This window comes from Silene latifolia, chromosome 9 (assembly GCF_048544455.1).
Source record: "Silene latifolia isolate original U9 population chromosome 9, ASM4854445v1, whole genome shotgun sequence".
NCBI classification, from domain to species: Eukaryota; Viridiplantae; Streptophyta; class Magnoliopsida; order Caryophyllales; family Caryophyllaceae; genus Silene; species Silene latifolia.
In genome coordinates, this window is record NC_133534.1 from 70,275,617 (window position 1) to 70,347,705 (window position 72,089).

Below are 72,089 nucleotides of genomic sequence, written 5' to 3' on the forward strand. Positions count from 1 at the left end.
CCTTCCACTTAGTCTACGGTTCCGAAGCAGTCCTACCAATTGAAGCGACGGTGCCAACATTCAGAACGGCTACCTTTAACCCAGTTGAAAACGAGGAAGGCCTGAGAGCCTCCCTAGACCTGGTCGAAGAAAGCCGAGATACAGCACGCCTCAACTTGGCAGTATATCAAAACCGGATGAAAAGAGCCTACAACCGAAGAGTCCACAAAAGGGACTTAAAAGTGGGAGACCTAGTCCTAAGGAAGTCGGCTGCCACCAACAAAGGAAATATTCATGGTAAACTGACGGCCAACTGGGAGGGTCCCTACAAAGTGGTTGAAGAGATGAGGCCGGGCACATACCGGCTGACAGACATGGGGGGTGTGCCTTTGATGAGCCATTGGAACACCGACAACTTAAGGAAGTACTTTGTATAGCGGCGGAGGTGTCCAAACCCATTGTGGACACCCCAACGCACGATCATAACAAACAAATGAATCACCCAAGTTTCCCATCAAAGTGCTTGTCCCCTCCATAATTGCCACCAGGCAGTCACCCAAAGAGAAGAAATGCTATCGAGCCATAACCCCGATTACCTCGGCTTTAGCCGAGAGCGACGGGGACACAATGACCGATACGCTAGAAGAAATGCTATCGAGCCATAACCCCGATTACCTCGGCTTTAGCCGAGAGCGACGGGGACACAATGACCGATACGCTAACATGTCCACAACGGCGGTTGGGAAGCGCAAATCGGACGCCTCGGCCAAGACCGAGAGTGAAAGAGGAGGCGACCAATATGCCGACATGTTTAAAAAGACGTTAAACACAGTTGAGATATGCATTCTAACTGCCTCGGCCATACCGACGGTAAAAACGAAGGCACTCAATTAATAACGCAAGAAGATAAGTGAAGGATCGTGATCAAAGCCCCGGCCAAGCCGAGGACCAAAAAGACAAACTTTATTAAAAATGATTACAAAAAGAATACAGACGACGGCCGTCCCCATAGGGATAAGCCTAAACACAACCTACCAAGAGTTTTACAACAAAACAAGGGAAAGAAAAGCAAAAGATTACAAACATATCATTTGAAGCGCCAAAAAATGGCAGGGAGGAAAGGCTCAATAGTTGGCCCCCGAACAGCTAAAGCTATCCGAGATGCCGGGTGAGTCTGGTGACGACCGCCCGTCCCCCTATGCCCGTTGTCGCGCCCTCCATCAGAGCAAAGCATCTTGTGGCCGGCTCGAGAAGAAGGCTCGACGTTTTCAAGTGCCTTTAGCCTCTCGGCCTCCTTCACCTTTGCATCATAGGCCGCCTTGGCCTCGGCCTCTCGAGCCGCCTTCGCCGCCTCCGCCTTCTCCGCAGCCGCTGCTTCCGCAGCACCAGCCATCTCATCCAGAAGCTGGTCAAATTTATCCCACGGGAAGGAGCCGTCGGGGATGAGCTTTTTGATTGCCTCCCTGGTCGCCTCCTCGGCCTGGTCCCGGAATTGGGCGCACATTTTAGGGAGGAGATCATCTTGAAGCATTTCAATATCCTTCTCCTTTTGAGCAAGGGTAGCCTGCGTGTCCCTAAGCGCCTCCGCCTGGTTATGGAACAGATCCTTCCACTCTTCCCTCTTGGCAACCACGGCGTCATAAGCGCCCTTATACCTGTCCCGCTCCTCCATCATCTTGGCAGTGGCGGCATCAGCATCCTCAACTTTGGCCCTCTCGGCCCCTAGCAGCTTCTCAGCTTCCTCCACACGCTTCTTCGCAGCAAGGAGATCCAGCTTAGCCTTCCCGGCTTCCCCCTTTGCAGCAGAGAGATCAAGCTTAAGCTTTGCGATCGTGGTGACTTGGGCCATGGCCTTCTCCCCGCTCCATGATGTGGGAGCCGGCTAGTTGGGTCCACTTCGCCTGCCCTCTTATATATTTTCACACCCTCTGCCACAAGCTCGGTGGGAGGAATCTTCTGAGCTGAGGAGTCAACGGTGACATTTCTATCACCCGCCTTCTCAATAGCCTTCTCAGGCTGCTTCCCTAATTGCCGTTCAGTGAGAACGGCGACTGCCAAAGGTGGATCTACAAAAAATTTACACAGAGCATCCATGTCACCATGCATTGACACATCAGAAAGTCTGTCATCAGGGATGTCCAACGAACCAGTTAAATCCGAACCACAAGTTAGATCCGTACCAGTCTGGACCCTCTTAGTTGGAGGGCCGGCTGAGTCAGTCTTCTCCCCGGCAACGGTGGAAGCAGATGGTGGCTCTTTTCTCTTCTTCAGAGGAGAAGGGCCCTTAGCAACGGTCACCACCCCCTCAGTGATATCGATGACCTCCACATGCACGGGCTCCTTCTGAACCACTGGGGTCGAAGAGGGAGTTGGCACAGACGCCGTCGCCAACCTGGACGCTGCCTTCTTTGTTCTCTTCGGCACGCCTCCGAGAACCCGTGCTTGGGCCGCCGCCGGATCCAGTGACTTCAGCTGCTTCTCCATGAGTTCGTTGGGAGCCGGTCTACGATCACGCGAGTCAGTCGTAGGATGCCGTTGGACGACCTTCCTGTCCTTATCAAGCCCTAACCTCTTCAAGGTCCTCTCAGACAGATCTTGGCCAAACCGGTCTGCAAGAAATCAAACAAAGGTTACATAAAAGGAGTAAAACAAAGCTCAAACAGAGCATAACAGGCAAAGATGGGCCTCACACCGACCCCACTCACCCCGGGCCGAGGGCCGGTCCGAGGCCGACGCGGCAAAGCAGCTCATCCTCGAAGAATAATCGAGTCGGGGCAGCCATCCCTTCTCAAAGATCAAACATTTGATCGCCCGCCTCTCATCCGCGAGAAGAGGGACCATCGAAGCGTCCATCTTAACTTTACCCGGGAGATACATTCCTCATACTCTTCCCGGTTCTCACACCGCAAGTAAACAGGGCTCTGGAAAGACCGAGGCAATGGGTAGTCCTCCGGCACTTGAACATACACCCATCGCCGTTGCCAGTCCTTGCAAGAAGTAAGTTTGGACACGGAGACGAAGCCTGGCTCCGTCTGCACGCTGTACCACCCCACTTTACCGGCGATTGACGGCCGTAGATGATGAAGGCGGCGGAATAAGTTAACTGTTGGGATCTCCCCCCTAAAGAGACAGAGCCACGCAAAGCCGACTATCGTCCTCATGGCCAACGGATGCAGTTGGGCCACAGCGACGTTCATAGCTTTGATGATGGCCATGGCGTATTCATTCAAAGGAAACCGGAGCCCATACTCCAGGTGCCTGATATACACGCCGATGTGACCCGGTGGAGGGCAACAGACCGCCTGACCCTCCTCAGGGATAACGATCTTGTACCCCTCACCGAAGGAGAAATGGCCTCCGAAAAGAGTCCCACCGGAACAGCTGGCGAATTTATTAGTCCGGACACGGTCAAGACCCGATCGTGCGAGCCTCGCCATGATCCGGGATAGACGGCCTCTCACCATCAGAAGGAGTCCTCTCATCATCATCAGCATCATCATCCTCATCCTCCCATTCCTCCAAAATTGGTGGATCAACTACGGGAGAAGGAGACCTAGGACCCCCAAACCTTATCGGGATGGCATCTAGTATCCCCTCCCCATCAAGACGCGACGGGGAACCCCCCGGCGCAGAAGTGCTAGTCCCAGCGTCAGCAGAAGACATGATAGCAATGATTATTTAACAAAATAAGAAGTGAGGAAATTTGTTTGTTTACCTTGAAGAAAAACACTCGCCGGAGTAACAACTCTGAAAATTAGAAGACAAAGAAGCCCTTGAAAGTTTAGAGAGAAGAAAATTTTGGAGAGAATGAAATTGGTGGCCAATTTCACGGAATAACTGCCCTATTTATAGGGAAAAGCCCATGAAGAAGGACCAATCGAGAATGACCCATGAAGCGCCAAGCCAATCAGCAAACAGACACGTGTCAGACATGCAACCATGGAATGTCAATCGTTGCAACAGTTGAACGTCAATCAATGCAACAGTGACCAAGCGTCTTCAACACGCCCATTCACATCTCTTCGCCTATTCATCTTCCTCAACAAATTCCTAGGTATCTGCTCTCCGCCGGCCACATGATCAACCAAGCTACGCAGCACCGGCCGGGGGCAATCAAAAACAACCGGCACTCTCAACCCTGGTCTCGGCCAGCGTCACTTTCTCTTCCACATCGGATGCCCTTTACACATCCATGCGGAGGGGGAATATATATGGTACGGCCTAATAAGAACCAGGCCGAGGTAGAAGAAGCCGATGCAGAAAATTTTTTACAAATTACTTACGCAGAATATACGCTCAAACATACATCGGAGCCCATACCACGGCATAGACTACGCTGGGGGTAAATTGATGGGGCATATTCTGCACCGCTGACCAAGTCAACATATTGAGCAAGGTCAAAGATATCCACAACAAGTCAACGACTTAGACAGCCTAGCCGATGCAGCCTATCGGCTGTCACTGGGTCTCGGCATGGCAACCACCGGCCGGCGGGACACATATCCGCGTACTCATATCCAAGGACCCTCGGCCGGCCTGCCATAGGTCCATCGGCCGAGGGTAGAACGGTCTTTCCACCTGCTAGCCACTTGGCCACTTGGCCACTACGTGACAAAAGGTGAAAGTCTATAAATACTCCTCAACCTTCATTGAGGAAAGGATCCACAATTTAACCTAAGAATCACTATTCATCTGGTAATATCTCCCTTATCTCTCTACAATACGCATTAAGTCAAGTAACAACTTATCCCTCTAAGTTTACTGACTTGAGCGTCGGAGTGAGTACGCTTGGCACAAAGCCAAGCCCTCAGTTCGTTCATTGTTGCAGGAGAGGCCGAGAGGAACGATAAAGACAAGAGGGATTCAACTCAAGACATCATTCTACAAGCCACGGGTGGTAACGATACTTGCTCTGGAATTACACCCGGAACATATATATTAACAGACTGCAAATCTGCAAAAGATGATTCAGCGACAAATCGGCCAATTGGCAACAAATTTATTATCTTCCTCCTGCAAATACCCTTACTAATACCATGTAAATAGATACTTGGTATTTCTTGAGAAAAAAATACAATTGAACATGAACAACAAAAAACAACTGCTGTTGAACAGGGCTTAAGGAATTGGGATAGGTGTCAGCTATTGAACATGCCTTAAGGAATTGTTATTGACTTATTGTGTTGTATTACTGCCAATCAAAGACATATGAGTCGTAATAGACTAAATCAGTTAATCGAGGATGGTAGATGATCAAGACCCTGCGGAACTTTAACGGGTTGATTAAATTCTCCCGGAGTAATCTCGCCAGCGTCAAGCTCCTTTGTTAGTTTCACATGACACTATAAAACCGGCACCAATTTTTAGACTATTCATAAAGCTTTCCATTCATAATCGCATTCTCGCAACCCATTACTCGACCACGACCATACTCGTCTCCCCGCTCATTTTTGCCGAGCACCTAGCTCGAATACGGAACCGAGTGCGAAAAAAACCCGCATCCACCAGCAGCGACGGTACCAACATCCCTCACTCACCTCCACAACCACTTTCGTCCTCCTCATCCACTTTATATTATAATCGTCGCAATTAAGGGTGAGCTAAATAGGCACACAATCCATATTCAGTTTGTATATCCATCCACTTTTCCCAATCATTGTTTTTATCGGAACCAGCCAAGATTCAAGGGTGCCTAGTTTTTGGGGAAATCGAATTTGACAATGGTTTACTTGAACTGGGTCTCCGTGCCAGGGATTTTAATACCACCTGAATGTTTTGGTTTTCAAAACCAAGTTGAGACACAGTTTACTCATCGTTCTAGGCAAGCAGTCTCTAAAGATCTCTATATCGACGATGTCCGACATATGACGCCTCCTTGATCGTATTTCCTCCGGCGATACATCCGTCGCTTACTCTGCCGTCGATAATTTCGAAGTAGACTTCGTCGATCCGTCAGACTGAAGTTATGAAGTCGGGTGAGAGAGAAATAAGAAAAAAAAAAATAGGCTGAGATTGTAATTGCAAATCGAATTGCAATTGATTATAAATTGCAAATCGAATTGCAATTGATTATAAATTGCAATTCCAAATTTCCAATTGTTTGGTCCTATTGGGTAGAGGAGAAATAAACTTTAAGAAATTTGTCTCTGTTTGTTTCGGGAGGAGTGACGAGGACCATACTTTTTTTGTTTATATTTTGGAGTTTGATCTCAGCGGTTGATTTCACTTTGATTAATGGCTGAGATTTCCAAGCACACAAACTCACAACTCACCGTAAAAACCAAACTCACGAGATCCCGTCTCTCTCTCTCTCTCTCTCTCTCTCTCTCTCTCTCTATCTATCTATCTATCTATCTATCTATCTATCTATCTATAGATAGATATATATATATACTCTCTCTATCTATCTATCTATCTATCTATCTATCTATCTATCTATATATATATATATATATATAGAGGCGGGATCTCGTGAGTTTGGTTCTTATGGTGAGTTTGCGCTTTGAAATCTCATCCACAAGATAAACAAAACTAAAGGCTGAGATTTAATCTCATAACATTAAAAAGAAAAAGACAAACAAACAAAACCGTAAAATAACGCATCAGACAAAAAAAAAATAGTCTCTCTCTAAAACTCTCTTAATTAAAGAACTTCAAACCCCCTGAAACAAAACCCTCAAAATTTAGGGGAAAAATATCATAACAACTTCAATTTCTTCTTAAATTCAACAATAAGCAATCAATTCATCAATTTCAACTCGCTTTCTTCAATTATTGATCAACTACTCCTAATTTGAAGTCGGTTCTTGAGGCTCTTGAGAGTAGGATCAGCTGAAACGGAGTTCTATTTGTACTTAATTGTAATAGATAGTAATCTGAGACTAAAATGAGAATGGCTTCTTCAGGATCAGCTAAAATTTCACAAGCTAACACCTGGCTATTGCGGCGCAGTGGCAGCTAAAACGGTACCGTATCGCTTTGATAGGATGGAAAGAGCGGGGAGAGTGTCGATGAGGCGGTTGTTAAGATGTAAATTTGATGTTTAGCTCCTTATTCCGTGACCAGTGTCAGGTACTCAATTACCGCAAACCGCTATCGACGACACAACAATCCAATTACCGCAACTCCCTGGCACTTGGTTCGAACCCGGCTCCGAGCTTCAAATCAAAGGAGGTCTGGCCTCCTTCTTCTCCACCGACGTCGCATCTGCAGCCGTGGCCGCAGCGCCGTCGCCCATTCCTTGGAGATTGAAGCTCGTCCCATGCATCATGACTTCCAATTTCGTCCCCAATAAAGCCGTCAAATCCGCCACCTCCATTAAGGTTAGGTTAGAGATTTCGTCGCGCGATTGTTGTGACTTTGTCGGAGAGTGGTGGTGATTGGTGAGTTGCTGAAGTGTTGTACCTTCGATTGGGATTTGATTCGAGGAAGAACCCTAGAAATTGGGGGTTAGGGTTATGGTGAGTGATGTTGAGATTGTGGGAAATCAGGCGTAGTAATCTACTCATTTTCGGATGTGATCAGTATTGGTAACTCAAATTATGGTGCGTTGGTCGTTGAAGTTTAATTGTGTTAGTATCATTGGTATATGACTGACTGAATTATATGTATCATCTTCGAAACTGCGTTAGAATTACCATAGATATTAGATAGCATCCCCATGTTAAAGTTCAATGCAGGTAGCATCACAAGCAGTAAAACAAGTCATAGTATTGCAGGTCTAAAACCAGTGAGATTAGGTTCGATCTGTTTTGGGTTAGGAAGTTTAGAAAGCGTTACTGGACATGTTATACGACAACATTGTAGAATGTTGCCTTCAACATAATCCTATCAGTTTGATTTTTAGGGAGAAGTAACTGTGGTGCGTTGGTCGTTGATTTCGATGTCGAGTTCAGTGGTAACTCAAATTGTGGTGGGATAACCGAAGTGATGGTGCACAAGTTAAGTCGGGTTTCGATTCCGAGATGAAGGCAAGCAATAAATGACGTCAGTCTGAGTCTGGAACTGCTGGTGAGCATGGCGACACGGTAAAAGCAGGAGTAGTAGTTGTTGTTGGTGGTTGTTGATCATAAATGCGAATGAATGGTGATGAATGATAATGGAATTTTGTTGTGGTCTGTATATTAGCATAGTAGGAGACTAGTAAGGACGAGGTTTGGAATATAGAACAACGATCATTTGTTTGAGTTTTGACAGTATTTGTTCATAGAGTAAAGCATGATAATTGACATTTGATGGGATAAGTTAGTCTTTGGTTTTTTCATTTGCAGTCAATCAATTTACCTAATGAGTCTCATATAAAAGGAGGATTTATTGAAATATGTAGCTTGGGATCAACATGTGTCTCAGTATGGTTCCACTTTTAAGGCTCTGAACGTGCTACCATAATGAGAAGATTAAAAAAGCGTGATAATAACATAAGAATAATAGCACAATAAAAGTATAATAACATCAAAGTAACACCACAATAACGTAAGAATAACACTACAATAGCATCAGAATAACACTAGAATAACAGTACAATAACTCCAGAATAGCACGTGTTATTGTAGTGTTATTTAAGTGTAACACAAAAAAAGAAAAAGAAAAAATAACACTAGAATAACATCATAATAACATCAGAATAATAATAACACCAGAATAACAGCACAATAACATGTGGTAAAAGAAAGTGTAAAAAAATCAAAGTAGTACAAAAATCTAAGTGACACCGGAATAACATCACAATAACACCAGAATAACAGCATAATAACATGCGGTAAAAAAAGAGTAAAAAAATCAAAGTCATAAAAAATATTAAAGTGACACCGGAATAACATCACAATCACAACACAATAACAGTAGAATAACAGCACAATAACACGTGGTAAAAAAAAAAGGAAAAAAAATCAAAGTTGTAAAAAAATCAAAGTGACAGCAGAATAACATCACAATAACAGCGGAGTAACAATAACAGCACAATAACACGTGGTAAAAAAAAAGAAAAAAAAATCAAAGTCGTAAAAAAAATCAAAATGACAGCAGAATAACATCACAATAACAGCGGAGTAACAATAACAACACAATAACACGTGGTAAAAAAAAAAAGAAAAAAAATCAAAGTCGTAAAAAAAAAATCAAAGTAAAAAAAAACACAATAACAGCATAATAACACGAGGTAAAAAAAAATAAGAGTAAAAAAAATTAAAGTAAAAAAAAATTGGTACAAAAAGAAAAATAAAAAAAGGTAACATAATGAGAAAATTAGAGAAAAACATAAGAGAAAAAAAAAATCAAAGTCGTAAAAAAAAAAAACACAATAACAGCATAATAACACGAACTAAAAAAAAGAGATAAAAAAAAAGTAAAAAAAAAAGAGTAACACTAGAAAAAAGAGAAAATAAGTAAATGATAGTGGTTTATATGACAGGTAAGATTAGATTTTGGTCATTCATCTTTAATACTCCCTCTCAGTCACTATATTGTTCCCATTTGATATGGGCACAATACTTAAGGAAAAGTATTAAAATAGGAGTAAAAAAGTTGTGTGGGGTTGGTGATAGGAGAGATGAATGAATTATTAATAGTTAAATAAAGAATTGTGGGGCCAAAACATAAAGGAAAGTAATAAAATATGAGTAAAAGAGTTGTGTGGGGTTTGGTGATAAGAGAGAGGAATGAATAAAATAAGAGTAAAAGTTACCAAAAAAGAAAATGGGAACATTAGTTGAATAATCCGTTTCGGGAAAGTGCGAACATTATAGTGACTGAGAGAGAGTATAATCTAGTGGCTGAGATTTCAAAGCACAAACTCACCATAAGAAACCAAACTCCTAAGACCCCAACTCTCTCTCTCTCTCTCTCTCTCTCTCTCTCTCTCTCTCTCTCTCTCTCTCTCTCTCTCTCTCTCTCTCTCTCTCTCTCTCTCTCTCTCTCTCTATATATATATATATATATATATATATATATATATATATAGAGAGAGGCGGGATCTCGTGAGTTTGGTTCTTACGGTGAGTTGTGAGTTTGAAAAATCTCAGCCATTGATTTAAGGAAACCAACGCTTGAGATTAAAACTAAAAAGAAGAAAAAAAAAACTGACATCGTATATCATCTTTCTTCCCCATAATTCTATCTTCATTCTCCCTCCACCTCCAAAACCAAAAAAAAAAACACCAGATTTGGGTAAAAAAAACGATTAAAAGGAGGCAAGAAGATGGAATTTGATGTAAGCTGTTTTTGAATGAAGAGTACGAGTTATAATCATCCATAACTAGTCCGCTAGATTAATGGACATCTTTTGTCTACTTTAATGTCTTAAACAAGTAGAAATCACTGATAATAATTACGAGAAAAGAGACCTCGCATGAGTCTCATCAGACGTGCGAGTGCAACAAGATAATTGAGGATCCATCATGAGATTGGGTTTATTGTCTTAAAATCTGTGTTCGGTTGATGAATAATTGAAAGATTGGGTTAATTAATTAAGAAAGGCAAATGGGGAAGAGATTAGGTTTATTGTCTTAACCTTTCTGACGTGGTGATGGAGATAGGGAGAGCGGAGCCATGGTAGTAGCGTGGTTGAGTCAAGTCGGAGGCCGGGCTCGGAGTTGCAGGTGACAATTGTGGTTATCAGTGGTGTCGAGGCTGGGTTCAGAGGAGAAACAGGAGTTGAGTCTCGTTTCTGGGTTGAGCCATAGTGATGGTCGATGTCGGGTTGAGTAACAAGCCAAGGTGGCTGCTGGTTGCGCGCCATATGAGCAGAAGCTGCAATGGTGGTAGAATTGGGTTAATTAAGTGGCCGAATTGGGTTAATTAATTGGTGATGCGTGATGGTACGATTGTCGACTGTGACCAAGGCGTAGATATGTTCAAGTCAGAACGCTGATGGTAGTTTATTGTGGTGAGTTGGTGGATTTCTGATAATGTCATAATGGTTAATGATTTGTTTGTGGCGGTGGAGTGCTTCGGGTTTGAAGTGAATGTCATTCTTTTAGCAAATATCAATCACAATGTATCTTTATTCTGTCGAAAACTAACTCTTGCTAGAAAGAAAAAGAGCATTCATGATTGATATCAAGAAAAAAAAGTCTTTTATTTTGGCAAAAAATGGCTTTGGTGGAGTTTTAGACGAAATGTTCAGAAAAAGTGAGTGTGTTGAAAAAAAAAATTAGAGTAGGTGGTGAGTTTTACAAAAGTGGTATAAAAATCTCATGTGGGTTAGGTCACAAATTTGTGTATAAAAATGGTACGAAATCATTCAAAGCGAGATAAAGCATACAATTAGAGAGCACTCCATCTGGTAACTGGAGACTGGACCCCTTCTCATAATTTCACGCACTCTTTTTTTGGACTCTACGTACATTCATAGTTACACCCATTTCATGTCTCCTTCCCTTCACGCATTTCCTTGCTTAAACCATCCACCTTCTGCCCTTTCTGCCCATAGCTTTCCTCTCTGAACCAAAACACAGCCTTTTTTTGGAGGTGTCTTAGTTTAATGGTAAAATCACAATAACAGCAGAATAATAGTAGAATAACAACATAATAACACGGGGTAAAAAAAAAAGAAAAAAAAATTAGTGTCGTAAAAAAAAATCAAAGTGGCACCGGAATAACATCACAATAACACCAGAATAACAGCACAATAACATGTGGTAAAAAAGTAAAAAAAATCAAAGTAGTAAAAAAATCAAAGTAGTAAAAAAAATCAAAGTGACACCGGAATAACATCACACTAACAACAGAATAACAGTAGAATAACAGCACAATAACACGTGGTAAAGAAAAAAAAAGGAAAAAAAATCAAAGTCGTCAAAAAAATCAAAGTGACAGCAGAATAACATCACAATAACAGCGGAGTAACAATAACATGCGGTAAAAAAAAGAATAAAAAAATCAAAGTAGTAAGAAAAATCAAAAGTGAAACCGGAATAACATCACAATAATAGCAGAATAATAGCACAATAACACGTGGTAAAAAAAAAATTAAAGTCGTAAAAAAAATCAAAGCCGTAAAAAAAATCAAAGTGACAGCAGAATAACATCACAATAAAAATGCGGAGAATAATAACAAAGACAATAACGCGAGGAAGAAAAAAAAAAAAAAAATCAAAGTCGCAAAAAAAATCAAAGTGACAAGCAGAATAAACAAAGACAATAACACGTGGTAAAAAAGAAAAAAAATCAAAAAAAAAAAGCACAATAACAAAGATAATAACACGAGGTAAAAAAAATAAGAGTAAAAAAATTTCAAGTAAAAAAAATCTGGTACAAAAAGAAAAAAAAAAAGGTAACATAATGAGAAAATTAAAGAAAAATATAAGAGAAAAAAAAAATCAAAGTGGTAAAAAAAAAGCACAATAATAGCATAATAACGAGGTAAAGGTAAAAAAAAAAAAAAAAAAAAAAAAAAAAAAAAAAAAAAAAAAAAAAAAAGTAACATTAGAAAAAAAAAAAGTAAATGACGGTGTTTTTATATATATGTAAGATTAGATCTTGGCCATTCATCTCTAATGTAATCTAATGGTTGAGATTTCCCCAACTCACAACTCACCCTAAGAACAACTCACCAAATCCAATCTCATATATATATATATATATATATATATATATATATATATATATATATATATATATATCGGCTTAGATTGAATTAAAAATAAAACAAAGTCTGACACAAATAGCGTTGGTCCTCTTTTTCACCGAGTTCTCAATTCCTTGACAATGAACACTCTCTCGCTAAGTCTACCTCTCTTCTGCCTCTTCCCTTTATTTTTTCTTGCTGCAATCATTTCTTTTTTGTTCTTATCTTTTGAAGAATCAATCACCAAAACATCAAATTTTAGAACAATTGAAGATCTTGGTAAAAAAATCCCTGAATTAAAACCCTAGAATTTTGGGGAAAAACGTAGCAACATTAAATCCTTCTTAATTTCAACAATTAACAATCAATTCATCATTTTGTAGTTCATATTACACAAGATTCGTATACAATGGCCTTACTGGAGTCAGATTGATGAAGAAAAATTAGTTTTCTACTTTGATTTGCCAGTGGAGATTGATGAAGAAAAACTCGGTTCAACACGGCACTGAGTTGATGCAGACGAGGGAGTTTTATGGTGGTGCGAGTGGGTGAGCTTCAGTGGTGAGGTGCTGAACTGGTGAAGGGTGTGGTGAAATTAATGGAGATGGAGAAGAGATGAGCAGGTTGCTTGTGTGGATGCCGGTGATTTGAACAGCAGTGGTGCTGAACTTACTTAATTCAGATGATAAGAACGTTGTCGTCGCTGTCTCTGAAGGTCATCTACCGGTTTTAATCAAGATAATCGAATCAATGACGTCGTTTGATATCAAGGAAAAGGTCGTTTGATGTGATTGGTTGCTGCCGCTGGTGTGAATTGGTTCGACCATGGTGACGACGGAGTAGTGGCTGCTTAATGGTGAATTGATAATCTGCTTTTCTGCTGGTTGACATGAGTAGTGGCTGCTTAATGATGAGGGTGAGAGAAGACGGAGGCATTGTGGTTAATGGTGATGACTGAGATGGTGCGAGATACAAGCCACGCTGCTGTTCGACTGAGGTGACTCGGGAATGAAGGCTCACACTGACCTTGCTCGCACCTGAGCTCGCAGCATGGCTTGCATACATCGAATGGTTTCAGCTGTTTTTCTCCTTATAATGTGACCTCTCACTACAGCCTGTAGCTTAACCAGTCCTTTCAATGCTCGCAGTGCCCTCCTTGCATTCACGACAGTAATGAAAAATACTCTCCTTGCATAAAGGTCTCTGGAAAGTGCAAGACAAGAAGAAGTGAGACAATGATTTCGGGAGGAGAATAAGTTGGTTAAATAACTTGTAGAAGTAGTATAAGTCAACACAATTAGACAACCAAAGAAACTAAAACATACCCCTGCAGCATCAAGGGAGTTACTGACTATAGTCCATGGCCACGATAGCAACTTGCTCAAATAACGTCCACTGTGTTATTCCAACGTTATTCTACTGTTAACACGCCTTATATTATTGTTATTTTAATGTAACACTAAACAAGTTAATGATGGACCCTTCTTTTATCCTCTTTATATCAAGAAAAAAAACAATAAAATAACACCACAATAACATTAGAGTAACACCACAATAACAGTAGCTACCACACTTGAGAAACTTAGCAGTTGAGTAATACTACATTAACACTATTATTACTGTATTGTTACTCTAATGTTACCGTTATCTCATTGTTATGGTGGTGTTATTCCATTGTTATTCTATTATTACTCTATTGTTACTCTAATGTTATTGTTATCCCATTTTTATTCCATTGTTATTGTGTGTTATTCTATTGTTACTCTAATGTTACCGTATCCCATTGGTACTTTGGTGTTATTATTTTGTTATGGTATTGTTACTCTAATGTTATCATCATCTCATAGTTATTTTTTTTTTGGGAAAATGTAAGCATTTCTCATTAATATGAAAAAGTGTCCCAATACAAGCACATTACAAAGCATAATCTAACAATAGACTATCCTTTACACAACCTAACTTCTTCCAACCATTGTAAGACCTTATCATTTTTACATTTAAACTTAACCTGATAAATTCTTAGACAAACCTCCTGCTTAACAAACTTCACCAAATACTCAGGCCTGCTCACCATGCCTTCCAGCCTGCACTTGTTTCTCATTTGCCAGATATGGTAAGCCAAACAAGAGAGGATCAATGCAATAACCTGTTTCCTACTAGAAAACCTCTGCCTCCATTTAGGCCACCAATCCATCCAATCCTGCTCTGGTAGCCTAGTTTTGCACCAGGCAGAAACCAAGCCCAAACATTTATGATTATAGTCACACCGAAAAAACAAGTGATTATGATCCTCTGCCATAGCTCCACATAAATAACAACTGTTTTGCTGAGTGATATGCATCTTAACCAGACGATCCTGAGTCAACAGTCTATTGTGAGCTATCAGCCATAAACAAAAACCGTGCTTAGGGATAATGCATCTTGTCAACATCCACGGGTACCACCTAACCTGCTCAACATCAGGAACAAGCAGGGAGTAGCCCTTGCTGCTAGAGTAAGGAATACCTAAAGGATTCCCCCCATTGTCAAAAATAATCCCTTTGAGGATGTTCTTAACCTGACAGATCTTGCGCCATGACCAGCTAGAAGTGATACTAGGCTCAAAATCCATCCAGCTCTTCTGTTTTATATAAACAACATGCACCCACCTAACCCACAGAATATCAGCCTTTTTTGCAATCCACCACAAATACTTTCCCATCAAGGCAACATTCCAAGCATACTGTTGTTTAAGGCCTAGCCCCCCTTGTTTCCATGGTTTACAGATATTCTGCTATGATACAAGAGAAGGACTTTCCTTATTATCAGTGCCATGCCACAAAAAGGTCCTGCAAATGGCCTCAACATCTCATAGTTATTAACACTGGCGTTATTCCATTGTTCTTGTGGTGTTTTCTATTATTAGTCTATTATTACTCTTATGTAACCGTTATCCATTGTTACTGTGGTGTTATTCCATTATGTTATTCTTTTGTTATTGTATTGCTACTTTAATGTTATCAATATCTCATTGTTACTGTGGTGTTATTCCATTATTACATTGTTATTGTAATGTTATTCCATTGTTATTGTAATATTACCGACCTTGGTTCTTCTTTTTTCAATTCATTCAGCTCTTATCAATCAATTATTCAATTGTTTAAAGTGATGAGGCTATGAAATTATAAGGGAACAAGAAAGCTAGATTCAAGCAGAACTATTTCATGCTCTTGAGCTAATGCTGATTCGTTGGTATCTCGAGTCTCATCAAGATCTATTTCTACACCATGACTTCCTTTTTCAAGGAATTCCCTTTCCAAAAAGGTTGCAGTTCTAGCCACAAAAACTTTGTGTTCAGAAGGGTGATAAAAATAGTACCCCATAGTCTCCTTAGGATAACCAACAAACCTGCACTTGTCAGACGTTGCATCAAGCTTGTCTGACTGCAGTCGTTTAACATAAGCCGGACAACCCCATACCTTCAAATGTTTCAGGTTGGGCGTACGTCCTTTCCATATTTCATATGGAGTTTTAGCAACTGCCTTAGTGGGAACTTTATTCAGTAAATATGCAGCAGTTTCTAAAGCATATCCCCACAAGAAGATCGGAAGATCGGTGAACCCCATCATGGATCGTACCATATCTAATAAGGTTCAATTTCTCCTTTCAGAAACACCATTGTGCTGTGGCGTTCCTGGAGAAGTCCACTGTGACAAGATCCCATCTTGTCTCAAATAATCAACAAACTCATCACTGAGATACTCACCGCCACGGTCAGATCTCAATGCTTTGATGTTCTTACCAGTCTGTTTCTCAACTTCACTACGAAAACTTTTGAACATCTCAAAAGATTCTGACTTATGTCTCATTAGATATATAAATCCAAATCTTGACATATCGTCCGTGAAGGTGATAAAGTAAGAATATCCACCTTTAGCTTGAACTTTCATAGGTTCACATACATCACTGTGTATAAGTCCTAAAAGTTCACTGGCTCTCTCTCCAGTTCCATAAAAAGGAGATTTGGTCATATTTCCTTTGAGACAAGATTCACAAATTTCATATGATTGATAATCATACTGTCCAAGGCAACCAGCCTTATGTAATTTGTTTACTCTTTTCTCACCAATATGACCAAGCCTACAATGCCAAAGATAACTTTGATTTTCTTGATTATTTCTCTTCCGCTTTTGGCCAGAAATAGTCATGATAGGACAAGTTATCAATTCAGGTAAGATATACAGACCATGTTGTAAATAACAATGTACATATAATTCATTACCATGAAATACAGAACATTGATTATTATCAAAAGTTGTTCGAAAACCACACCTGTCTAAAGACGAAATGGAAATTACATTCGATACAAACTTAGGAACATAATAACAACTTTTTAACAACATTGTCTTGCCCGTAGGCATTACAAGAGAAATTTCTCCTACAACTATGGCAGCAACATGTGCTCCATTCCCAACTTGTAGGGTGACTTCTCCCTTCTTCAACCATCTACTGATCTTTAAACCCATGTTTCTTGCCCTTCAGAGTAGCTTTGTACTCCGGACAATCTCTCTTCCAATGACCTTTCTTTTTACAGAAGAAACATTCAGTATCCGCCTGGTCAAGCTGCACCTTCTTTCCCTTGGATTTGTTCACAACATCCTTGGGTGCAAGTCGATTTTTCTTAGACCGTTTCTAGCTTGCCTTTCCACTTACTCTTAGAAGAGCTCCCAACCAAGTTCACAGAACCAGATACATTCACCTTCCCAGATGTGATTTGTTTTTCAAAATCGATCAACAGATTGAGCAATTTATGAAGATCACAATCCATCTTGTTCATATTAAAATTAACAATGAACGGTGAATAAGTATCATTAAGAGATTGCAAGATAAAATCTTGCGATAACTCTTTACCAAGAGTGCATCCATGCTTCTCAAGCTGTTCTATCAGATCAATCATCTTTAGAACATGGAGACCCACTGGCTCCTTAGATTTCAGTTTAGACTCAAACAAGGACTTAGATAACTGGTACCTTGCAGTCCTACTCTGAGACCCATACATCTTCTTAAGATGTTCAATAATCTGTGGTGGATTCATGTCATTTTGTTGTCTCTGCAAATCAGCAGTCATGGAGGCCAAAATAATGCACTTTGTAGTAGTACTTTGCTCCAAGTACTTAGCATATGTATCTAATACATTTGCATCATCTTATCCCTCACGGGGTGCTACCTTAGCAGGCTTATAGATCACATCGATTAGCTTTTCATGCATCAGAACAATTCTCAGGTTGCGGTACCAATCATCAAAATTGTTACTGCCCAGCTTAACATCAAGTATGCCACACAGTGTTATAGCAGCCATTTTGAGAAATCTTATTCTGAAAGAAAACAATCCAAATAAGAACATAATCATACATCATTATGATATGGACTTCATCAAAATGATACATAAAAATTTTAAAACATGCATGAGCCCCCTGGTTGTCAGGTCGTTTCTCATCATAATTATAATTCATCTGATTTTATCTTATAAAATCATTTCAGGCTCTACACTACATAGTCCCCTGGTTGTCAGGTCGTACATATCAGTGTAGTTGAGTTTATCCACTATAGTGACAGAAAATTAATAAATGTCATACCCTCTGGGTTGTCTAGACTAAAAGTATAAGATTAGTTAACTTTTCTTCACCCCGTATCATCTGCAATAGACAATATTATTATATCTCCGAACTACAAGCCCCCTGGTTGTCAGGTCGCTTCTTGTAAACAAAATAAAATAATTTTATTGTCTACCAGAGTGGCAACCATTGACAAAATATCTAATATTTTATCAATTAAAACCCAATAATATTTAATTGGTCAAGTTTTTATGTCACTTAAACAATTTAAGTAACTCAAGTGCTTATATCGTATATAAACATTAACAATTATATCTAATATAATCGTCAATCAGATAGCTATAAATAGCCATCATATAACTCTTGCGGTTACATCTCATGTAACTTATTAATAACTAATCATGCCAATACATAGTATGTCATATATAACTAATGAAACTTCATTTACATGTGTCAACATTAAATTAAAGTTGCATACAAATCTATTATCAAAAGCTTAATGATTAAAGAAATTAATGGCCATGCAATTTTAATCAATGTTCCACGTAATATTATCACACTTGAACCTTGAAAAACAAAGCTCAATGATAATAGCAAGAACCATTCTCGCGTATAAACAAGATCGGTCAAACTTACAGACCCAAATTTATAATGCAAAATTGGCTCTGATACCAATTGAAGGGACCGCGGCACATTACATGTAGCAGCGGAAGACAGAAATGCGGTCCTTGTGAGATCTATTGCATTTAAATTTTTTGTAAAAACTGAGTAAAGGGACACATACTTTATGTGTATATAGTAAATTGGTTCAACCCCGAAAGTACGGAGTCTCTAGTGTATCCACACCGGTAAATAAACTAACGTTCTCAACCCTTGAGACAACCTCGGAATATAGAGATACACTTTTCTCACTTGTATGTATGAGAGTAGAAGGGAATGGAACTTCTTGTATTGTTATTATTTTTCAAAGGCAACATGCCTTGCTATTTATAGCCCAATTAAACGTGAGCAACAAGCTACGATTAGGTTAATTACAATCCTTATCATCATGAGTCATTAACTTAGCCATGAAGAGTATTTGATCACGCAAACATCATTTCATGTTTATCAAATGGCTTCATGTTTATCAAATGACAAGCCACGTTGCTTAATTATCTCTCGTCGGTCTCTCATACAAATGTCTTTCCGATATTAACTATATTTCCGTGTTAGCGGACAATATAAAAATATGTCATCTAGGTTATTTAATTTATTATCTCATAAGAAATTAAATTACCTTAAACGTTAAATATTAAACCGTAAGTGTGTGACCACATAGGTTCATCGCTAAACCGGTAATAATTAATCTCATTAATTATTAATCGAGGTTGGCGTCTAACAACACTCCCCGACGGCCGGATAACATGAATACCAATATTCACTGTACTTCATTGTACTCGAACCTGGTAAAGGATACTGTATTTATTTCCCTCCATCGTTCCAACTCCGGATCGTCCTAGGGTATGGTTTGACTGTCAAACCCCACGAGACGACCACTATGTTACATGTCAATCATTATCGGTCAAGAATGACTTTAAGAAACTCCTTTCTTAAAACATTCGTATGCCCTGGCCAAGGTCTTTATATGACCAATAAGATTAATGACAACATAGAGTTCAAACTCATTACCCTGAGTTGACGGATTCCATCTTGACTCACCATTAATTACATAGGTACTTAATTATAACCAATGACCATTCAACTAGCATTTTTACACACTAGGTGTCCGGTATCTAAGTATAATAAGTAGTCTATTAACTACAATGATGATCTCGGGTCAAAGGATAAAATATACAACTACTCCTTAAGGGAATTTCCATATTGACAGTGCATAGGTAATAATAACCATTTGGGAAATCTCACTGTTGGTCAGTTCAATAATCATATCTCCATATGCATTATCTATATTATAACTTAATGAATGAGATCCATCAATACTCATCCTATGAGTACCGTTATCAATATATTGGTCTATCCGGATTATCATAGTCGCATTCTGATAATCACACGACCAAGAACACTTTTAGACTAAACTTTATAATACTCGACTCTCATTATCATAATCTCCATTATGATGTCAAGTATACCAGTTTACTCAAGGACTTATCATCGTATTAACTAACACCTTAATGAGATAATAAGAAAATGCCATCTAATTATTAGTCTCCATTAATAATTACATTGTATGAAATATGTTCAAAATGTTACATAACTAATGATTGCTCTAGGGCACAATTCTAACATAGAGACCAAATTAGATTAGGTTCATTCGACTCAAAACTGCAACCCGAGTCCAACATTCGACCCACATGCAAAATCATAAATCTACAACACCACCATTTGAATAACGATATCCAACTCAAAATTGCAACTCGAGTCCAGAGGCCACGGAGAAACACCGCACGAGCCATCATTTTCCTTCAATCCTCAAGTCGAGCCAACCATTTGAATCACGAGAATCACCTTATCTTTGATACGGTATCATAACCCGAGTTTAATTCGGTCCAGAACAGCACCACCACAAGCACCAGACCACCAAAAATAGACACGACTTGTTCCTCGACCTTCATCTGTCGAATTGAGTTACAACTTCTGAGCATCATTCACCAGCAGCCTAGAACCGAGACACGTAGCGAACAATAACAGAGCAAAGATCATGAAATGATTTAACAAAAACATCATTTGCCGACTACAGCTTGAACATTCATGAAGACGAAAACTGAAAGATTGAATAAACAACAAGAATCAAATGTCATCGAACAGCTGAATAAAATTGACTGATGATGAAATAAAAAAAACAAACAAAAACCAAAACATAATCGTCGAACAATTGGATAAATTGATTAATAATGAAATTGAATGTCGATAAAAACAACATAAATAATGAAATTAATTCCAGAAACTATACATGTTAAGTGTCATCGAATTTATCATCCATAAATCAACAATTGAAAATATACAATAGTGAAAATCAAAACAATAAAAACGAAAAAAAGCGAAGAGAAGACTTACATTAAGACACAAGAACAGATATAAGATCCGAATATGCAAGAAAATGAAAGAAATTTGAAGAAATCCAAGTTTGATTGAACGCACAAATATTATCCTACAACTGGTTATATATTAGCATTGTACAACAGGCTAAAAGTTATTGAACTCTCACACAAAGTTGTTGAGCTATTTTACAAATTATTGAGCTATTTTACAAAGTATTGAGCTTAATAATTATTCTGAGCTCAATAACTTTGTATGATAGCTCGATAATTTTGTTAGTAGAGCTCGATAACTTTAAAACAAAGCTCGACTACATTAAATAAGTTGTATATACAACCAGTTGTATAATACATTAACTGGATTGAACGAAGGAGGGGAGATGGAAGAGAGATTGGGATAATAGAGAAAAATGATATGAGCACGACAATTAATTAGAGAACTGTTTCTAATTGCCTTTTTAATTTTGAGTTTTCTATTTTTTCAGTACGTAAGTGTGGGCCGTTGATCTTGGTTTAATTCAATGATCCAGATTTGTGAGTACAAATTCACCATAAGAAACAAAACTTACAAGATCTCAACTCTCTCTCCCTCTCTCTCTCTATCTCTCTCTCTCTCTCTATATATATATATATATATATAGAATTAGGATCACATGAGTCCACCCTATCTTTTTGAGTTCGTGAATCCATGATATAATATCACATGTTATATTAAATAATATCACAGCTTATAGTATCACACGTTATACTAAACAATATCACTGCTGGAAAAAAACTTTTTGAAAAAAAAAAATTGAAAAAAAAAATCATGATATTATTTTGTAATACAATATCACACGTTATGCTAAACAATATCACACGTTATACTAAACAATATCACAGCTTTCACGAAAAAAAATTGTTAAAAAAACTTCCGAAAAAAATAATTTCGTGATATTTTTTTCTAATACAATATCACAAGCTATGCTAAACAATATCACACGTTCTACTAAACATTATCACAGTTTACACGGAAAAAAAATTGTTAAAAAAAATTTTTGGAAATTTTTTTTTTCAAAAAAACAATTTTCGAAAAAAAAAAATCATCATGGCATTCTAAAATTTCTGACATGGCATTCTAAAATCTTCGTATGTCGTCAAGTTATGCTTACACATTCTTCTTAAGCTTTCCGCGTTTTGCCTTAACCTTCTCTGCCTTCCCACTAACACCGTTACTTTGGTTACTGACTGATTCCTCTTGGGCGCTACACATCTGAGACTTTAACTTCAAGCCTAATCCGAACTTTTTGGACACGTTACCCCAAGCGCTCGAGCCCTTTACTCGGCCCAGGTTTTCGATCTCCTGTCTCATGGTTGAGCACTCTTTCTCGAGCTCAGAGACTCGCATTCTCATGCTATCCATTCCTACCTTGAAGACCTGGTTCTCCCTTACAGCTGTAGCCCAACCACCTTCGTTTGACCCGCCCATATTGCCTCTCAGCTGTCTTAACCCGTCAAGATTCTCCGAGACCAAGAAGCAGCCGGCTATGGAGTTTCTCAGTTGGAGCTGTTCAAAGAACAAGACTTGGACTATTATTCTTAGAGGTAACCTCTCATTCTGGGCCGCGTGTGTGCAGGCTTCTAAAGAAAGCTTTTGGCAGTCCATTAGTCGGCAAGACAATTGTTTCTCTCTCGACTCCGATAACCAAGGGTGTGACTGCAGATAAAAAAAGATTAGTTATATACTCCGTGTGAAATTCTCCGTAAGAAAGAACTGAAACATGTAACGCAAGTCGTCTAGCAATTGATGTGCAACTAAACAACCGTGATAATAGCAATAATAATTATGGTGTACCATGTAACGGTCTAACAGACAGCCAATTGTAAAACAGGAGACTGCGGTGGCTCAATATGAACAACTCATATGCATTCCGTGGCTGTCTTACAACATTTGAACTACCATATAACCCTCGTTACTTATAATGAGGTACCCTCAAAACAGAAGGCCTATGGCGGCATCAGGAACTCAGGAGTTAGAAATAATGCAACCTTACTCCGGTAGTTCCTCAATCAAAACTCATCCACTCGACCACTCTATTCCACAGACAGGCATGATATGTTTTGGGAAATGTTCGATTATTTTTCAGGACAGGGGTACATTCTCACAATTACTCTATTTTGGTATTCAATGAGCAATTCCTTTGGCCAACAGCTCAAAAGGGTACCAGAAAGACGTCTTAAAAAAAAGGTTTCCTGATATTGTTTTGTATAGTGCGGGATATTGTTTTATGGACTCATGGACTCAAATATATAGGTGGACTCACCGGATCTTGCCTCTCTCTCTCTCTCTCTCTCTATATATATATATATATATATATAGAGAGAGAGAGAGAGAGAGAGAAGGGTTCTTATAAGGCCTTCATACCTTATAAGGCCCTAAGTCTTCATAAGAGCCCTTGGATGAAGGGATTGAAGGGATGAGATGAGGAGAGAGGGCGTGTTTTTTAGAGCAAAAAAAAAAAAGGAAAATGGTGATTGTGTGAGAGAGGGACCACTTTCACTGTTTATGTACTGCGTCCATATCAAATCCCGCGGACAATAACAATAAACAAAGCCTCCTATATCATTTTGCATGCTTCCCTCCTCTTTTCACCATTCAAAACATCTGAACAAGCAAAAACCCTAAAAAATCCTCAAAAAAACGATCGTAAATACTGTAAAATACAATATCAATCATCAAAAAAATAAGAGAAATTTCAGCGCACATGTAAAACTACATCAGTGATCATCATCAAATAACTTTGTTGAAGAGAAATTAAATTCTCAGTGTTCATCAGAGAAACAAGCAGGAAATGACAGTCAGTGTTTGTGAAATGGATCATATGCAGATTGAAGTTGCCGTCAATGGTGAGTTGTTTACTTTCTTATTTGTGTCTAGGTTATTATTGTATGTTGATGTTAATGGCAAAAAATGACAGGTTCTTATTTCATTTTGGTAGCTTGTTGTTGATGGCAAAAAATGATGGAAATTTAAAAGCTTGATAAAGTACGAATTATAACTTCAGTGGGTTTTAGTATAAATCTGACCCAAATATGTATAACTTCGATAATACAAAGTGTCAACATGCGTTCTATATTCATCGTGGGTTTTTGTAAAACTCTTTGACAATTTCTTGCAGATTCAAGTAACAGAGTAACTCAAACCCTAAATTGTGCGTAAAAACTCTTACTAAACAACCAATTTTGATATAGTTATTCATGTTATAGCTGAAGTTTATACATTCATTAAGTGAAGTTATAGGATGTGGATAATTGTACATTATATGCCTAGAGTTATACAGGCTGTGTCAAGAGTTATACATTGTATGATTAGAGTTATACAGACTGTGTATAGAGTTATCCATATATATGTACGAATTATACATTGTATGACTAGAGTTATACATTCGGAACTACAAATAATACACTCTACAATGTATAACTCTAGGCATATAATGTATAACTCTTAGCATATACAGACTGTGTTTGTAGTTATACATTATATCCATAGAGTTATACATTATATGCCTACAGTTATACATTTTATGCGAAGAGTTATACATTGTGTATGTAGAGTTATACATCGTATAACTAGAGTTATACTGATTTGTGCCTAGAGTTATACATTATATCCATAGAGTTATGCATTATAAACCTAGAGTTATACACAATGTATAACTCTATGAACACGATCATTGTGAGTTAAATTAATAGATATAGATAATGTATAACTCTAGTCATGCGATGTATAACTCTAGATACACATTGTATGACTAGAGTTATACAGACTGTTCATAGAGTCATACATTAAATGCATAGAGTTATACGAGCTGTGTCTAGAGTTATACATTTTATGATTAGAGTTATACAGGCTGTGTCTAGAGTTATACATTGTATGATTAGAATTATACACATTTTGTCTGGAGTTATACATTGTATGATTATAGTTATACACATTTTGGCTGGAGTTATACATTGTATGATTAGAGTTATACATTAAATGCCTGCAGTTATACATTCTGTGCCCAGAGTTATACATGTTATTTGCATGTGTTTTTCTCCGTCATTGTTTTTTCTGTAATTATTATTCGCTTAGTTTTTATGTGTTTGTTAGTAAAACAAATTAAATAAAATAAAACAAAGAAGATGATGGAGAGGATAGTAAAACAAACCCACATTTAACATACATGAACTTAATTAATAGATATAGATACATAAACTTAGTGCATTGCTAAAAATACAGTTCTTAGGTGTTCATATAGGGATGAATTCTCTTCTATGATATTCATCCTCTCCTCCTTTGCTATTTGGAGGTTTCGTTCCGCAGATGCAATATCTTCTAATAGCTGCATTATCTGTTGCTCTGACAAGCCATTTTCTTTGGCGTCCTTGAGTGCGATCTGAGCGTCCTCAAGGTAGGTCCTGTACCTCCTCTCAATGTCAAGCAACCGGCGTGTGAAACTCTTGTTGTACTCGGTCATAATGCATGTATAACGAATGACATCATTCATTGTTGTTGAAGGAAGTTTGGAGTTTATTATTAGGTTTTAACTATTTAGGGTTTTGAGTTTAGGGTGGAGATAGGGATATAATGAACTGGTTTTTTAGATAGTAGAATGAATTTATAATTAGTAATGTGTCCTTTGAGTTGTTTTTTAATTAATATGTTTGGGGTTTGATGCTTAAATTAATACGAATTTTGTTTAGGAAGTTGTGCCATATCCCTGCTTGAAATCTTATAACCCTTCGCATTCCATATATTGTGCTGTTTCATTAAATGTATAACTCTTAGAATACAAAGTATGCCTAGAGTTATGCATTATATACCTAGAGTTATACATTATTTGCTAAGAGTTATACATTGTGTAGAATGAGTTATACATCTTACGGTCTCGCCTAGAGTTATACATTGTGTAGCTAGAGTTATACATCGTATGACTAGAGTTATACATTGTGACTAGAGTTATACATTGAATGACTAGAATTATGAATACTGTGACTAGAGTTATACATTATTTGACTAGAGTTTTACATTCTGTGACCAGAGTTATACAGTGTGACTAGGGTTATACATTAAATGACTAGAGTTATACAAACTGTGACTAGAGTTATACATTGTATGACTAGAGTTATACAAACTGTGACTAGAGTTATACATTGTATGACTAGAGTTATACGTTATCTGACTACAGTTATACAATCTGTGCCCAGAGTTATAAATTGTATGACTAAAGTTATACATTATACACCCAAAGTTATACAGTCTGTGCCCAGAGTTATACCGTATGTGCATAGAGTTATACATTATATGCGTTGAGTTATGTATTTCTTAATCATTTCATGGATGATTGATTCTGCTCGGATGGTCGCAAAGGCGTGAAACCGAGTATTGTAAGCATTTGGCGTGGAGTTTACACCGTGTGTAGGGCAACAATTTTTGAAATCGACGAGGCGGTGACATTCTATAAAGTTTATGCATTGGCAACCGGGTTTGATGTTCGGAAGTACTCGACGAAAAAATGGCGTGACGGTGAAATCGAGTCAAAGTTCTTTGGTTTGCAACGAGAGAGGGATTCACATATGTCCCAAAAGGAGAGGCGTAATTAAAAAAAATGAGACCGGGATTAGGGAAGAAGGAATGCAATGGGGAAAAATAGCGTGAACCAGAGGAAATATACGATCAAGAGGGTAGGGTGTAAAGCACATGTCAAGCTATTTATGAAGAATGGATTACTAGTAATTGACCGATTCCACATGGGGCATAATCACGAGCTTGTATCGAGTGAGGATCGTCGATTTGAGAAGATGTCGCGGAACATAGAAGATTTTCACAAGTACTTGATAATGTACAACTCCAGGGTTAGTTTACTATTAAACAAACATCCACTAATTAAATGGCAAACTTCTAAAGTTATTCACCGAGATGATAAAGTTATGTAAACCTAAAAGTTATAAATAATAAGAAGTTAGAAGAATAGCTGAAAGGGTTATAGTTGAGGAATTCTTGGTTATTATTCAAAGATCGATAAGGATTTGTTGTCCACTGCGAGTTGAGGATAGGAGCAACAAGGACGTACAACATGTGTAAGGAGTTCGTAAACGGGTTCGAGAACATTGGTGCATCCTTAAATGATTTTAAGAACTTCCACCGAGATGTGAAGTGCTTCATCCATAAACGGGACGGTCAATTGTTCATTGACCGGTTCAAGAATATGGCACAAAATAGGCAGGGGTTTTATTTTGATTATGAAGTTGATAAGGATAATGACCTTGAGCGCAATATGGACGTGAACCGCTAGAAGGAACTACTCCGTTTTTGGAGATGCAGTGTCGTACGACCCAACGTACTCAACAAACAAGTACGATATGATTTTCACGCCATTCACTGGCATAGATCACCATAAGCGGTCAGTGACATTCTGTGGAGCATTGATTGTCCATGAAGACCATGAATCCTTCCAGTGGGTTTTCAACGAGGTTTCGAATGCTATGGGAGGAAAGGAACCCAAGTACATTATCACGGATCGTTGTCCGGGCATTATTAAGGCCGTACCCCTTGCTTTCAAGAGTGCACGCCACCGATTTTGCATGTGGCATATAATGAACAAGGTGCCATCAAAGGTCGGGGTGACAAGGGAGGATTATAAGGAGTTCATTCAAAAATTGAACAACATTATATGGGACGACAACATCGAAAGGACGACTTTGACGCTAGGTGGGCAGAAATAATGGAAGCGCATGGTCTTGTGAACGAAGACCGGTTTCTGAAGCGTACGATAAAAGGAGCCAATGGGTGATGGCACATTGCAGGGACTTGAACATGGGTGGTGTAATGAGGACAACCCAGAGATCAGAGAGCACTAATAGTTTTTTTAAGAAGTTCGAGCGAAGTCAGTGCACGTTAGTGGAGTTTTGGATGCGTTTTTAAAGCGCTATGGACCATCAACGGCATACGCAGAAGAGACTTGACCATGAAAACCGACACTCAACACCGGCAATGGGGACGCATTTACCCATAGAGGAATATGCGTCGGATGTTTATACCCGTGAGGTTTTCAAGGAATTCCAACTAGAGGTCATTTGCTCAATCGATACATGTAAGATTGTCGGCTATGCTGAAGTCGATGGAGTTGAAGTGACTGTCGTAAAGGATTCAATCAGACAGAAAAGTTTCAACGTAGAGTACAACCCAGGTAACAACATTTTGGCATCAACTTTATGTAGTAGTTGGCTGAAGTTGCTAGATATAGTGCCAAAGTTACATTGTCTGAACATAGAAGTTATACAATTGTTCAGTGAACTGCAGTTATCTGCTGTATAAAATCTGACAACAGTTTGAATAACTTAAGTTTTCTGAATGTATAACTTTTCTTATTATATGCATAACTCTACTTGCAGAATGTATAACTCTTGTTGCCATATGTATAACTCTACCTTCAGAATAACATTAGAAATTCAATTTTTCAATGAACTGTTGTCATTTGTAGTATAACTCTGATTACATTTTGAATAACTTTAGCTTTCAGAATGTATAACTCTTGTTGCCATATGTATAACTCTACTTTCAGAATAACATTAGAACTTATTCAATTTTTCACTGAACTGCAGCTATTTGTAGTATAACTCTGATTAGAGTTTGAATAACTGTAGCTTTCAGAATGTATAACTCTTGTTGCCATATGTATAACTCTGCGTGATAATGTTTAACTCTTATTATTATATGTATAAGACTACTAACTGCATAATTTTATTGGATTACAGGGACACAGGCTACACAGTGCAGCTGTATGATGTTTGAAAGGATGGGATTTCTGTGCCGACATATAGTCTGGATTTTGTCGGCTAACGGCATGAAGACAATTCCAGTTGATTACGTTTCTACAAGATGGAAAAAGGATGCATTGCAATTCAGATTATCAGAATGTGATGGTGTACAAATGGAAACAAATAGTAGCGCTGATGCAAAAGAAGTTGCGATGGTGAAGTTGTGGTCAGAAGTTCATTCAACCATTGGTTTACTTCGTGGCGCGAGTGAGACTGAAGTTGTGAACTTAAGCTCGTTAATTAGAGAGTTCAAGGAGAAACTTTTACCGTACAAGAAGGATTTAACAAAGCAACAGGAATTTGAGCAACTCCTTGGTTGCCCCGCCAGTGACGAGGTAACAATACTTCCACCAAAACAATCGAAAAACAAAGGCAGCGGTAAAAGAATGGTGTCAGCTAAGGCTAAAGCCATTGCCTTGGCTTCTAAGCCAAAGCGCATGTGTAATAACTGTAAACAAATGGCACACCACGATAAACGGAACTGCCCTAACCCATTCTCTGAGCATCCACCGTCTTCACCAGCATCTGAAGGAGTAGAAGAAGAAGAAGAGGAAGAGGAAGAAGAAGAAGAAGAAGAAGAAGACGAAGACGATGAAGAAGAAGAATAGAGAAACTTAACATGTTGTAGTAGTAGGCAGTAGAAAAATACCCCCGTCTCAACAAATTATTTACAATCTTTTTTTCTTTAAAAGGTAAAAAATCTGGTGAGACGGAGCGGGTATTTAATAGCTAGCTTTTGTCTATTTTGAAGGGGGATTGCACCTTCCAGATTGTATAACTTCAGTAATATGGTGTGTGAAATTTATGCACTAATGTTGTACAACTCTTTCACATTATTTTGATGACTTCTGTTCATGGCAACATATTCAATATTTAAAAGTGGCTTTAAGAAGGAATTATAATTTCAGTGGCTTTAAGTACAACTCTTACCCATATATGGATAAATGTACTTCACAGAGTGTATAACTCTTGTTCAAAATTTGTATAACTCTTGTTATTTTTTGCAAAACTCATAACTGTCTAATAAAATTTGCCTTTAAATAACTGCAGTCATATGTTGTATAACTCTTGTACACAGTTTGTATAACTCTTGATGTTTTTTGTATAACTCTTAGCTGTCTAATAAATGTTGTATAACTCCTGCACATAATTTGTATAACTTTACTTCACAGAGTGTATAACTCTAACACTTATCTGTAAAACTTGGATTTTAATTATGACTGACCAAGATGATATAGTAACAATCTATTCCAACAAGTTGTCTAATTTGTTAAGGAGTTTCTTGACCACATTCTAGAGTTGCAAAAAAAGAGAATACAGAATCAAAGGGATCCATTCTATTTTTTCGCAGGTTTTTTATCTCCTCTCCGCGCTGCTTTCCGTCTGTTTTCTACTACCTTCAGGATCTGTAATTTCTCGCCAATGAAACCATTGACCTTGGTCAGAACTCCTTCCCTGATGATGTTCATGTCAGCTAGGAGAAGCGTCGCTGCCAACTGGATCACCAAATATCGACGGTTCACCTTCCTCTCGAGATCAACGTGACCAAAACTGTCACCCTCGTACATTAACATGTGCATCATGCAGAACAAGCCAGACTCGGTGTCGTTTATCATTTGCGGATGCCAGGCAAACGGATCGACGGGCTGGGAACGACGGTATGTCTTTCGCTCTGCTCTTCGCATCGTCCCTAGCCTCCACGTAGTCGCTCATGAGGCTCGCCTGGCAGAGACAAGAACGTCAAAAAGTGAGATTTGTGAAAGCGGTGAGAACACTTTTTAGTTGAACATAATTACAATTTAATTCCACTTACAATAACGTGACATGCTTCGCATATCTCCGATTGCCGCGGACTTGAATAGTACTTACTGTCCAGGAGATCAATCGTCCTAGAATTAAAGTTGATACACACACATGCATAATGCGCTTCAATCTTAATGGGTACAAAGATTAAATCAGCCTTCAGGCTGAAATCTTTGCCACAGTCGGTTCGGAAGACGTCCCACGTATGGTACAACATCTCGGTGTCCGGTGTTTGTTGGACAGGGTTTCGTACAAGGCTCAAGATTATTTCCTGTTCAAGTAGCAGTATATGAATGAGGATACCAGTGGAGTTATAGGGGTTGTGCATTGGAGTTTCACAGTAACTCTTACGAATAATGAAGAATGCCTAAGTATATCTTTGGTTGTTAATAACTTCTCAAGACAAAATGTTTAACTCCAGGGAGGGTATGTATAACTTTATACTTACTTTCCACTGTGAAAGTTTTAAAGAGGGTATGTGCAACTCTTATAACATATTAAAGGATTGATTAGGACCATACCATATGACGGATACCGAAGAAAGACGAACGAAACATCGCGCAATCCTCTGCCTCCAATCGATTAAGCAACAAGGACCAACACTCAATAACTTTTTCATCCATTGGCGTCTCAGGGAGCATAGACAACATTTCCAACCTATTAATTGTTCCGTGCCGGCCGTAACTCACAAGTGGTTCACTGTAGTTCGATAAAGAAGGTGTTAATCGAGCTATGACGTATACTAAATGGGAAGGTAATCGCTATTAAAATGATCGCATAACTTCACTGATGAAACGTATAACTGCAGTTTAGGAATGAGTAACTCCATTAACGATATATATAACTTCAGTGATGATACATATAACTCCATGTATTACTCTAGGTATAACTCCAGTCCTCTAATGTATAACTCCAAACTATAAATTGTACAACTCTGAGCATATTATGTATAACTCTACGCAATAAAGGGTAGAATTCCAGTATGGAATTGTCTCTATATTGATAAAACTTAATATGATAAAACATTAGGGTTTTAGCACAGCTTACTCATTTGGAAATTTGTAGTCATCAAGGAAAACGTAATCAGCCACTTGTTTGCGATACACCGGGATATCCCTAGTTAATGCCTTGTTCATCTTCAGAATCTTGGCGACCACGGTAAGGTTGGCGTCTGGTTCTCCGCAATATTTGGTGCAACCAAGGCCATCGCCCTTACCCCGGGAGCGGCTATTAACAGCTGAGAGGGCCCGACTGGACGGCGTCCGGCCCAGGGCTACTTTGGAAGGTGGAGTCTGGAAGGTTGAACTGACCTTAGAGCAAGGTCGTTTAGCAGAACTGTTCAATCCGGCGTTTCCAACACCTCTCTTCCTTCCACTTGTGTTGCCGGCTGTCCTCTGTTTATCACGCACCTCCTCCAATTCACGGTCTTTAAGCTCCTTAAAAGCTGATACCCTGGATAACACTTCTTCCCTGTCCAAGTTAATGTCACTGAGGACAAGGGTTGCAGCAATTTCCGCTCGCATGAGGTCATTGCTTTCCTCAGTCCCTAGGGTACAATCGAATGGCTCTCCACGGTACAGCAACATATGAACCATGACGTACAGACCACAGTCATTGGCAGTATGTCCTGCTCCCTGCCAGTTGAATTTAATGTTGACAAAAGGGAACCCTTCAACTTTCTTGCCTTTGTCGAGCCCTTTGTAGGCCATATACTTTCCCATTGCATCAGCCTGGCGGAAGTTAGGCAAGGCGTTTAAAAGGGGAAGACGTATTAACAAAACAAATGGAGCTGATAATTAATCTAGTCACCAGTTTTATAAGTCTTACGATGAATACGCGCAATCCCTCCGTATGGTAATGTCAGAAGATCGTCCTCGTAAGAACGATTATCAAGGTACTCGATCTGCTCGGAGAGGAAATTTATGCAAATGCAAGAGTAATGATCTTTATCACCACTGCTTACCGGGACGAATACCTACAAACATGCACCAAAAATCTAAGAGTTTTGAAACATAAATAGCAGATTAGAGGCATACATATTGTGCGTAGTTGGAGTTATACAGTTGATCGGGTCCATTTGGTGTTCACAATTAAGCATATGTGGTCGTTGGTCAATGGTCGATACAAAACACAATTTATACTTCACAAACAACTCTACAATTAGTAAAGAGGCAAGTAAAGGTCGGATCCCAAGGGACGGGTATTGAAATGAGAATTCTATTGTAACTAGTAGTGTCTAAGGGGTGTCACAAATTGGGTTGATGTAGAAGGTTACTAAACTAGAATATCAATGAAAATAAACAAGCAAGATGAATAAAATAAGGGGTGTAAACAATTGATTAAAGGCACTAGGGTGTCATGGGTTCATAGGGGAATCATGGGATATGATCATACAAACATGTTCTCAAATTATAAGCAAGCAATTATTGTTGTGATGGATTGAGTTGGGTTATATCTTACAATCCTAGGAAAGTTTGGGTCCCGGAGCCGAATCGATTAGATTGTACAACACCTACAAGTCGACTTAATCTTTCCTACTCAACACATGCATGGTCTAACAAGACTCGAGTTGGGTTATGTCTTACAAGTCTCATTGAAAAGATAGAAGATGATAGTAAATGCAAGGATTCATAGGCTTGGCATTTCATCAAATATAACATGTGCATGTATTAAGATCAAAACAAGCAAGCAAATAAGATATGAAAGCATATTGATTTAAGCATGAATCATTCCCCATGTTGGTTTCCCCTAATCACCCATTAAACCCTAGCTAAGAGACTACTCACTCATTATCATATTGATCATGCTAGAAAGGTTGTCAATCATACTAACATAATGAAACATGATGAATAAATGAAAGTGATTAACAATAATTAAAAAGGGATTAAGAGATTATACCTACTAATGATTCCAATAATAAAGCAAGAATAATAGAAGTACTTGAATCCTAGATTGAGAGGTTGTCAATCTCCCAATAATAACCCAAATAATCTTCAATTACCCAAAATAAAGGATGAACAAGAGAGAGATTAAAGAACTAAAACTTGGATTAAAACTTGATTAATACTTGATTACAATATTAAAGAGAGATTTGATTGATATTAACTACACTAATTATTGATAAGAAGAACATGCTCCTCTAATTAGACTAATGGGGTATTTATAGTGAAAATTAGGGAGGATGCATTAGGGTTAACTAAGGGCTAAACTAGTAATTACACTTTTTAAGTTGAGCAAGGAGAATCCGGTATTTTCTGAGAGAAGGGCTTCTCTTTTCGTAGCTTGAAGAATGAAAAACGTGCTGTACTGAAATCCGTGCGGATTGGAGTCGGGACGGCCGGATCTGGGCTGAGGAATCCGAGCGGATTCAAGAGAGGGACGGCCGGATTGTGCTGGGGGAATCCGAGTGGATTCCAAGGTGGGACGCTCGGATTGGGCTGGACGGACGGGCGGATTTGGTACAATCCGTTCGGATTGTTGGTCAGCTTCAATTCTTCTTCTTTTCTTCCCTTTTCTTCATAAATTCCTTGGGGATTTCCTCGGGGACGCAAGGATTCTTTTCTCAACATTGCTCTTCTACTATGATATGTACAAAGGCCTTCTAGTCTTGTCTCTCCTTGATGCTTGGTCATTGAATACAATCAATTTAGCCTCGTTTTGCCATGAAAATGCAAGATTCTTACTCCTTTTCTACCAAGGGATCAAAATCTCAAAGAATATGCAAAACAAAGAACTAAAGATAAGAAATGACCCAAATAGGCACTAAAAAGCATGGAAACAATGGTAATTCGGGGGCTAAATATGCGCCAATTATGGTCACATCAAATATCCCCAAACCGAACCTTTGCTCGTCCCGAGTAAAGAGGTGACAAAGACTAGGATCAATACTAACCTAACCTAATAATAATAGCCGATATGAGACAATTAGCGGGTCTCACTCCGCCCCTTCAACTCACAACAAGACAACCATGAGGTAGGATGCCTTCTTGCAAGGCAAGGTGGGTCTTGCCAAAATGGCGACACATCCAAACATTAAGCACACAAAATCAAGTAATGGATGCATCTACAAAAGAATAGCCACTTTCCTCATCTAAGTGGCGGAAATTATCTACAAGGGAAGCAATTCAAGGGTACACAATCCTTCATAGATGCAATTTGTTCAAACTACTAAGCCTAGAAGGATACCAATAAATCACCTCCAAAATGTGTCAAGCTAGGGTACCTTTGTCCTCAATCGTTAAATGCTTTTGTCAAGAGTAGACTCCCTATGGTGTTAGAAACACTGGAGGATCGCGGAATTCCCCCTCTTGCCTAGACAAGAAGAAGGGTCGTCCCCTCTCTACCATGCACAAAAATGGATACGATGGATAAAGGGATCGATAGTATTTGAGTTTCATTTTGGGAGTTTGCTTTCATTTTTGTTTTTCCCCCCAATTTCATTTGGCATTTGACATTTTGAGAACACTTTCTTGCCATTTCTTTTGATTTTTGGCAATTCAATACTTGACAATTTTTTTGCATTTCTTTTTGAACATTTTCAAAGTCACCCCAATTAGTAACGAGGGTGCCTTGTATTTGAAGCTTGGGAGTTCTATTTTTGCTCCTCTTTTCATTTGATGCATTTTTGCAGACTTTCTTTCACTTTTCATTTCATTGAACTCAAATTGATTTCTTTTTGTGCCCATTCCCTTTGATGACAAAAATGTATAGTAGAACATGGATGAATGATGGAAGTATGCATGGTTTCAAGGGTCACCTTGGAATAAACGGTAGCCAAGGAGTTATCACACCACAAGGTACTCTTGACTAGGCCTTAATCCATGGGTCAAAGGATACTAGCATGACACATCCTAGGGTGTTTTACAAGTATTCTAACAAGCAAAGTCTTAAGAAGAAAAAGCATCTACTAGGGCCTATATACACTTGTCAAGCTTCCCAAATAGACGGTTTCGCAAAATTTTCTAACATGCAAACTACATGCCATGATGCAACTAGCATATAAACATCCTAATGCAAATGATTCTACCAACTAATATGCCATATAAACTAAATGCAAGTCCTAAGTTCACATTGTTTTTACCGCATCAATCAAAATAAAGCCACATAGTCATTAACATAAAGAGGAAAAAGGAGATTGGAAAGATCATACCACGCGGTCTTCAATATCCTCATGTCTCGGATGTGGCGTAGTCAATCAAAGTGAACAAGGATAAACAAACACAATATATACAAGACAATATATACAAAGGAAATGAACTTGTTTTTGGTTTTTCAATTTTTTTAATTTTTTTGATTTTTGAAATTTTTCAATTTTTATGGGTTTTTGAATAAAAGTTAAGTGTTAGAATTCCCATCCCCACACTAATATGGGCATTGTCCTCAATGGCCAAAATGATGGAAATTATGCAAAGATGATGCATGATTTCTATACTAAATGCAATTCTACACTAAGCTATACTACATGATGCATGGTTTTTGTTATGACGGAGAGGATAATTTAGATTACCTCCCGTTGTGTATGCATTAACTTCCCCAAACCAAATAAGACATTATTGCTAATGTCAAGGATGGGTATAGTTCATGCACACACTATGCTATGCATGAAACTAGATTGTCATTTTGGATTTTACAAATGGGAACAATAAAGAAAGAACACCTCAATGGAACCGAGGTGTGAGTCCTTTGATGTTGCTAGGACTAAACCAACAATGATCAAAATGAAATAAAATACAAAGAGATATAGACAAACCATGGGAGTGTAGGAGTCTCCAAGGCTAGTCTTCCATCATGCTATCATCATCATCACTTCCCTCATGAGAAGTGGTCACATTGCCACTTTCCTTGGCACTTTCTTTATCACTTTCTTCATTATCTTGTTCATCATCATCTTCACCATCTCTTTCTTCATCTCCACTTGCTTCTTCCTCAATATTATCATCAATCTCCTCATCATTTCCAACAACCTCATTGTCTTCCACCACGTCCCTAGATGCACCCGGAAATAAGGCTTCTCTATCCGCCCAACTAGGCAAAGGACAAGATGGATCAAGGAGTCCTTGCCTAGCTAGATGTAAGAGGGGAGGATATTGAGCCAAATATGCATTCTTCCGATCTTCATAAGCTTGCTTGTGCATGGCTTGCATAAGAAGAGTGACATAGTCTTTCCCAATTTCAACTCCTTCCGGTTTGAACTCTTCATACACAAAGGGGTAAGGCGGTATAACAATGGAAGAGGAGGGAGTTTCATGATCACCCTTTTGTTGTTGAATGATGTACTCGGCTTCTTCGGATAGGGGAAGTAAATAGTTGGTCCGGTGGACACTTAGACGACAAATCTTCGCGGGTAAAGTGAATGATCGAGCCTCACTAGTAAGCCACCCACACTTGGTGTCAAGGGGATTGTGAGCAACCCACTTGAACTTGTTAATTATGATAGACATATCAATAAGATGGCCACCTTCCTTTGCCTTGTACTTGCTATCCTTATTGAAATTAGGATCAAAGTGCTTGGCTAGGACCGTGACTAGGCCGCCATTAACAATAACGGTTGTACCCTTCTTCCCACTATCTACATGGAGCCATCTATCAACCAATAGCCTCAAAGAATTGTAAGGCTTGGTATGAATTCTTCCAATATTCAAAGCCGATTCAAGGAGAATAAAATCAAGTCTTGTGAAATGATTGGTGTCTTTCCTAGCAATTATGGTATTTCCCACAACTTTGTGCCATACTCTTATGCCCGGATGATGGACCAAAAGAGCACGACAAGCATGAAAATCATCAAATTTCTTCCCGGAGATTGCCTCCCAAAGAGGCTCGGGGTCATACTTCCCATATTGCTTATAATATTTCTCTTCATCGCTAAGACCCAAAATTTCACCCAATTCCGGAAAGGTAATGCGTCTACTAGTGTTAGCTAGACGAAACTCAAGATTTTCCCTATTCTCAACTTTGGTGACTTTTAAAGAACTTAAAAATTCCAAGACAAGGGAGGGGTATGTTACTTCCTTTGTTTCAAACAATTTCTTCAAACCCATGGCATTGAAAAAAGCTTTTGTTTGTTCAAGAACACCCAATTTCTCCAAAGCATCTTTACATATGAATTTGGTGGATTGAATTGATTTCAAAGCAAACTTAGCAAATGTCTTTCTATGGGTATCGGAAATAAAAGTTACCTCCGGATAATGCAAGAGTTGATCGATTACCGGAGTAGAAGGTGATGCTCCCATAGAAGTTTGTTGTTGTTGTTGTTGTTGCACTTCCAAGTTTGGTGTTGCTACCACCATTGCCAAAGCTTTCTTTGTTTGGAGAGCTTTTTGCCTTTGAGAGAGAGCCTTTGCCTTTGGTGCCTTTGTTGCCTTTGTTGCACCCTTTGTCCTTGCCATTGATGAACTAACCAAGAAAAGAATCAAAAATCTTCAATTTGTAGAATGCCCAAATCGATTTGAAGGTGAAAGGCTTTGCCTTTATGAAATCAAAAATCGACTCAAAGGTTGAAGAATTTGTTCTTGGTTTTGATTGTTATTGAAGATGGAGTGATTAATTTGTTGTTTGAAGGATGGTTTGATTTGATTTTGGTGGATTTTGTTGAGGGTTTTTGTTTTTGTGATGGAGAGGATGAGGGTTTTGATGTTGTGGGTAGTGTTTGTGAATGAATGAATGAATGAATGAAGGTGGGGTGGGTTATAAAGAAGTCGACAATTTCAGAACGCAGGGACAATCCGTGCGGATTGGACGCAATCCGTGCGGATTCTGCAGCTTCAAAATTTTCAAAATCCCGCCTAGAGACGGGCGGATTCTGGGGAATCCGCTCGGATTCTTTTTGAGGGACGGCGGATTTTGTGCAGGACGGACGGATTTCAGTCCAGAGATTTTTCTTTGTTTTCTTCAGCTGCAAGACGGGCGTCTTGTATAAAAGACGGACGGATTCTGTGAGACGGGCGTCTTTTCAGAAATCCGCTCGGATTTTTTAACAGTCAAGAATTCTCAATTTTCAGCTCAGCTCAGGACGGGCGTCTTCTCAGCAGGACGCTCGGATTTGCTGCAGACGGGCGGATTATCAGGAATCCGCTCGGATTCTGGTCCTTTGTACCCGGATTCACTTCATTCGTGCACACTGCATTTCCCTTTACCATTCTTCCATTCTTCTTCATTTCTTGTGTTCTTCATTGTGGGGGCACTACTAAGGCATGAATAGCCTAGGCAATTGCCATCCCTACACTAAGGTAAAGCACTACACATCAATTGAAATTGTTAGTCCCTCCCTCACTTCTCTCTTACATGACAATTATTTTGATCAAAGTAAATAAAATCCAAAAATGACAAAAATGCAATACAAGAATTGAAATGTAAGTTAGGGAGTTAGAAATATTTACAAGTGGTGGTTTAGGGAGGACTCCACCAAACTCTCATTCTTGATGAGATGTCAAGGGGGCATGTTCAAGGTGTTGTTGATGTTGCTCAACACCTTGAAAAAGTAATCAAAAGCTTGTTCATTGTTATGGTAGAGGTCCTCAATAGACCGTGCCCCTTGTTGTTGATCATGATCGATGGCATGCCCAATGTAGGGATTAAATATCCCTTCAAATTCGTCGTCCCAAAGACCACAAACTTCATTGAGTTGATCATTGAAAATCTCTTGCTTAGATGGAGACAACTCTCCCAATTTCTTCTCTTGGCCAATGAGGCCATCCTCTTCTTCCTTGGTTGATTTTGATGAGCTTTGCAAGCTCTCCTTGTCACAATTCACTTGCTCTTTGAATGGAGCATCTTCAATTTTCTTCCTCCATTGGAGTTCCGATTTCTTCCTTTCATCTTTCCGGCTATAATGATCAATCATGAAACATGGCTCATGCAAATGAGGAGCTCTCATGGTCTTGTCAAGATTAAAAGTTATGCTTTCATCTCCCACTTCTAGAGTGAGCTCTCCATGTTTTACATCAATCACCGCACCCGCGGTGTGTAGGAAAGGTCTTCCTAAGATGATTGGAATGTTGGAATCTTCCTCCATATCAACAATGACAAAGTCCACGGGATGAAAAACTTCCCAATTCGCACGGGGACATCTTCCCATATCCCTAATGGTGTCTTCGTCGATCTATCGGCCATTTGAAGAGTGATATTGGTGCATTTAAGCTCTCCCATTCCCAACCTTTTACTTACCGAGTATGGCATGACACTCACACTAGCCCCTAGATCACATAAGGCTTTGTTGATCGTTGTGTCGCCAATGGTACACGGTATTGAGAAGCTTCCCGGATCCTTTAACTTTGGAGGTGAACTCCCTTGAAGTATTGCACTACTCACCTTAGTAAAGGCGATAGTCTCAAGTTTCCGGATCGACTTCTTCTTTGTGAGGATATCTTTCATGTACTTTGCATAGGCCGGTACGTGATTGATTAATTCCGTGAAAGGAATTGAGACTTCTAAATTCTTCACAATTTCCATGAACTTTCCAAGTTGATCATCAAATTTGGGCTTGGCTTGACGACTTGGAAAAGGAAGTCTAACCACAATGGGCTCCTTTTCTTTGGCTTTGTCTTCATTTTTCTTTGAACTTTCTTCTTTTGATGATTCCCCTTCTTTGGGACCTTGCACCACAACTTCATTCTCACTAGCTCTCACAACTTCATCCTCAACTTGCTTCTTCGGTGCCTCATATCTTGTACCACTTCTCAAGTGAATGGCACTAACCGTTTCATGTCTAGGGGGATTACTTTGAGGTGGTAATTGCCCCTTTTGTCTTTGTGAGCTTGAGGATGCTAGTTGAGTCAATTGTGTTTCCAACATCTTGGTGTGAGCTAGAATGTTGTTGATGGTGGTGTCTTTTGCTTGGCTATCTTTTTGCATTTGAGTGAAAAATTCTTGTTGATTCTTTTGCATTTGGAGAACCGCTTTTTGGACATCAAAACCTTGGTCATTTTGGTGATTGTATGGATTTTGATTTTGATAACCTTGGTTTTGATTGTAAAAGGGTCTTTGATTTTGATTTCTCATGGGTGGTGGAGTGTATGTTGTTTGAGGGTTTTGAACATTTTGGCTTTTGTATGAGAGATTTGGATGGAACTTGGTGTTTTCATTGTAAAAATTTGAATAAGGGGTACCACTTTTGTAAGCTTGGAAAGCATTGACTTGTTCGGTTGTTCCCCTACACTCACTTGGGTCATGACCCAAAGTTCCACAATTCTCACATATCCCACTTGGGATTGATGAGGATGCCGTCATGGCATTGACATGATGCTTTGATGATTTTGAGTTTTCCTCAAGTCTAGCCATAGCTTGTTCAAACTTCAAGTTGATTGTGTCAATGTGAGCACTAAGTTGAGCACCCAATTGAGTAACGGAGTCCACTTCATACTTTCCTCCTCTAGTAGCCTTGCGAGGTCTACTATATTGTGAATTATGAACCGCCATTTCCTCAATCTTGTTCCATGTTTGATTGTCATCAACTTCGGTGAACATTCCATTTGATCCCATATTGAGAATGTTCCTTGAATCTTCATATAAACCATTCCAAAATTGTTGCACTAAAAACCATTCGCTAAGTCCATGGTGAGGACATGAGCGACAAATACCTTTGAACCGCTCCCAAGCTTCATACAAAGATTCTTCATCCCTTTGCTTAAAACCCGTAATTTGAGCTCTTAGCATGTTAGTCTTTTCCGGTGGGTAGAATTTTTTGTAGAAAGCTAGAGCTAGCTTCTTCCAAGAATCTATTCCAAGGGTGGCCTTATCAAGGCCCTTCAACCATTGCTTTGCGGTGCCGATTAACGAAAAAGGAAATAAGACCCATCTTATTTGGTCTTGAGTCACGCCCGTTTGAGAGATAGCATCACAATAATCGCAAAAGGTTTCCATATGAGAATGAGGGTCCTCACTAGGCATTCCCCCGAATTGGCTCCTCTCAACTAGTTGGATGAAGGCGGACTTGGCAATAAAATTACCGGTGAGATGTTGCGGTGTAGGAGTACCATTTGGTAGATTCTCCTCGGTGGGTATAGAGTGTGACGAGAATTTAGGCATTGTAGGTGGATTTTGTGGGATATTGTGTAATGGGTTCTCTTCTCCTTCTATTGCGAAAGGATTGACAAACTCACTAGTGGGTTGAACAACTTCACCAACACCTCCCAAATTCCTCCTAACAAGTCTCCTATTATTCGTCAAGGTTCTTTCGATTTCACGGTCAAAAGGTAACAAATCTCTTTGTAACCTTCTAGACATGCAAAATATCAAACAACTCGAAAACAATTAGAACAAACCTTGAGGAGTTTTACTTCCCCAAGGTGAAAAAGACACAACTAAAAACAATAAAAGAAATCTTAAATCAATTAAACACCGTCCCCGGCAACGGCGCCATTTTTGATCGGGTCCATTTGGTGTTCACAATTAAGCATATGTGGTCGTTGGTCAATGGTCGATACAAAACACAATTTATACTTCACAAACAACTCTACAATTAGTAAAGAGGCAAGTAAAGGTCGGATCCCAAGGGACGGGTATTGAAATGAGAATTCTATTGTAACTAGTAGTGTCTAAGGGGTGTCACAAATTGGGTTGATGTAGAAGGTTACTAAACTAGAATATCAATGAAAATAAACAAGCAAGATGAATAAAATAAGGGGTGTAAACAATTGATTAAAGGCACTAGGGTGTCATGGGTTCATAGGGGAATCATGGGATATGATCATACAAACATGTTCTCAAATTATAAGCAAGCAATTATTGTTGTGATGGATTGAGTTGGGTTATATCTTACAATCCTAGGAAAGTTTGGGTCCGGAGCCGAATCGATTAGATTGTACAACACCTACAAGTCGACTTAATCTTTCCTACTCAACACATGCATGGTCTAACAAGACTCGAGTTGGGTTATGTCTTACAAGTCTCATTGAAAAGATAGAAGATGATAGTAAATGCAAGGATTCATAGGCTTGGCATTTCATCAAATATAACATGTGCATGTATTAAGATCAAAACAAGCAAGCAAATAAGATATGAAAGCATATTGATTTAAGCATGAATCATTCCCCATGTTGGTTTCCCTAATCACCCATTAAACCCTAGCTAAGAGACTACTCACTCATTATCATATTGATCATGCTAGAAAGGTTGTCAATCATACTAACATAATGAAACATGATGAATAAATGAAAGTGATTAACAATAATTAAAAAGGGATTAAGAGATTATACCTACTAATGATTCCAATAATAAAGCAAGAATAATAGAAGTACTTGAATCCTAGATTGAGAGGTTGTCAATCTCCCAATAATAACCCAAATAATCTTCAATTACCCAAAATAAAGGATGAACAAGAGAGAGATTAAAGAACTAAAACTTGGATTAAAACTTGATTAATACTTGATTACAATATTAAAGAGAGATTTGATTGATATTAACTACACTAATTATTGATAAGAAGAACATGCTCCTCTAATTAGACTAATGGGGTATTTATAGTGAAAATTAGGGAGGATGCATTAGGGTTAACTAAGGGCTAAACTAGTAATTACACTTTTTAAGTTGAGCAAGGAGAATCCGGTATTTTTTGAGAGAAGGGCTTCTCTTTTCGTAGCTTGAAGAATGAAAAACGTCTTTGTCTTGAAATCCGTGCGGATTGGAGTCGGGACGCCGGATCTGGCTGAGGAATCCGAGCGGATTCAAGAGAGGGACGGCCGGATTGTCTTTGGGGAATCCGAGCGGATTCCAAGGTGGGGACGCTCGGATTGGGCCGGACGGACGGGCGGATTTGGTACAATCCGTTCGGATTGTTGGTCAGCTTCAATTCTTCTTCTTTTCTTCCCTTTTCTTCATAAATTCCTTGGGGATTTCCTCGGGGACGCAAGGATCCTTTTCTCAACATTGCTCTTCTACTATGATATGTACAAAGGCCTTCTAGTCTTGTCTCTCCTTGATGCTTGGTCATTGAATACAATCAATTTAGCCTCGTTTTGCCATGAAAATGCAAGATTCTTACTCCTTTCCTACCAAGGGATCAAAATCTCAAAGAATATGCAAAACAAAGAACTAAAGATAAGAAATGACCCAAATAGGCACTAAAAAGCATGGAAACAATGGTAATTCGGGGGCTAAATATGCGCCAATTATGGTCACATCAACAGTCTGTGCCCAGAGTTATACATTATATGTGTAGAGTTGTACATTCAATTTCCAGAGTTATACAGTATATTCTTGCAGTTGTACATTATGTGCACTAGCGCAGATGATACTGCAGATTATACATTATATATGTATATGCTTACAGTTGTACTTTATGTGCAGTGAGTTATACATCCTATGGTTAAAGTTATACATTATATGCCTAGAGTTATGGAGTGAAATTAGCCACTCATCAAAACTCTAAGCATATACTGTATAACTCTAGACAAATAATGTATAACTTCAGCCCTAGAACGTATAACTCTAGTAATTCTGAAAGCTAAAGTTATATACTGTATAACTCTTGCCATAGGATGTATAACTCTAGCCATAAACTCTATAACTGTAAGCATATACAGTGTAGTGTATAACTCCAGGTATTACTCTAGGTAAAACTCCATGCCTAACTCTAAAGCATATATTGTACAACTCTAAGCATATACTGTTAAACTCTACGAAAATAATGAATAATTCCAGTATGTAAATGTCTCTATATTGATATCTGAGCTCACCATATCGGAGTCCAGTTGGAATGGACTAGAACACGACTCTTGCCACATGTCCCACGAGTAACAAAAGCCTTCAGAATGATCAACAACCAAGTTTTTCTTCCTGCCTTGCCAAATTTCAATTGCTAGGTCCTATAAAAATGATAGACGGGGTTGGCGGCTTGTATCATAAGTTACGTACGGTTTGTCACAAAATAACTTGCGGAGTTCGAGCACACTTACAGCGTGAGCTAGGCCAAAGAAACAGCGCGAACTTGAAAAGCATTTGCGGTGTTCGCGCGCGTAAGCTGATTGAGTAGTACAGACCAACCAAATCGATGACATTACCAGAACTGTTTCCGGGCATCAACGATCGGAGATCAATACGCGTTATGCGAGTTTTGGACGGGGATATGTGACCAATTGTTCCCTACAAAGGATTAGCAAAATTGAGACACACAGCAAGGGAATGCATTCATGGCCTGTTTGACTGTCGTATTGAAATATAGGTAAAACTTATCTTTTACTTACGATTTTTTATGGTCGTGGAATTCATCAAAGACATAATCCATTACATCCTTCCTCACCCTGAACACCGTCCTGAAACGTTCCTTGTTAAATCGCAACCACTGTGAGCATACGTGCTGGTCAGGTTCGGGTGCCCCGCAATCCTGAGAACAACCTAGGTTCTCAGGTACAATGTCCATACACGGAAGGGGGCGATTGAATGCGAAGAACGGATGGTGGATCATGTCACATCGCGGCACATAAATAGGGGGTGGGAGTGGGCGCAACAGCTCAACCCTAGCATCTCTAATTTCAACTACCAAACCTTCTTTGGCAGCACCAATCGTTCGCTCCTCAACCCCGGCAAATGCCTCATTCACATCTGCCGTGCTCATGAAAGTCGAGAGATTTCATTTCGGTACATTCCGTTGAAGGATTCCCGGGGTGATCTCCGCACCGACGCCAACATCTACGTTTACACCCCCATTGTTAGAATGTTGTTCAACATTCTCAATTACATCCTTTTAACAAAGTGGCCTGAATGAGAAATAACAAAATTAAACACCAAACGTATAACTCTGGCCATAAAATGTATAATCGTAAGCATAGAATGTATAACTATCTTTGTATAACTCTAGATATACCACCAGCTATCTAATGTATAACTCCAAAGCATATATTGTATAACTCTAGTCATATCTTTGTATAATCGTAGTCATATCTTGGTTAACAAAGTGGCATGAATGAAAAATAACAAAATTAAACACTAAACGTATAACTCTGGCCATAAAATGTATAAGCGTAAGCATAGAATGTATAACTCGACCATAAAATGTATAATCGTATACACTATAATGTATAACTATCTTTGTATAACTCTAGATATACCTCCGGCTATCTAATGTATAACTCAAAGCATATATTGTATAACTCTAGTCATATCTTTGTATAATCGTAGTCATATATTTGGTAAAGAGTTGTACCAACCGGCCGTTGCAGTGGCACTACAGTTAGAAGGCTTCAACATAAGTTTCAACAAGGTTATACTTGATCAACTTAGAGTTATACACGACCAATAAACAAAAAAAAAACGATTGTATAAAAAGTATTTATCGCAAATTAACAAACTTACCTCGCCACCAGGACCACTCCCGTACGCTGGAAGTCCACGTGCAGCTTCCTTCATTTCAGCAGTAGAAAACAGACACTCCATCAATTCTTGTGTGTCCAAACCCAATTCTGGGACCGTAGATTTTTCCATCACCATATCCCGACGGTTGATTGTCGACAATCTTTCAACATTTTTCGGCAATCCCTCCCCATGAACTTGCTCATGCACCTCATCACCTACCACGGGCCGAGATTCAAAGCATTTCTCGACCGTCCGTCGATCAGGCCTACAATGTCTGCTGCTCTTTCATGGTCAGTGTCTGCCAATCTTCCAACATTTTCAGCATTTTCATTCAATCCGTCCCCATGAACGTGCTCATGCCCCTCATCACCTGCCCAGAGGCGAGCCTCATCGTCCTTTGACGGTCCGATACTTTGGTCAATTTCCTCCTCGGTGTAACTCGCCTCCAACAACAGTTCTCTGACAGATGGGACGGGGGTGCACACAACCTGATCCTCTAACCCTGGGCTAGCAGGTGACAACGGCTTAGAAACGACTGTATCACCTCCCACTTCCTCCATAATCTTAGACCATGAAACTGCAATCGATTTCGTTGGCGTGTCGCCTTTGACGGACTCTCGACGCGGCTCAACACGGGGGTTACCACCCCATCCACCCCCATCATTGCCGAGACTCTCAAGAACTTCACTGATTTGACGCGTAGATGCATCGATTCCGACAGATTTTTTTGGATGCTCAGTAACTACCTCTCCAAATGCAGGGGCGTTACCCACAGAAACCTTCAGCCTTTCTGCAATCTGTTCAGCTTCAGCGACGTACTTTTGAATCTTTTCACCCTCAAAGAATTCTTGAGAGGCCTGACTAGCATTTAGGCCCGTCGGATCACTATTTACAGCTTTGATCCGTGCGGTTGCATCTGCGTACCATGAATAGAACACAATAGCGTTCCTTTGCATTTGCAGATAAAGCTCGTGAGTACCCTGCATCCAAGAAGTACAGTAAGTTAGTTATATTATAATATATAGGTACGTTCGGTGAAAAGAATCCATCTCAGAAATATATAATAGTTTGCACTTACATCGATGACCCCTAGCTTTCAATTCCTGGTCATCCTCGACCCCTATTTGGTAGTTCTATCTCGAATGAACTTCTTCTCGAAGTTGGGCGGGGTTGAGGGGGTTGGGGGCTGTTATTGTGATAGTTTGGGTTCACGCGGGTCGCCGAGGGCCTCTCGTCCACACTCCTTCCATAAGAGGGGTCTTGAAGGCACCTTGGATACCTGGTCTTAGACAAGGTTAAAGTACCCAATCCCCCTTGACCCACCTCAAATTTTACCCTCTCTACAAGCGAAGCTTCATCCCAATGTTTAATCAAAGGAAGATCATGATTACAAGGCTTACCCTTGTAATCATATCGCTGAAAGTAGCTTATCATGAGGAAGGGGATACATGATGTGGAGTGTCGTCGGGGCTCTCAATCAAACACAATTTATAATACTCAACAAACAACTAGTTAGCGGTAAGTCGAGGTCGATCCATGGGACGGTGTGCTTTGGGTTCTAAGTCGATCTATCTCAATTTATGCTAGTGTCACGATTTGGTTTGGATTGTAGTTGTGTCTAAACTAATGCAAACAATAAAGTAAAACAAGCAATAAAAGGAAAGATGTAAACAATTGATTAAAAGTGCTAGGATATCATGGGGTCATGGGGGATTCATGGTGTTGATCATACAAACATGTTCACAAGGTTGCAAGCAATTAATGTTGTGGAGGAACCGAGTTGGGTTATATCTTACGGTTCATAGGAAGAGTTGGGTCCCGGAGCCGAATCGATTAGATTGTACAACACCTACAAGTCGACTTACTTTCCGCCTATTCAACTTCTATGCATGGTCTAACAAGACTCGAGTTGGTTTATGTCTTACAAGTCAAGTTAAGTAGCTAAGAGATGGTAAAAATGCAAGGATTCATAGGCTTAGCATTTCATCAAACATAACATGTGCATAAAGTTGACATCACAACAAGCAAGCAATTTGATTATGAAAACACATTAGATTAAGCATGAATCAATCCCATGTTGGTTTCCCCTAATTACCCATTAATCCTAGCTAAAGAAACTACTCACTCATTATCATGGGAAACATGTCATTAATGGTGTCAATCATCACAACAAGTATAAACATGATAATAGAATGAAGAAATAAACAATAAAGAGTAAAAGGGTAAAAGAATTATACCAACTTGAGATGATCCAAATAATAAAGCAAATAATAATAGAAGAAACTTGATTGATTGATGGAAGGTTGTCAATCTCCCAATAATAACCCAATAATCTTCAATTACCCAATAATAAACTTGAATAATAAACTTGAGCAATAATTAAGGAGAGATTAATGTGTAATTTGTGGAAAGATTAAAGAGTAATCTATTCTAATCTACTCCTAATCTAATCTAAGGAAGGATTTTCTACCCAAAAACCACCTATCCGATTAATTACAAAGATGGGGTATTTATAGTAGAAATTAGGTGGGATGCATTAGGTTAACTAAGGGCTAAACTAGTAATTACACTTTTGAGATTTGAGCAAGGAGACTCCGGTATTTTTCGGAGGAAGGGAGTCTTTCTTTGAAGCTTGGAGAAGACGAAATCATGCTGTGAAGGAATCCGTGCGTATTGGGGTCGGGACGGACGGAATCTGGCAAAGGAATCCGAGCGGATTCAAGAGAATCCGGGCGGATTCGGGTGGATGAATCCGAGCGGATTCTGAGCAGGACGCTCGGATTGTTTAGTGGAGACGGGCGGATTTGGTACAATCCGCTCGGATTGTTCTTCAGCAGTGGTTCTTCTTCTTTTCTTCCCTTTTCGCTCATTTCCATTTTATTCTTGCGAGATTGGTCTTTAGTCTTTGCTTCCTCTTCATACTAGTCCGTCTATTATCATCAATAAGCTTCCAAATATGCACGAAAGACGGGAATTTCCGCCTTATTATCTCCTTTTCTACAAAACATATGAAATGCGATAGAAAAGCAAATAGGAAGGTTTTGACGGATAAAATGGCCACGAAATGCTATAATAGTATGCAAAATAGGCTCAATTAGGGGACTAAATGTGCGCAAATAATGTTCACATCAAATATCCCCAAACCGAACCTTTACTCGTCCCGAGTAAAGAGGTGACTAAAACTAGACCTTTTATTTAAACTAACCTAATAACATAGCCGATATGAGACAATTAGCGGGTCTCACTCCGCCCCTTCAACTCACAACAAGACAACCATGAGGTAGGATGCCTTCTTGCAAGGCAAGGTGGGTCTTGCCAAAATGGCGACACATCCAAGCATTAAGCACACAAAATCAAGTAATGGATGCATCTACAAAAGAATAGCCACTTTCCTCATCTAAGTGGCGGAAATTATCTAAAAGGGAAGCAATTCAAGGGTACACACTTTTTCATGGATGCAATTTCTTCAAACTACTAAGCCTAGAAGGATACCAATAAATCACCTCCAAGTTGTGTCAAGCTAGGGTACCTTTGTCCTCAATCGTTAAATGCTTTTGTCAAGAGTAGACTCCCTATGGTGTTAGAAACACTGGAGGATCGCGGAATTCCCCCTCTTGCCTAGACAAGAAGAAGGGTCGTCCCCTCTCTACCATGCACAAAAATGGATACGGTGGATAAAGGGATCGATAGATATTTGAGTTTCACCTTGGGAGTTTGCTTTTATTTTTGTTTTTCCCCCCAATTTCTTGTGGCATATAACATTTGAGAACACTTTCTTGCCATTTCTTTTGATTTTTGGCATTTTCAACACTTGACAACTTTTTGCATTTTCTTTTGAACATTTTCAAAGTCACCCCAATTAGTAACGAGGGTGCCTTATATTTGAAGCTTTAGGAGTTCTATTTTTGCTCCTCTTTTCATTTGATGCATTTTTTTTTTTTTTTTGCAAACTTTCTTTCACTTTTCATTTCTTTTCTTGAACTCAAATTTGAACAATTTTTGTGCCCATTCCCTTTGATGACAAAAAAATGTGGTAGAACATGGATGATGGTTGTATGCATGGTTTCAAGGGTCACCTTGGAATAAACGGTAGCCAAGGAGTTATCACACCACAAGGTACTCTTGACTAGGCCTTAATCCATGGGTCAAAGGATACTAGCATGACACATCCTAGGGTATTTTACAAGTATTCTAACAAGCAAAGTCTTAAGAATAAAAAGCATCTACTAGGGCCTATATACACTTGTCAAGTTTCCCAAGTAGACGGTTTCGCAAAATTTTCTAACATGCAAACTACATGCCATGATGCAACTAACATATACACATCCTAATGCAAATGATTCTACCAACTAATATGACATATAAACTAAATGCAAGTCCTAAGTTCACATTGTTTTTACCGCATCAATCAAAATAAAGCCACATAGTCATTAACATAAAGAGGAAAAAGGAGATTGGAAAGATCATACCATGCGGTCTTCAATATCCTCATGTCTCGGATGTGGCGTAGTCAATCAATGTGAAAAAGGATGAACAAACAGAATATATACAAAACAATATATACTTGTGGACAAGGCCCTCGGGAACTGCGTCCGAGGGATCCACACCGGCATAATCGACTCGAGGTTCTTTCGAATCGAATTAAGACCAATTAGAGTCGCCACCAAGTTTTTTGGGAACTTGGAACCGTTCAAGTCAACTTTACACCTTTCATCGAAAAGCATAAAGCCCATCGACTACGAGTGATTAAAGATAAAGACTTGTACCCTATATCACTCGATTTGAATGACTCTCGTAATCCAATGGTATTTAGACGGATCCACAAACCATAGATCTTGAGTAAGGGGTGAGGGTACGTGTTGGGAAGCCCATAAGGACACCCAACCCCGCCCGTCGATAACGGCCTCTACTAAGTCAAGTGTCGGATTTCAAACAAGGTCATAGCTCTTTGCGATGTATGATGTGCAAAACGTTGTTTTAACCCTAACATGTGAAGTTTCTACGTCGTTTTAGATGCAACTAAACTAACTTTGTCAAAGTTGTAATTTAGCATGTGGGTTGATTGATCTAACAACATACAAATAAAACAAACAAGGCTTGATGGGGAATGGGGGAGCCGTTGGGATCTACCTATTACAAACCAGGCATTGTTTGTTTTATTTGTATGTTGTTAGATCAATCAACCCACATGCTAAATTACAACTTTGACAAAGTTAGTTTAGTTGCATCTAAAACGACGTAGAAACTTCACATGTTAGGGTTAAAACAACGTTTTGCACATCATACATCGCAGTAGCTATGACCTTGTTTGAAATCCGACACTTGACTTAGTAGAGGCCGTTATCGACGGGCGGGGTTGGGTGTCCTTATGGGCTTCCCAACACGTACCCTCACCCCTTACTCAAGATCTATGGTTTGTGGATCCGTCTAAATACCATTGGATTACGAGAGTCATTCAAATCGAGTGATATAGGGTACAAGTCTTTATCTTTAATCACTCGTAGTCGATGGGCTTTATGCTTTTCGATGAAAGGTGTAAAGTTGACTTGAACGGTTCCAAGTTCCCAAAAACTTGGTGGCGACTCTAATTGGTCTTAATTCGATTCGAAAGAACCTCGAGTCGATTATGGCAGGTGTGGATCCCTCGGACGCAGTTCCCGAGGGCCTTGTCCACAATTTGGCGACTCCTGGGATTGGAGGACTAGTTACACTGTGTTTCTAGGGTCTTTTCCTCCGAGGTGAAACTTGAAAAGAAAGTGTTGGAAAGTAAAACATTTCTCATAGTGCTACGATTCATGCATAAACCCTTAAGGACTTGCCCGGGCCGTCCCAGCGTTTCTTCGTGATGCGTGGGGGCGACGTCCCACTATGCCGGGAAGCGCACATTGCTCGCTTCCACTTCGCCTCGCGCGGTTCTTGGGAATGGGGAGGATCTTCTAGGTACTTTACCTTAAGACACCTCGCTTTATAAGACCGCAAAAGGATGGAGGGCATAGACCTTCTTGTAGAAGACTTGCCGAGACTTAGAGATGTCTAAGAGCATACATCCTTATAACATGAGAATGACAATGTGCAATATGTTTTCCCGAGTCCTTTTTTCGAAAATTCCAAGTCCTTTTTAAAACCGAACTTTTGAACAACTTACTTTCAAACCTAGCATGATTTTCAAAACGCGGAACGCTGCCCAAATAGGACTAGAATTTCGGCCCAAAACAAGCTTTTATAGCCGGCATGCTGCCCATTTCAAATCTCATTTTCAAATCAATCCTTCGTTTTTCAAAATCAATCCAAAATGTTTCTCGAACCTCAACCAAGCATGAAATGCGTCGAGTCGTGTCCAGGTCATGGCCGTGTTAGGCCGGGTTTGTTCCAAGAGTCTAGAACACGACCTTGTCGGGTCACCCAAACTCACCTCTTGGGCTTTGAGTCATGTTGGTCGACCTTTTGGTCTAGAGTAGTCCACAAAAAAAAAAACGTCCAAGCTAGGCCTTATGGACGTTTCACTCAAACCCCTGGGCTATGTTAGCCCAATCACGGGTTTAGTCACACATATCCAGTTTAGAATCGAGTTATGACAGTTTGAGTCATGTCGTTTTGTCGAGTCTAAAATGAACCGATGTCTAAATCAAACCGTGAGTCGAACCTCTGGTTAGTCAATCTCAAGTCGAGTCTTTGTTTGAGTCAAGTTGGGGTCGTGTCCTTAAGTGTGCAGGGGCTCTTACTTTAAATATTGACTTAGTACGGGGTTTTCTTGTAGAAAGGCCGCCAAAAACCCGACGTCAAGCAATGGAAGATGCTGTTAACAAGCTTACTGAGGCCGTGAACCTCATGATGACTAGAATGGAAGCAATCGAATCTAGGCTGAGTGAAGATTCACCTCCACCCCCTCCACCGCTGACTGACCTGGAGAAGCGGTTCAAGTTCATCGAAGACCGTTTGAAGCTCTCTCAGGGGAAGAACATCCACTATGAGAATGCTAGGACCTATGCCCCAGTTCAGGACAAGCTGCCCACGAACATGGTACTCACTGACATTCCCAAGTTCAAGGGCACTGAAGATCCAGTCCACCACGTTAAGGCCTATAAAGGGTACTTAGCACTAAAGGGAGTACCTGCTGATATGCTCTCTGAAATCTTCGCCCAATCTCTGGGTGAACACCCAAAGGCTTGGTTCTACAATCTTGACCTCAAGAACTTCCCCACTTTCGAAGATATTACGGTGGAGTTCGTAAGCACTATCTTGACAATGTCGAGATCCAAACCAACATAAGAACTTTGGAGGTTATGACGCAAAAGGAGAAAGAGGGCTTTACTGAATTCCTCGCAAGGTGGCGCGCTGAAAGCGTGAAATTAGCTAAGAAGCCCGACGAAGTTGAAATGGTGGATAAGTTCGTAAAGAATCTACGACCTGTTTACCGTAATGCTCTGAAATACCAGAATTTTGGTTCTTTCAAAGAATTGATAAGGATCGGGATAAAGGTAGAGGACGATGTCCGAGTGCCGAAGCCGAGAAGCCAAAGGGATACCAAGGGGCTTCGTCATCTAAAGCCAAAGCGCCCGCAGCGGCCCACTTTGTTGAAACTGTCAATCTCCTAGATGGACAGTCAAAAAGGCCTCCGCGCCAAGCTCCAAGGGTATTCACTGATATCGGATGCACTTACGCCTATGCTCTCCAAAGGCTCATGGCCCAAGGAAAATTGAAGCCCATTGGTCCAACTCCGGATCCACCGGCTGATCAACAAGGCAAATGGTTTAAACCGAATGCCTACTGTGCCTTTCATCAAGGGAAGGGACACGATACTGAAAGGTGCTTTAGACTAAAGCACGAAATTCAAGATATGATTGAGAACGGAACGCTCCCAATCCCGGCTATAAAGCCCAACAACGTCACCAATCCATTTGGCGACCACACTAACTTTGTCTCTACCGAAGATAGTGTCGATTACTCTCACTTGATTCGCCCATGTCGTGCGAAAGGGTTTTTGTCGGAAGAATATTCGTAGATTGCTCCAAATTCCTACCAAGCTCGAGAAACGAGATTACATTCGGGGATTTTGTTGTCGATTGTACTCCTTACATACTCCGAAGCGGCAATGAAATCAATGGCGTTTGGGCTGACGATGAGGATGATGTTTACCTCGTCAAAGGTGCGACAATTCCTCACACCCAAGAAGAAATCTTAAAGGTGAGGCAAGATGCCCTAGAGTCAAACCATTTGACTAGATCTGGGCGCCCATATCGTGTGGAGAAAGCTAAGGATATCCCGAGTAAAGCACCTCAAAAGGAGCCGGCAGTGGTCGAAGTTCTTGGTGAAGGGTCGACCTCCGAGGCTTCCCTCATCAAGCAACTCCAAAAGACTAAAGCCGACGTATCTATCTGGCAACTTATCCTGAGCTCTTTCGAGCATCGTCAAGCTTTGTTGCAAGCTTTGATGAACATGACCTTGTCGTCAAGTGCTACTCCTGCGGACATGGTCACTCACATCGCCCAGAATCGGCCTCAGATTACCAATGGTGTGACATTCTCCGACGAAGATCTGCCACCGTTTGGGCCTCGACATAACCTGGCCCTCTATATTGCTACTGTGTGCCTCAACAAGCATATCCCTATGACCTTGGTTGACGACGGATCGGCCGTCAACGTACTCCCTCTGAAAACGGCGCATATTCTGGGCTTGGAGAAGAATGACTTCATCCCCACTTCACAGACAGTCCGGGCATTCGATGGCACTGTGCGTCGAGTGAGTGGACTTGTCGATCTAGTAGTACAGACTGGGCAAGTGGAAAAGAAAATAAATTGCCAAGTAATTGACATATGCTCATCCTTCAACTTACTGTTGGGAAGGCCCGGATCCATCTTTGCAAGGGCCGTAACATCAACGCCGCATCGAAAAATCAAGGTTCCACTCAATGGCAAAACCGTCACCATTGACGCCACGCCATTCTTTGTGGCAGGAGGAGACATTACTTCTGAAGTAAGGGTCGAAAGCGCCAATGACGCATGTGGTTTCGAGATTGTCAACATGATCGATTTGAACTCCGGCGCGAAAATATGGATCTATATACGGAAGTCACGTCTGCGAGGTGATTCTCAAACCGGGAAGTACTTCGGTTTCTCTTTATATCCTAGAAGGGAGGAGGCTTTCAAGTTGAAACCACCCGTAGCCAAGGGAGTAACCTTCGGGCTTGGATATGAGCCCACTGAGAAAGATCTACGGGAAAAGAGGGGAAGAACGATCGACGATCGAGATATTAAAATGGGACCGTATCACCTAACTCTAAACGGTCACTTCGTGAAAGCTGGGGAAGAACTCCCTTGCATGGATTTTCCCGAACCCATCTTCGACCCAAAGAAGAACATCATGGTCCCAGGAATCGAAGTATTCCAAGATTGCTACTACATCCCCGAAGACATTCTGACCGTGATGCCAATAGAAGCCAAATCGGACCCGATGGATGACGAGAAAGCCATGGGTCTCCTTTTCGGTGAAGAGAAGAAATCACCAATACCAAACGAAGATTTGGTAAGCATGATCCTGAGGAGCGAGCGGTTTGACCCATCTACCCTCATCACCGATGTGGATCCTCTTAGGACCAACACGGGATGGCGGAAAACAATCAAGTGGACTGACAACAAGGGACTTCTTTTCAAGTTGACAACGGGAGAAGGAGAGATGTTCAAGCCAAGTGATGTCACCGATTCTGAGTCTGAGTCAGAGTCTGAGTCTGAGTCTGAGTTAGGTCCTAAGATTGAGTCTAAGGAGTCAGGTGTTGAAAATACCCCTCCCCTAGCTTTCCCTTCCTATGCACCTTTTCCTAATGGTGGTATTCCGGGGCCTGTCCCGAATACCCCTATCTCGCCACTGAGTTCTGATCAGTTGGCTCAAATGTTAGCGCATTTCGCGCAATTTCAAATCAATAATAATATGAACCAGTTTGCTTACGACTTGTCTCCCTTACATTGCAATTCAATTTTTGAAAATGATTGTTTTAATAATGACATTGAGACTGAGGTCGAGGATGAACAGTTGGTCGAAGAAGAGGAGGAAGAAGAAATGGAACCGCCTCTACAATTGATAAAAGGGGTGGAAGAGTATGGACAGAAAACTTCAATCATCGAAGATACCGAAACTATCAACGTAGGTACAACCTTAGAACCACAGGAGCTTAAAATAGGAACTACTTTAAGTCCCACCGAAAGACAGGGGTTCATTGATTTGTTGCATGAGTTCAAAGATGTTTTCGCATGGTCCTACAAAGACATGCCAGGCATTGATAGGGAAATCGCGGAACACAGGATCCCAATCAAGCCAGGATATAAGCCGGTCAAGCAGAAACTACGCAAAATGCATACAGATTGGTCTCTGAAGGTCAAAGAAGAAATCGACAAGCAACTCAAAGCTGGGTTCATCAAGGTGTCAGAATACTCGGACTGGGTGGCTAACGTCGTTCCGGTGCCTAAGAAAGATGGTAAAGTCCGGGTTTGCGTGGACTTCCGGGATTTAAACAAGGCAAGTCCGAAGGACGATTTCCCATTACCTCACATCGACATCCTGGTTGACAACACGGCAAAACACGCGTTACTATCCTTCATGGATGGATACGCCGGTTATAATCAAATCAAGATGGCGAGAGAAGATATGCATAAGACTGCGTTCAGAACGCAGTGGGGAACCTATTGCTACACAGTAATGCCTTTTGGGTTGATAAACGCAGGGGCTACATACCAGAGGACCGCGACAACATTGTTACATGATTTGATGCACAAGGAAGTCGAGGTTTATGTCGACGACATGATTGTCAAGTCAAAGGAGCGTGATGGCCACCTTGGCACATTGCGCAAATTCTTCGAACGATTGCGCAAGTATAACATGAGGTTGAATCCACAAAAATGCGCATTCGGAGTCACATCCGGCAAACTGTTGGGTCACATCGTTAGCCACCGTGGCATCGAGGTGGACCCATCGAAAATAAAGGCCATAATGGAAATGCCTCACCCGAAAACCGAGAAGGAAATTCGAGGGTTCCTGGGAAGAATTCAATATATAAGTCGGTTCGTGGCAAGGCTAACTATGATATGCGAACCAATTTTCAAGAAGTTGAAGGTCGGGGAACACGTCGTATGGGATGATCACTGTCAAGCTGCGTTCGATAAGATCAAAGAAATACTATCTTCCCCTCCCGTGCTTAGCCCACCAACTTGGGTTACCATTCTTTGTATCTTACGATTCTGACGATCCGCAATGGGGGCAATCTTTGGCGCAGACAATCGATAAAGAGGAAAGAGCGATTTACTACATTAGTAAAAAGTTCTTGGAGTATGAAATCAAGTATACTCAGCTCGAAAAGACATGTTTGGCTCTAGTATGGGCAACAAAGAAGTTACGACACTACATGCTCACCATAGTGTCCGCATCCACTCGAAGATGGACCCAATTAAATACCGTTTGAAAAACCGGTTCGAACAGCAGGTGTCAAGGTGGACTCTAATGCTTTCCGAGTTCGACCTGAAATATGTACCGCTAAAAGTGATAAAGGGAAGGGCGGTTGCGAGACTTCTGGCGGATAACCCGATAGAAGAAAGCGAGGTTGTGGATACGTGGTCGTTTCCGACGAAGATATCGTTCACATAGACAATGATACATGGGACCTCTATTTCGATGGAGCATCGAACTATAGGGGATATGGGATAGGAGTTCTACTCATTTCACCGGAAGGTGAACATGTTCCTATTTCGATCAAGTTGGACTTTAACGTCACTAATAACGCGGCTGAATATGAAGCATGCCTACTCGGTTTGCACAGTGCTCTCGAGTTAGGCATCAAAAAGCTTGTAGTACATGGGGACTCGTCATTAGTGATCAATCAAGTGGCCGGGACGTGGAAAACCCGAAGTGATAGCTTGGCTCCGTACCAAGCAAAAATCGAAGAACTAGAAAAGTTGTTCACCGAGGTCAAGTACGTGCACCTCCCCAGGAGACGAAAACCGTTTCTTTGATGCACTATCAAAGCTAGTCGCTCCGATCAACATACCCGATCATATGGATACTATGCCGATATGTGTCGAACGAAGATCGTCACCTGCTTATGTTAATGTGATCGGAGACACAGAAGAAACCGAGGCCGAACCTTGGTATCATGCTATTCTAAAATTTAAAGAATCAGGAGAATACCCACCCGACATGGATAACCGCGGAAAGCGCGCTATTCGAATGCTAGCCGCTCAGTTCGTTAGAATCAATGACGGACAATTGTACAAGAAGACTGCGCAGAATATCCTCTGCGATGCATAGACTCACCAATGCGAAAAGAGTCATGGAAGAAGTTCATGACGGAGAGTGTGGCCCACACATGAATGCCCATATCTTTGGTTCGTAAAATCATGAGATTAGGGTATTATTGGACCACGATGGAGACAGATTGTCGCCAATATGTCAAACATTGCCATAATTGCCAGATCTTCGCAAACATACAAAGCATGTGCCGCCATCATCGTTGTATACTCGACATCACCATGGCCTTTCTCAACATGGGGAATCGACATTATCGGAAAGGTCAACCCATCTGGAACAGGTGGGCATTGTTTCATGCTAGTCGCCATTGATTACTTCACAAAGTGGGTGGAAGTGAAATCATACAAGGTTCTACAAGCGAAGCAGGTAGCAAAGTTCATTCAGAATGAAATCATTTGCAGATACGGGGTGCCACATGAGCTCATTAGCGACCATGGCACTCACTTCCAGCCGAAATCGCCATAATACTTGAAAAGTATAAAATCAAACACCACAAGTCGTCACCATATCGACCTCAAACAAATGGTGCGGTGGAAGCCGCTAACAAGACAATCTTTGTGATTCTCGGAAAGATGACCGACAATTATCGCGAGTGGCCGTAAAAGATACCATTCGTGACTTTGTGGGGATACGTAACGTCTATTCGCACAGCCACTGGAGTAACTCCGTTCTATTTGACATATGGGATGGAAGCTGTTCAGCCTATCGAATTAGAGGTACCTTCTTTAAGGATCCTGTTAGAAAGTCAGGTCCCTGAAGCTGATTGGCTGCAAGCCAGGTATGATTCCTTGGTCATGCTCGACGAGCGACGGTTAAATGCGTTACACCATGTTCAACTCTATCAGAAAAGGATACAAAGGGCATTTAACAAAAAGGTGAAACCTCGAGGAATAAAAGATGGGGATTTAGTCCTAAAGTCCGTTCGCGCTTTACTACCAATTGACCCGAGGGGAAAATTCAAGCCGAACTGGGCCGGTCCTTACCTGGTAAAGAAGATATTATCGGGAGGCGCAGTCAGATTGACAGATCTAGATGGAAACGACTTCGCAAATCCGACGAATTTGGATCAGCTGAAGAAATACTATCCGTAGAACTCATTCTCAATGTCGTAAAATAAATTTTTGAATTGTAGTGCTCGTGAGCGAGTCTAGGCCGCGGCACTTTGCTTCGCTGCTTTTTATGCGTTATAAATCGATGATTGTAGCGCGTTTGTTTTGTGGAACTACGAGCTCGGTTTGATTCTGTTGATAACAGATACGTAGGCAGCTCTTTAAAAGAGTACAACCGACCCTTCTTTTAAATAAAATGAAATTTTATGCAGAAACTGGGATTTTAATAAATAGTAAGTCTTATTAAAATCGGGCGATGCCCATTACAACATCCAAAAAAAAAAAAAAAAAAAAACACACAGCAAGCAACAAATAATAAGTAGTAGTATTTAAATAATAAATTGGAGTCGAAGGCTCCTACATCTTCTTTTTCCCTTTGCCTTTTGGGTCGCGCGACCGCGGCTCCTGTGGGGGAGGGGTAGTTGTGTTTTGTCTAGCACGCTTCTTAGGAGGAATTGTCATTTCCTCCCGAGGGCCCAGCCTATCTTTTACACTCAAGCGAGGACCAAGCCTCCCTTCTAAGGCTGGGTCCGAGTGTACCTTTGAACCCAACCGTTTCCACACACCTGTCGCCTGTGAGTCAGTCTTAGGAGTCTTCTCAGTCCTAGCCTCAGGTCCAGATGTAGACGAAAGATTGTTAACAAAGAAGTCACGACTGTTTTTGCTTTTGTCATAATATTTGATGTCGACGAGCTCATCCTTCCGACACAAGTCCTTACCTGATTCGGTCTTCTCTTTAAGCCATTTAGTATAAGACGGGGATACCCAGATAGTCTGAGGGCGCGCGGACACGTACCAAAGACGCCTTTGGTGCCACCTCCTGAGCCAATCGTCACATATAGAAGAATTCAGCTCTCTTGCTCGTCCCAGAACAGCCTCACACTTGGGAATCATTTGTCTGCGGCCCATCCGACGCAGACGCGGTCGGGGTAAATGTGGATAGACCTTTCTAAACCCGAGTCGCAAACGCCGGTCTTGTCGTCTTCCGGAAGGATAGTAAAGGATTTGAGGCGAAGCCAAGGCATGAACCAGCAAAGAGGGCGACCTTCCCCTTCTGTCAGTTTGTTTCGCCAATAGGCAAGGTCATCTTGATGCCCGTCTTCATACCGCTTGGCACGCATCGTCAGCATACGAGCGAGATACGAGTTGGGCTCACGCGGCGGGGCGAAGAGCCAAAATCTCTCGCAAAGCCACACCTGAAAAAAAAAAAAAACGTGAAAAAAAGAGAAAAGAAAGAAAAAAAAGAAAAAGAAGAAGAAAAAAAAAAGGACGAAAAAAGGAAAAAAAAAAAAAAAAAAAAAAAACGAAAAAGAAGAAAAAACGGATTTGTGGCAAAATTGTGGCAGAATACAGCAAAATTGTGGCAGAATACAGCAAAATTGTGGCAGAATACAGCAAAATCGTGGCAGAATGCAGCAAAATCGTGACAAAATCGTGGCAATAACACAAGAATTGTGGTAAAAAAAAAAAAAAAAAGAAAATCAATTAAGGATGCGAAATCAGGAGAATAGATCTTATCACCTGCAATAGACGGGAGCATCCCGACCAATCGGCACCAGGGTTCATTTTCTTAGCATCTAATCCTCGAAGGGTTTCAGCAAGAATAATCCAGGAAGGGTTATGTCCCGTCTCCATCTGAGACACAATGGACAAAAGCTTCGCTTGTCCTACACAAGTTGTCTTGTTCATCCTACCTTCGAAGACATAAAGGTGTAGCATGATCAATCCAAAGGCCCCTGCGGCAAAGTATCTTTGGGGCAAATCTTGCTCCGCAAGATACAAAACCTCCTATGAATAGCAAGAAGGTTGACTTCGTCACCGTCACTACCCCTCGGACTCCGTCCCGGAAAGGCCAAGGCGGTCTAGATAGGTTCGCGCCACCCCGAATGAAATTTAGGTATAGCCGGTATGGCCTCAGCATCCCATCCTCCAAGGGCAGAAAACTCTTCGGGTAGAGGGCGGATCTCCCCCTCGGGAAAAGCAAAGACATGGTTCGAGAGGATCCCAATAGCTAAGGCGGTGCTCCAACAAGCGCAGGTTGAAGGGGATCCGGCGTAAGGGAAGTAATTGAGCCAAGTGAACGGTCCTTAATTCTAGTCTCTCTGCGCTAGTAAAATCGGTCTCCCATGCTCGCATAGCACTAACTAGATTATTCATAATGATTTATGTTATTTGCACCAGTTTGAGGGAAAAAGCAGAATAAATTTGGCAGTACAGCTCTTCTTTATATATAGAAAGTATGAGGGAAGGAAGCACCTAGGAGGACACCCCTGGGGTACCGTTTTTTGAGCCGTGTGGGCCTTGGGTCGCGCGCCTCTGAGGCCCGCTCCAGTCCACACCAATATTCGGCACAATGCATCGGGTTTTTGCACATCTATCGCATTTTGGGGAACGCCAGAATGGCTAATTTACTTTCTTACCCCCAGCAAGTCAATATTTGAATTAAAACTCGTGCACACTTAGGGTTTTATTTTCTTTTTTATTTTGCGGTAGCGGGCTACGCCCACGTTCACGAATCATATAGTATGTCTGAGTCGCATTTCATGCTCACCCAACAAAAGTTTCAACATTCAAAAAATTTCAAAATTTCAAAAACTTTCAATCAAAAACTTTCAAATTTCAAAAACTTTTTTGTCGACGACCCAACATCCAAGGGATTCATTATAAATTTAAAATTTTCAACATGTTCAAATGTCGGGTCGATGACCCAGTCTGTCAAAATCAATTTTCAGGCCGATGGCCCAACTATTCGAAATTTTCAAGATTCAATTTTCGGGTCGATGACCCAGTATTTCAAATGATTCAATTTCAAGATCGATGATCCAAATGTGCTTATGTATGATTATTGCTAGTACATTTTCTATGTTTCAAATGTAGCAGGATATGCTTCAACTGGGGGCTCTAAAGTCTTCGACTTTAGAGCCATTGCAAACTGGGGGCTCTGAAGCCGTTGGCTTCAGAGACCATTATCAAGATGTAAAGGATGACATCCACCAAGAATTCAATTCGATACAAGAGTATGAAATGGAAGAATTCCGTAGCTGAAAGCAAATGATGAAAGCGGCGGCAACCTCCTTGGAAAGTCCCGTCCCATTCGGACAAGTGCCAGCAGATGATAAGTTTTGGGCAAGTGTCAACAGATGATGAATTTTGGACAAATGCCAGCAGATGATAAACTTTGGGCATGTGTCGGCGATTCTTGCCGAACTACGACGCGGGTTTGATTCCGTCGAAACGGATACGTAGGCGCCTAAGGCTAAGGCTCAACCCACCATTTATACAATTTATGGGTCGATGACCAACGATGATATTTCGACGTAATGAAGCAAGAGTCAACCCCAACGAAGTTTCGGGTATGATCTCTTCTTATGGGTGGCGAGCTTATATACGCAAGTCTAATGGACTATAAACGACCGAAGAATCCTCTCAGTCGAGAGGGACTGGGGTATACTTTGACTTTCGCCTTGTCCAAGCCTCGGTCAAAGTGGGGGCTCTGTAGATACCCGTATCCGTCGATATTGGAATTTATAGAGAACCCGACAAACACCCGATGATGATAGGACACATGTATTCTTTAGTTGTCATTGTCATTATTTGGGCTTGTTTTACGAGGTAGAATGGGCGTCGTCGATGAAGTAATTTATTATTTTAAATGATATTTAAATTAATGTTTTAGTAAGTTCATTTTGTTATTTTAAATGATATTTAAGATTAATGTGTTTTTTTAAGTGAATTCATTATTCATTTAATTTAAATGATATTTAAATTAAAGCTTTATTTTGAATTTATTTTCCAAGTTTATTTTATTGAAAATAAAATAAGTATTTGATTTGAAAAATCATTTTATGAGTATATTTGATTTGAAAAGTCATTTATTTTAATTTGTTATTTGATTTGAAGAATCGTTTTTTAAAAGCGAGGAACTCGTTTTGCATCGTGTGTTTTGAGCTCGATTTTAGCTCGTTTTTTAAGCCCGTTTCTTTTGTGAATTGGCACGAATCTCGAGTACACTAACCCACCTATACCAATACCCATCAACCCATGTTCGAACCCCCTCACAAGCAGCCCAAAATCTCGTTCAAAACCAACCCCAAGCAGCCCGCATAAAACCGCAAACAGTCCCCTGTTTTTGCGAGCCAATTCCCGAGCCCAAACCCGCTCCAAACACTACCAAGACCCGTACCCATTAACCCTAACCCATACCCTAGTATCCTACCCATATTATCCTAGCTTAATCACCAAGAAATCCTCCAAAACGAACCCTAGAAACCCCTCCCAAAGCTGCTGGACAGCAGCTCTTTCCAGCTAGCCCGATTGCTGCCTCCTCCCTTTTACCCTATTTTAAACCCTTATAAATACCACCCCTTCACCATACATTCATTCCTCTAAGTTCTCCATACATCCAACCATCACATAGAAGCTTTAAACCTCAGAAACAAACCCTAAACATCCTCCAAAAACCCTAAACAAAACCGACACACAAACTGAAACTGTTTGTGTGTCTCCTTCGAAAACCCTTTCGTTCCTCCATCAAAACACCATAAAAATTCGAGTTTCTTGTTCCTAATTAACCATATAACATCCATATACACATTAGATAAAGAATTACGAGCCAAATTGCCCTTGAGAGTACACGAAATCCCTCGAAAAACAGAGTGAAATAACACTCTGTTTTCGCGGTTTTTCCTTGTCTGTCCAGTTCTGTTTGTGCTCGTTTTTCGTGCCCAATAACCCAAAACGAGCAGGGGTTGCTTTAAGATCCTTGTTCTCCTCTCTTTCTAGTTTTTAAAACATCTTTCGGATTGAATTTTCGTCGTGAAACGAGGGAGATATCACTGTTTTAAAACTGCTGTCCAGAAACTTTCCAAAACGCGCGTGTGCTTTGTTCTTCGTCGACGACGGCCTCTCGAGATAAAATCTACCTTCGATTACGACCCAAGACGGTGTCAACGATACATGTAGGTTGAGGGTGCATCAAATCCCCTTCTCTTTCCCTTTTTTATTTCGTTTCTTATGCTTTTTTTATAGTTTGTTTTTTTGTTGGTTTTTGTTTGTTTTTTCGATTGTTTTAATTTTAACTATGAAACTAGTTAGTCCGAGTATGAGTTAAAGTACCACTATGAACACCCGCGTTGACTTGAGATGGGAAAAGAAACCGCTCCTTCTGTCGGTCGTACACCCTCGTCTCATTTACATATCCTCGTGTTCAAAGTAGGGCATAAATAAAACAAGTTATTTAACTTCGATCTTCGTTTTCGACCCCCTTTTGGTTTCGGCCAAATCGATGGACCTTAGGATCCGTTGTATGTTAGTTTAACCTCTGATTGTTAACCTATGACGTAATTAGATGACTTTAATTTAATTTAATAATCTAATTAGACACTTTAGGTGGCTTCGACGTAAGTTATAAAATCAACTAACGATTTCTGTAAACAATTGAATGCATCTATCTCTTTCACCTAATTTCTCGCTAGTATAAGAGTGCGTGATTAGCACCTTCTTATTGACACTCGATGAGTTAAATTAATTAGCGAATTTGACCTAAATAGACCCTTTAGGCCGTGTAGAATGCACCCTTGCGCGACAATCAATCAACATCGTTTTTTTACTCGTTTTCTAACTTGTTTTCGATTCCTTTTCGCAATCATTCGATCTAATCAATTAATCTAACTTAGGAACTAGGTTGGCTTTGGTTGGGTCGTGTCTTGGCCGTGTGCTTTGGCCGTGTATTTTGGCCTTCTTTGTTCGTCTCCCTCTCTTTGTTTATCTTTTGTTCTTTGTCGTTCATAGCTTGTAATTTACGGTTTTGTTTATCGAGTTGTAATCTTTCAATTTTGTTTTACTTCTTTTGAGTCAAATCCTTTTCAAAAACCTTGGTCTTGTTTGGTTAGACGGTTGTTCCCGATGCTTGTAAAAGCGTAGTAAACCGCATGTTGTCGAAAGCAACATGGCCCGGTTTATGCTAATACATGCTTTGGTGCGTAGCCTTATGTCTAATTCGATGAGATTAAGCGCGAGCACGCAATACGAGGATGACCCAAGGACCGTGGGTCATGTGAGCCGAGGGCCACCCTCAAGTGCACGGTTTTCAAGGCCAATTGGCCGCGGGTTTGCGTCATGTATTGTTTTGTTTATAGCAATTGTAATTAGATCGAGTTGTAATTTATTTATTGTTGTGTCGGCATGAAATGCCTGGTTTGTAATAGGTAGATCCCAACGGCTCCCCCATTCCCCATCAAGCCTTGTTTGTTTTATTTGTATGTTGTTAGATCAATCAACCCACATGCTAAATTACAACTTTGACAAAGTTAGTTTAGTTGCATCTAAAACGACGTAGAAACTTCACATGTTAGGGTTAAAACAACGTTTTGCACATCATACATCGCAGTAGCTATGACCTTGTTTGAAATCCGACACTTGACTTAGTAGAGGCCGTTATCGACGGGCGGGGTTGGGTGTCCTTATGGGCTTCCCAACACGTACCCTCACCCCTTACTCAAGATCTATGGTTTGTGGATCCGTCTAAATACCATTGGATTACGAGAGTCATTCAAATCGAGTGATATAGGGTACAAGTCTTTATCTTTAATCACTCGTAGTCGATGGGCTTTATGCTTTTCGATGAAAGGTGTAAAGTTGACTTGAACGGTTCCAAGTTCCCAAAAAACTTGGTGGCGACTCTAATTGGTCTTAATTCGATTCGAAAGAACCTCGAGTCGATTATGCCGGTGTGGATCCCTCGGACGCAGTTCCCGAGGGCCTTGTCCACAATACTAGTCTACACTACAAAGGAAATGAACTTGTTTTTGGATTTTTCAATTTTTCAAATTTTTATGGTTTTTGTTTTTATGAAATTAAAAGACATATTTTTGTGATTTTTCAAAATTTTTCAATTTTTATGTATTTTGGAATATAAATTCCCATCCCCCACTTTATTTTGGACATTGTCCTCAATGTACATGTAGGAGTAGGAATAAAAAGGAAATACATGTTTTTTGGATTTTTGGTTTTTTTGAAATAAAGTACAAATGCAATGATATGATATGAATGAATGCATGCTCTAACTAAATGCAATTCTATATGATATATATAACAAATGAATGCATTCTAAACTATAGTATATGATGCATGATAAATGCTTAAGTCGCTTATGATCAAACCTCCCCAAACCGATTTAAACACTATTTCTAGTGTAGAAATGAATAGTTTTGGCCATTAGTGACTATGCATGAATTCTAGTCTATATGCAAATAACTACATGGATCATGATATATATATTACAATGCAAACTAATGTAAATGAATTTAACTAATGCAAAATGCAATATGAAATATAATACAAATGCAAGCTAAATGTTATACTAAATGCAATGTAAATATAAAAGAGAGAGGGAGAGATGGGTATCATACAAGTGGAAGTGGTGAAGTAGGCCTCTTTCACTCGTCATCCTCATCTTGGTCATAGCCATAACCATGAGAGCTTCCGGCTTGATCATGTCCCGGTGCTTGGCCCCAATATCCTCCTTGGTCAAAATCTCCTCCTTGACCCGAGTACCCTCCACCTTGGCTAGAATGCCCTCCATCGCCGCGCCTCCTAGTTTGATCCCCATAATTTGGGAACAAGAGCTCCGGTTGTGCCCAAGAGGGCTTAGGACCATTGGGGTCAATATACCCTTGTTGAGCCATGTTATAGTATTGGGGGTAGAGGGCTAAGTAGTTGTCTTCCCTCCCTTTATGCACCCCAAGGTCCACTCTATTCATGAGTGCCATCAAATCATTAATACCCGGGGTGTTAGGGATTGCCGGTTGGAATGGGGTATGCGGAATATGGTAAGGTGGGATAGGGACGTAGGAAGGTGGGCGCATTTGTATGCCCGGCCCTCCACGGGGTGGTTGACGGCGTGGCTCCTCCCTTTGAGGGGGATTTTCAAGAATTTGGATATCAAGGAGGTAGCTTGGTAGAGGAGAGTATGGACTCAATCTTGGGTCAATGCCCGGTATCTTCCATCCTTCAAGGATCATTGAAGTGCAACCCTTGGTGTACCATTCCACACTCCCATCTTGAGTGTAGTTGCACCATCGGTGACTATAGAAGATGGTGTGCTCATCAATCAAAGTCCTCCCTTCAAGAGGGATATAGGTCCCTCGGGCATTGAACCCGGGACAAAGGTGTTTAGCCAAAATTGTAATTAGACCTCCCATCACGAAGGTCTTAAGTTGAGATGTCCCTTGAGCAAAGTCATGGAACCTAGTGAGTATCTCAAGGGGCGCATTGAAGTTATAACGCCTCACCGCACGAACATTCAAATAAGACTCAAGAAAAGTCAAGTCGATGAGAGTGCACCGATCTTGCTCGTACCTCCCATTGATGCACCCGGCTACAAAGCGTTCGGTGAATCGAATCACCGGATGTTGGATAGCAAATGTATAGCAACGCTTTATATGGGTAAAGTCCCTCCCGGAGATAGCTTTCCAAAGAAAATCCACATGAAAATTATCGGGCTTTTCGGTATAGGCGGTGGGTACTTGAAGACCAAAAACATAGGCAAATTCCTCAAGAGAAAGAACATGGTCTCGGTTGCATAACCTAAACTCCATGCCTAAATTGTTGCGGGCATCCGCTATAATGCGAAGGCTACTCAAGAACTCAAGGGTGAGACTAAGGTAAGTCTCTTCATGAGCATGGAAAAGGTCCCCAATACCAAGGCCATTGAAGAACATCTCGGTAGGGTACCTTATCTTAAGGATTTCCAACACCCTAGTGTCAACAAATTGAGTAGGTTCGTATTTCTTACCTAGAAGCTCGACGAATTTTTCGCGGTGGTCGTCGGATAGGAAGATCACTTCTTGGAAGTTGTTGAGTTGTTCAATACCTCCCCTCATTATCACATCTCGTGGTGTTGAAGAGGTTGATCCCTTGCGCTTCTTCGCGATTGATTCAATCAATTTCTTGGCCTTTCCCTTTGAACTCATGTTGGTGATGGGGGTGATGTGGGTGATGTTGGTGTTTTTGAGGATATGAAGGTGATTTTGAGGATATGAAGGTGTTTTAGGGTTTGATAAGATGAGGAAATGAGGGAGAAGGGGGGGTGTTTATATAGAAGAAGAAGGGAATCCGAACGGATAGGGTTGGACCTAACCCTTTTTTCTCGCGTGAACAGTACAATCCGAGCGGATTGCAGACGGGACGGGCGGATTCTCGATGGGGAAGACGGGCGTCTTCTGTAGAATCCGCACGGATTCTAGAACAGAGAAATCTGTTGGTTGAGAAGCAGGGAGAGGACGGGCGGATTTCGTACGGGACGGACGTCTTGATCAGGACGGGCGGATTCTTGATAATCCGCACGGATTATAGCGCAGATTAAAATCTTGCTTCTGGACGTCATTTGGGACGGGCGTCCCGTGAAGAGGACGGACGGATTGTAAGCGACGGGCGGATTTCTTTGAATCCGCTCGGATTCTTTCTCAGTTTCAGCTTTTTCTTTTCCGTTGCCCTGGACGGGCGGATTTGCTTGGATCCGAGCGTCTCTGCTTCTTTCTCTTTCTTCTTTCTTCTTTCGTGAAATGATAAACCCCTTTTTCACTGATTTTCTCCTTTTTCCTTATCTTTTTCTGAAATTTGCTCATAAATCATGTAAGATGACTCTCTCTCTCTTATCTCTCATGCAAGAAATTAAATGCAACAATAAAATGTACAATATTATACAAAATAAAAAGGTTCAAGAAATATCTTACAAATGGTGGTTTGAGGTAGGACTCCACCAAACTAGTTCAATTTGTAGAAGTTCTTATCCATAGAGCTTAAGGCTCTTAGTAGAAGATCAAAAGCTTGTGAGCAAGCTCCAAACAAGCATAAGTATGGGTTGCTCCATTTGAACACGAAATTTGGCCAAGGAAGCTTGTAGAATGTTCTTTTTCTTGCCTCCTCCTTAGTGTTAGGGCTTTCCCAATGCTTCAAGTAAATACATCCATGATTCTTGTTAAGATTGAGCGTGAAGTGTGGTTCATTTTCATCCGTGGACTCCCACTTACCAACTTCTTCTTCAATTTTGGTGATGACGATAGCATTTTGATTTTTCAATCCTCCCAAGGTGGAAGGAGAATTTTCATGACTTTGAAGATCGGATACCATGGGAGTTGAGATTATGGGTGCCAAATCTTCACAAGTAGCCTCACGAGCAATTTTCTCTTTGAGCTTTTTTACCAAATAACTCTTGTAAGACACTTTGGCTTTTTGAAGAAGATCTAACATATCCTCTTCAATGATCATTGGCTCCATGATAGGTGCCAAGTGGTCTTCATGAAGGATAAAGGAAGGACGTTCTTCTTCATGATAAGGTATCTCAAATGTCTCAAGGATAGGCTCCTCAAGCAAGGTGATATTGTGAATCCCTCCTCTAGGTTCATCATCATTGTCGCTATCTTCACGTAAATCATGAATGGGGGCTTCATCTAGCTCTTTTTTCAACACCTCAATGTTCACATTAAAGGACACACCCTCATACTCACAAAGGTTAAGAACATTTGGTTTGCTCAACCTCATGTCTTCATCGTCAAACACAACACTCTCATAGTCACAAGAGCTCAAGGAACTTGGCTCCTCCCACTTTTTGTCTTCCATGTCAAATGTCACTACTTCAAACTCGCATTTATGCTCAATATCCAAAGAGCGGTGGTGAGGGGTTGCTTGGAATTCTTTTAATTGGGCAATTTGAATACCCAATTCCTTTCTTTGGATAGCGATGTTTTTAAGAACATCTTCTTCTTTTCGGCTCTCTTCTAGCATTTGTTTGAAGAAGTTTTGTTGATCTCCTATCATTTGGAGGATCATGTTTTGAATGGGTTCTTCTCTTTGTTATGGGTGGGTGTGAAAATGGTTGTATTGTGGTATTTGAGGTTCATTGTGAAACGGGTATTGAGTGGGTGGTTGTTGTTGATATTGGGTGTGGTGATTTTGGTGGGAAAAATTGGGGTAGTGGTTAGGATTTTCGTTGTACAAATAATAAGGTAGGTTTGTGTTGACTTGCTCCTCAAACTCCCCATACCCATAGTCATACTCAAAAGATCCACCACATACTCCATGTACCAAGTCTTGGGTCATCATAGCTAAGACAAGGAAACAACTACAACCATGGAAACTACACAAAAATGGTAAGAACAATCCTTGAGGAACAAGTTCCTCAAGGTGAAAGCACAATTAAAATAGACAAACAAGTAAGAACTTAATCACATAGCACCATCCCCGGCAACGGCGCCATTTTGATGTGGAGTGTCGTCGGGGCTCTCAATCAAACACAATTTATAATACTCAACAAACAACTAGTTAGCGGTAAGTCGAGGTCGATCCATGGGACGGTGTGCTTTGGGTTCTAAGTCGATCTATCTCAATTTATGCTAGTGTCACGATTTGGTTTGGATTGTAGTTGTGTCTAAACTAATGCAAACAATAAAGTAAAACAAGCAATAAAAGGAAAGATGTAAACAATTGATTAAAAGTGCTAGGATATCATGGGGTCATGGGGGATTCATGGTGTTGATCATACAAACATGTTCACAAGGTTGCAAGCAATTAATGTTGTGGAGGAACCGAGTTGGGTTATATCTTACGGTTCATAGGAAGAGTTGGGTCCCGGAGCCGAATCGATTAGATTGTACAACACCTACAAGTCGACTTACTTTCCGCCTATTCAACTTCTATGCATGGTCTAACAAGACTCGAGTTGGTTTATGTCTTACAAGTCAAGTTAAGTAGATAAGAGATGGTAAAAATGCAAGGATTCATAGGCTTAGCATTTCATCAAACATAACATGTGCATAAAGTTGACATCACAACAAGCAAGCAATTTGATTATGAAAACACATTAGATTAAGCATGAATCAATCCCATGTTGGTTTCCCCTAATTACCCATTAATCCTAGCTAAAGAAACTACTCACTCATTATCATGGGAAACATGTCATTAATGGTGTCAATCATCACAACAAGTATAAACATGATAATAGAATGAAGAAATAAACAATAAAGAGTAAAAGGGTAAAAGAATTATACTAACTTGAGATGATCCAAATAATAAAGCAAATAATAATAGAAGAAACTTGATTGATTGATGGAAGGTTGTCAATCTCCCAATAATAACCCAATAATCTTCAATTACCCAATAATAAACTTGAATAATAAACTTGAGCAATAATTAAGGAGAGATTAATGTGTAATTTGTGGAAAGATTAAAGAGTAATCTATTCTAATCTACTCCTAATCTAATCTAAGGAAGGATTTTCTACCCAAAAACCACCTATCCGATTAATTACAAAGATGGGGTATTTATAGTAGAAATTAGGTGGGATGCATTAGGTTAACTAAGGGCTAAACTAGTAATTACACTTTTGAGATTTGAGCAAGGAGACTCCGGTATTTTTCGGAGGAAGGGAGTCTTTCTTTGAAGCTTGGAGAAGACGAAATCATGCTGTGAAGGAATCCGTGCGTATTGGGGTCGGGACGGACGGAATCTGGCAAAGGAATCCGAGCGGATTCAAGAGAATCCGGGCGGATTCGGGTGGATGAATCCGAGCGGATTTCGAGCGGAGACGCTC

The 72,089-nt window shown here is 40.3% G+C and overlaps 1 long non-coding RNA gene and 1 other non-coding gene across 2 annotated transcripts; one reads left to right on the forward strand and one right to left on the reverse strand.

Annotated features, from left to right (window-relative positions):
• Positions 1–16,771: 16,771 nt before the first annotated feature.
• Positions 16,772–19,087, reverse strand: LOC141598150 (uncharacterized). The gene is made up of 2 exons (XR_012523274.1): positions 18,779–19,087; positions 16,772–17,898 (listed from the first exon to the last, which is right to left on the reverse strand). It is a non-coding gene; the product is annotated as an uncharacterized LOC141598150 (long non-coding RNA).
• A 22,271-nt stretch (positions 19,088–41,358) lies between these two features.
• LOC141602782 (small nucleolar RNA R71) lies at positions 41,359–41,465 on the forward strand. Its single transcript, XR_012524691.1, has one exon. It is a non-coding gene; the product is annotated as a small nucleolar RNA R71 (small nucleolar RNA).
• The last annotated feature ends 30,624 nt before the right edge of the window (positions 41,466–72,089 follow it).